General features: G+C 48.2%; 3 protein-coding genes across 4 annotated transcripts in view; 2 read left to right on the top strand and 1 right to left on the bottom strand.

The window, feature by feature from the left end:
• Positions 1–37,711, bottom strand: part of LOC122930998 — a 58,584-nt gene extending 20,873 nt beyond the window's left edge. Inside the window, exons 1-17 of one of the 2 annotated variants that reach the window (XM_044284833.1) lie at positions 37,562–37,711; positions 35,393–35,481; positions 29,575–29,732; positions 28,800–29,041; positions 21,186–21,320; positions 20,888–20,966; positions 20,651–20,819; positions 20,322–20,482; positions 20,137–20,182; positions 9,898–10,037; positions 7,826–7,925; positions 7,603–7,718; positions 7,163–7,320; positions 6,574–6,715; positions 5,519–5,599; positions 4,195–5,068; positions 3,233–3,416 (exon numbers count right to left, since the gene is read on the bottom strand). In XM_044284833.1, the coding sequence (XP_044140768.1) occupies positions 3,233–3,416; positions 4,195–5,068; positions 5,519–5,599; positions 6,574–6,715; positions 7,163–7,320; positions 7,603–7,718; positions 7,826–7,925; positions 9,898–10,037; positions 20,137–20,182; positions 20,322–20,482; positions 20,651–20,819; positions 20,888–20,966; positions 21,186–21,320; positions 28,800–29,041; positions 29,575–29,732; positions 35,393–35,481; positions 37,562–37,568 (2,881 nt within the window). In that variant the 5' untranslated portion in view covers positions 37,569–37,711. The remainder of the gene's footprint in view (positions 1–3,232; positions 3,417–4,194; positions 5,069–5,518; positions 5,600–6,573; positions 6,716–7,162; positions 7,321–7,602; positions 7,719–7,825; positions 7,926–9,897; positions 10,038–20,136; positions 20,183–20,321; positions 20,483–20,650; positions 20,820–20,887; positions 20,967–21,185; positions 21,321–28,799; positions 29,042–29,574; positions 29,733–35,392; positions 35,482–37,561) is intronic. The other variant, XM_044284834.1, reaches the window with a different exon arrangement.
• A 7,150-nt stretch (positions 37,712–44,861) lies between these two features.
• Positions 44,862–50,185, top strand: LOC122931004. The gene is made up of 2 exons (XM_044284842.1): positions 44,862–46,725; positions 49,856–50,185. The coding sequence occupies exons 1-2, from the start codon at positions 45,348–45,350 to the stop codon at positions 49,858–49,860; spliced, it is 1,383 nt and encodes a 460-aa protein (XP_044140777.1). The 5' UTR covers positions 44,862–45,347; the 3' UTR covers positions 49,861–50,185.
• A 2,042-nt stretch (positions 50,186–52,227) lies between these two features.
• Positions 52,228–65,112, top strand: LOC122931003 (epoxide hydrolase 1-like). Its single transcript, XM_044284841.1, has 9 exons — positions 52,228–52,382; positions 53,352–53,559; positions 54,050–54,230; positions 58,084–58,311; positions 61,809–61,938; positions 63,073–63,287; positions 63,780–63,888; positions 64,243–64,368; positions 64,837–65,112. Exons 1-9 carry the CDS (start codon positions 52,354–52,356, stop codon positions 65,036–65,038), a joined length of 1,428 nt encoding a protein of 475 aa, XP_044140776.1. The 5' UTR covers positions 52,228–52,353; the 3' UTR covers positions 65,039–65,112.
• Positions 65,113–72,089: the final 6,977 nt, after the last annotated feature.

Raw genomic sequence — 72,089 nt, 5'->3', positions numbered from 1 at the left:
CGCAGAGGTATGACAATAGACGAGTCATGTAGAGAGCTGCCCCCTGTGTATAGAGTGCTGCGCAGAGGTTTGACAATAGACGAGTCATGTAGAGAGCTGCCCCCTGTGTATAGAGTGCTGCGCAGAGGTATGACAATAGACAAGTCATGTAGAGAGCTGCCCCCTGTGTATAGAGTGCTGCGCAGAGGTATGACCATAGACAAGTCATGTAGAGCGCTGCCCCCTGTGTACGGAGCCTTGCGCAGAGATATAACTATACAGGAGTCGTATAGAGAGCTGCCCCCTGTGTATAGAGTGCTGCGCAGAGGTATGACAATAGACAAGTCATGTAGAGAGCTGCCCCCTGTGTATAGAGTTCTGCGCAAAGGTATGACCATAGACAAGTCATGTAGAGAGCTGCCCCCTGTGTATAGAGTGCTGCGCAGAGGTATGACAATAGACAAGTCATGTAGAGAGCTGCCCCCTGTGTATAGAGTGCTGCGCAGAGGTATGACAATAGACAAGTCATGTAGAGAGCTGCCCCCTGTGTATAGAGTGCTGCGCAGAGGTATGACAATAGACAAGTCATATATAGAGAGCTGCCCCCTGTGTATAGAGTGCTGCGCAGAGGTATGACAATAGACAAGTCACATAGAGAGCTGCCCCCTGTGTATAGAGTGCTGCCCCAAGGTATGACAATAGACAAGTCATGTAGAGTGCTGCCCCCTGTGTACGGAGTGCTGCGCAGAGGTATGACAATAGACAAGTCATATAGAGAGCTGCCCCCTGTGTATAGAGTGCTGCATAGAGGTATGACCATAGACAAGTCATGTAGAGAGCTGCCCCCTGTGTATAGAGTGCTGCGCAGAGGTATGACAATAGACAAGTCATGTAGAGAGCTGCCCCCTGTGTATAGAGTGCTGCGCAGAGGTATGACCATAGACAAGTCATGTAGAGAGCTGCCCCCTGTGTAAAGAGTGCTGCGCAGAGGTATGACAATAGACAAGTCATGTAGAGAGCTGCCCCCTGTGTATAGAGTGCTGCGCAGAGGTATGACAATAGACAAGTCATATAGAGAGCTGCCCCCTGTGTATAGAGTGCTGCGCAGAGGTATGACAATAGACAAGTCATGTAGAGAGCTGCCCCCTGTGTATAGAGTGCTGCGCAGAGGTATGACAATAGACAAGTCATATAGAGAGCTGACCCCTGTGTATAGAGTGCTGCATAGAGGTATGACAATAGACAAGTCATATATAGAGAGCTGCCCCTGTGTATAGAGTGCTGCGCAGAGGTATGACCATAGACAAGTCATGTAGAGAGCTGCCCCTGTGTATAGAGTGCTGCGCAGAGGTATGACAATAGACAAGTCATGTAGAGAGCTGCCCCCTGTGTATAGAGTGCTGCGCAGAGGTATGACAATAGACAAGTCATGTAGAGAGCTGCCCCTGTGTATAGAGAGCTGCACAGAGGTATGACCATAGACAAGTCATGTAGAGAGCTGCCCCCTGTGTATAGAGTGCTGCACAGAGGTATGACAATAGACAAGTCATGTAGAGAGCTGCCCCCTGTGTATAGAGAGCTGCACAGAGGTATGACCATAGACAAGTCATGTAGAGAGCTGCCCCCTGTGTATAGAGTGCTGCGCAGAGGTATGACAATAGACAAGTCACATAGAGAGCTGCCCCCTGTGTATAGAGTGCTGCGCAGAGGTATGACCATAGACAAGTCATGTAGAGAGCTGCCCCCTCTGTATAGAGTGCTGCACAGAGGTATGACAATAGACAAGTCATGTAGAGAGCTGCTGCCTGTGTATAGAGTGCTGCGCAGAGATATGACAATAGACAAGTCATGTAGAGAGCTGCCCCCTGTGTATAGAGTGCTGCGCAGAGGTATGACAATAGACAAGTCATGTAGAGAGCTGCCCCCTGTGTATAGAGTGCTGCGCAGAGGTATGACAATAGACAAGTCATATAGAGAGCTGCCCCTGTGTATAGAGTGCTGCGCAGAGGTATGACAATAGACAAGTCATGTAGAGAGCTGCCCCCTGTGTACGGAGTGCTGCGCAGAGGTATGACAATAGACAAGTCATGTAGAGAGCTGCCCCTGTGTATAGAGTGCTGCGCAGAGGTATGACAATAGACAAGTCATGTAGAGAGCTGCCCCTGTGTATAGAGTGCTGCGCAGAGGTATGACAATAGACAAGTCATGTAGAGAGCTGCCCCTGTGTATAGAGTGCTGCGCAGAGGTATGACCATAGACAAGTCATGTAGAGAGCTGCCCCTGTGTATAGAGTGCTGCGCAGAGATATAATAATAAACAAGTCATATAGAGAGCTGCCCCTGTGTATAGAGTGCTGCGCAGAGATATAATGATATACAAGTTATATAGAGAGCTGCCCCTGTGTATAGAGTGCTGCGCAGAGGTATGACAATAGACAAGTCATGTAGAGAGCTGCCCCTGTGTATATAGAGCTGCGCAGAGGTATGACAATAGACAAGTCATGTAGAGAGCTGCCCCTGTGTACGGAGCCCTGCGCAGAGATATAATGATATACAAGTTATATAGAGAGCTGCCCCCTGTGTACGGAGCCTTGCGCAGAGATATAACAATAGAGGAGTCGTATAGATAGCTGCCCCCCTGCAGCAGCGCCACCACTGGACAGGTGAAGTATTACACTGTGCATATTCATATCAATGGGTTATGTGTGTAATGCAGGAACGGACAGGTCCCCCGGAGCCAGAGACGCTCTTAATCGGTCTCCACTATGGCCAAGAGATAAGGATCCCGGACACAGGGGCCCAGATGTTAATGGGGAGGATGACAATGGGTCTTCTAAAGTGGACGCCCCCTTTAAATAGGTCACGCCTGTTACAAGTAAATTCATAATCTGCTATCTGCAAATAAAGCTTACTCTTCATATGATGAAAGCTTCTACTACCCAATATACTTTCTGTATCTGTTCCACACCATTTCAGTATCTCTGCTTGCTGTAATTCAGAAGGAACCTTCGTTGATTACTTCCAGTGGACGTACACCTGTCTTAGGGTGTGACGGACACACAGGAGGACGGCTTCTTACAGTCCAGTTATCAGACCCGTCTTGCCATGAGCCATGCCACTGTGTGTCCATCACATGCTTCCTATTGAATGACAGCAAGCAGAGATCTTAAAAAACCAACACTTTTTTTTCTGCTGCTCCGTTCCATCGAAGCCTAATCACCCTGCGCTTGTGATTCACCCCCTGCCATACTTACGTGGGACCCTCTGAGCGCTGGATGGGGAGCGGACCGCCCATGCTTTCCGAAATCCAGCCCAGAATGGCAATAAAGAGTTGGTCAGCCAGTCATGGAGGTGATCGAATAGTGAGATTGCGGGCAGGTCGCTGTGTGCCGCCACCTCCGCGTCTCTTAGCGCAGCCTCCAGGAGTTCCGGGGACAGCTGGACACAACACAGATTCACAAGTCACATGATGCTCGATGATGAGGGTTGTAGTCTACATCTACCTTAGGCCTTTTGCACACAACCATGGTTTGGTTCCGCATCCAAGCACATTTTTTTTTGCGGCTCGGGTGCAGACCCATGCCCTTCAATAGGGCCGCAAAAGATGCGGACAACACTCCGTGTGCTGTCCGCATCCGTTGTTTCGTTCGGTGGCCCCGCAAAAATTATAGATCATGTCCTATTCTTGCGGACAAGAATATACTTTTTTTTATAATAGGCCATCTGTTCAGTTCCGCAAATTAAGGAAGGCACACGGGCGTAATCCGTGTTTTGCGGATCCGCAATTGGCAGAATCGCAAAACACGGCACGTTCATGTGCAAGAGGCCTTATGGCTTACTTATTCCCCCGTGTTCGGTGCTCTAGAGTTTGTCACGTGATCCCCATTGTGAAGTTCAGTGCCTGCCTTATGATTGTCTCCACCACTAAGTTGGATTGCGGATTTTTTGGTGTGAAGCGCGGTGTAGTGTGGTCCTGCAGTCACGCTCCCTAGCACCTGCCCCCTACTTCTAACTAACCTACCAAATGTTTATTGACAAGGAAGAGATGGAAGGGAGCATGACCGCAGGACCAGACTACACACAGTTTTGTGTAGTCTGTAACCATGGAGACAAATAGCCCTGCACACGAGCTGCAGGCACAAAAACGATACATTTTAATCAGGGATGTTCCTGGCCCTCTTGTCTCCTTACCTGAGGTTGGTGAGAAGCTTCTTACCTGCAGTACAGGATTCCCATGTAAAAAGAGAAATCTCTCCTTGATGACATGAACCTTCCTCTTCAGGAGGCCATGGTCCGGCATGGCATGATGGGCATTCTTATACTTCATCAGCTCCAAACAGCACAGCAGGTTGTTCTCCAGTAAAGGTAACCCCTCCTGAAGACCATGTATCTGCAGATACTTCAGGAAATGCAGAACTTCTGGAGTTGGCCATCCCTTAGCTGCCATCTCCAGGGCTTGGTGGAAGGTATCTCCATCGTCTACACTCGGCTGCAGCTGTGCTGGATGATACACATCGTTCCTTCGACCGTGAAGGCGCTTCATGGCCATTTTAGTGCTTAGCACTAGAAGAATTGGCTCAAGTCTCGCCCAACCTTCATTTCCTGACTGCTGCACTCCATAATCCTTCAGCCTTCCTAACATCTCCACCCAGAACTTGTTAAAGGAGGCGGCCAGGAGCCCACCGAGGAACCTTGCGACCTGTGTGATGGACGAACTGCTGACCATACCTTTGGACAGTTCATTTGTCAAATGTTTCCTCAGTCCTTGCAGTTGTGGGTTCTGAATAGCATCCAACTCTAGAACTTTGTGGATCAAACCCAACATCTTAGCCTCCCCTTTTTTGCTCTGTAACGCATGAAGCATCTCCAGAACCCTCAAGGCCTGTGGCATCTCCGTCTCCTGCACCAGTTTCTTGTAGGCCTTGTAGACTGCTCTGTGCTGAAGCATCTCCAGGGGGATGTTGGGATCATGCAGGAGGTGACTGGGACGTCCTGTAATCTGACTGGGGACCCTGAAAGGGTCTCTCCTCTTGTTGGCCTTCTTGCTGCCCCCATGGTGAAGACCTCCGTGTCCGTTTTCCTTGTGTGACCTAAATAAGACAAGAAAATCAACCCATGACGCAATCCTCACTCATGATTCTGATCTTACCTGTTGCGTCATGGAGAACTTTTTATTGGTCTGAAGCATTGGCATCGATGGAAGTTCATCCAACTTAGCCTTGAGGTGGGATTTATTACAAAGATCAGCAGCACCTCACCACTTTATTGAGATGTGTGTCCAGCAATAAAGATCAGGTGGCTGCCTCTAAAGGCGCCGTCACCCAAGGTACTTCACTAGCAGTAATGGCTGGACTCCAGGGCGGTGGTGGAGACGGGAACTGGAGGACTAGCGGCACCTGGCTTCTCTACCGCAGTCCAGTGTTGCACCCATAAACTGGGGCCCCATAGCACTCATTGGAGGGCCACACTACCAGCCAGTGTGAGGCTCCCAGCCCCTCAGACACGATAGGCCGCCCCATAATCTCTACTGGCAGGTTTACCTTTTCTGTCTTGTTTTTACCCCTCTATTTGCTGATGACCCCGAATTCTTGGACTTGTGGTGCGATGGTGGAACACAGTACCTGTAAGGACAAAGTAACTGCAATCAGTGCAGGGCTCACACAGCTGAGGGTCTGTTACAGTGTGACAATCAGCTTGGACTATAGAACAGCAGACATTTGTGCTGCTGCAGTGCTTGGGTCACAGCGAATTGTCTACACTGATACATTGTAACAAACACTCAGCTGTATGATTAATACTAGGTCAGGATGGGTTTTTGAACGTGTCAGAATAAACAGTGCTCCCAGTCACTGACAGCAAGCAGAGATCTTCAGAATGGTGAATTGCAAAATAAAGTATATTAGTAAGTTACAGGTCCTATAAAAGTCATAGGCGCCGGTGAGGTCATCAGCCAGCCACGTAGCGACGGTCGTAACGCCAGATTAGCAGGAAATCACCCAGTAATCCGGCATATTGAGTAGTGCTAGAGCATTGGTCCAGTAGGAAGCAGCCGAGGCGGATGGGAGTCGTAGTCTGTGCACAGATAAGTCAGTCCTGATCAGTTCTTACCCCCATGTCACCCTCCTGTCGCTGGGGTCTGCTGCCCCCTCGCCCTGCACGGGCAACATATCCGGGTGTGGCGTAGGTGCTCAGAGCTGATGGTTCTGCACAGTGTTCAGTCCGCAGGTTGAATAATCTCACCCAACATCTCAAGTGTCCCCGGGGTGTCCTTATGTCTGAGTTACATCAGCGGAATTAACCCTTCTGTCCCCGGGGAACTCAGACTGTTGTCAGGATGGAGTATGGTGGAGGAGGGAGCGCAGCGAGCACCCGGGCACAGTTGGCAGAGCACGGAGGGGGATGGGTGAGTATAAGCGCAGCTGCTGCCCCCTTTTTTGCCTTCATCACGCACCCTGAGGGAACATGGGCTTTGTACACGGCTCCTGTATTCTGCTGACCCCCCAGCTGCACCCTGACGCATTGTATTGGGGGCTTCTTCATAATTCGATCCCCAGACTGGAGCGCCCCCTGCCCCAACCAGCGTTTCATCACTTACTTCAGGAACATGGAAATGTCGTAGTTCAGGAATCTTATCCAGGAGTCCCGCAGAGCGTCCAGCGCCAGGTGATACGCAGACCCTAGATCCTCCAGGTGTATCTGTCCTGAGAAGGCGTCCGAGTGCCCCACGGCCGGCTCGCCTGGAAGAGGAGAGAGCGTCCACAGGGGTGCGGAAAGCAAAGTAATAACTACTGTGAAGGGCCTAGCCGTCTGGGCAACCCCACAGATCAACCCCTCCACCCCCCTTGTACTTGTTCCATTCATCCACTACTTGCGGGCTGCGTGGGCATGGGTTAAGTCACTTCGGTGCACAATCCAGTCCTGCGGCGCGTGATCCCGCGAGACCTGTGATCTACAGTGGCGGAATCACGCGCCGCAGGACAGGATTGCGCACCGAAGTGACTGAACTCATGCCCGCAAGTAGCGAAACAAGTACAAGGGGGGTGGGGAATAGCCATATTTGTTTTTTTAAATGCTACCAGGCCAGCATAACATTTGTGGCACTGGGCAAAACATCTGGGGCTCGAGCCCCTGCCGACCCATACATTATATAAACACCCGCACCCTATGGAGGCCGCAGCCCGTACCTGCATGTGTAATGGAGGACTCCGGGTAAACATCAGGGCTGCGCCCCCAGACTTGGCGCTGACTGGCGCCGCTTTGGTTCCGCTCTGCCCCCCGTTCTCCATAGTCACTTAGTTCTTGCCACAGAAGAAAAATCTGAGTCGTCTTCGGCAACTCAAACCTGTTGGTGAATTATATGAGAATCATCCCCATCACCATTGTGATTGTCAGCTCGTTCTACCACTATGTATGGGAGGGAGTTACACTTCTGTTCATCCTGATCTTTCTGTTTCATCAATAGAATGCTAGAACTAGCATGAAGATTGGTACTGGGTCCTTATTGTCACGTGGACACAGCTAGTTGTATCTTGGCCCTTGTGCTTGAGGGGCCCTTAGGCTCCCCTGCTACATAGAACCTGGTAGGTGGGGTTCCTGGACCTTCGTGTTATGTCTGTGTTGTCACCTGTTCAGATAGCGCAGGAATGTCCCCCCGGCTGTTGCGTCATTCCTCAGAGCTGGAATCATTCTGTCTGGTAGAGAGGAGCTGGGAATCTGCAGATCGTCCGGATGCCTGAAGATCTGGGACAGACGGACATCGCCAGTGATTTCTGCCCCATTAGCTCTATGTATTACGGTCCACGCCTTCCCTGAACCATTCCCCAGATATCTGAGGTCGGCGGACTCACCGTATCATTGTCCTTGTTCCCCAGGGGGGTGGACGGTGAAGTATGAATGGCGACCTCCAGAGATGGGGCGTCCGGCTTCACCCCCTTATGTTCTGTACGCCTAAAATAAATGGATTTATGTGAAGGTTGCAAAGGATTGGGCTATTATTATAATTCTCAGGATATTAGGGCCACACAAGGCGGAAACAAGAAATACCGCGGAGGGGGGCAGTTTCTAAAAAAAAAAATAAATACACACTTTTCTTTGATCCTGGACAAAGCCTGCAAGTCTCCAGTAAATAGTCAGCTGCGTAGTAACAGAAGGGCAGCGTGCAGTGACTGACCCCCCTTCTCAAGCGATTCAAGCCAATTGTACTAAAAAAAATTATCCTTACCCTGGATAAATATAACATTGTTATAACTCCTGTGTAAACACCACAAGTAATCCCCTCCTGTGGTATATCTGGGCAGACACTGTACCAGCAGGGGATGATCTGTACAGACACTAAACCAGTAGAGAATGATATGTACAGACACTGAACCAGTAGGAAGTGATCTGTACATACACTGAACCAGTAGGAAGTGATCTGTACATACACTGAACCAGCAGGGGTAGATCTGTACAGACACTGAACCAGCAGGGGATGATCTGTACAGACACTGAACCAGCAGGGGATGAGCTGTACAGACACTGAACCAGCAGGGGATGATCTGTACAGACACTGAACCAGTAGGAAGTGATCTGTACATACACTGAACCAGCAGGGGTAGATCTGTACAGACACTGAACCAGCAGGGGATGATCTGTACAGACACTGAACCAGCAGGGGTAGATCTGTACAGACACTGGACCAGCAGGGGATGATCTGTACAGACACTAAACCAGTATAGAATGATATGTACAGACACTGAACCAGTAGGAAGTGATCTGTACATACACTGAACCAGTAGGAAGTGATCTGTACATACACTGAACCAGCAGGGGTAGATCTGTACAGACACTGAACCAGCAGGGGTCGATCTGTACAGACACTGAACCAGCAGGGGATGATCTGTACAGACACTGAACCAGCAGGGGATGAGCTGTACAGACACTGAACCAGCAGGGGATGATCTGTACAGACACTGAACCAGTAGGAAGTGATCTGTACATACACTGAACCAGCAGGGGTAGATCTGTACAGACACTGAACCAGCAGGGGATGATCTGTACAGACACTGAACCAGCAGGGGTAGATCTGTACAGACACTGGACCAGCAGGGGATGATCTGTACAGACACTGAACCAGCAGGGGATGACCTGTACAGACACTGAACCAGCAGGGGATGATCTGTACGGACATTAAACCAGCAGGGGATGATCTGTACAGACACTGGACCAGCAGGGGATGATCTGTACAGACACTGAACCAGCAGGGGATGATCTGTACAGACACTGAACCAGCAGGGGATGATCTGTACAGACACTGAACCAGTAGGAAGTGATCTGTACATACACTGAACCAGCAGGGGTAGATCTGTACAGACACTGGACCAGCAGGGGATGATCTGTACAGACACTGAACCAGCAGGGGATGATCTGTACATACACTGAACCAGCAGGGGTAGATCTGTACAGACACTGAACCAGCAGGGGATGATCTGTACAGACACTGAACCAGCAGGGGATGATCTGTACAGACACTGAACCAGCAGGGGATGATCTGTACAGACACTGAACCAGCAGGGGATGATCTGTACAGACACTGAACCAGCAGGGGATGATCTGTACAGACACTGAACCAGCAGGGGATGACCTGTACAGACACTGAACCAGCAGGGGATGATCTGTACGGACATTAAACCAGCAGGGGAGGATCTGTACAGACACTGAACCAGCAGGGGATGATCTGTACAGACACTGAACCAGCAGGGGATGATCTGTACGGACATAAAACCAGCAGGGGATGATCTGTACGGACATAAAACCAGCAGGGGATGATCTGTACAGACAACAGGGGGTGATCTGTACAGACACTGAACCAGCAGGAGATACCTGTGAGATATGAGGTCCTAACGGGTCACTGCACTGTGTGAATTTGGCTGATACTTACCTGAGCGGGTGATCCCTCTGCCAGTGGATGAGGAACCTGGGGATCCAGTAGGAGCGCAGGCGTCTCAGGGCATCATATTGGGATCTCCTGAGGGCGTGGTAGGAAGGACCCCGGCTCTGCTGACACAGACGGATCTGCTCCTGTAAGAGAATGACTGCCAGTAAGATGCCGCTCTTCGTGCAGCCGTCCTCTTATGGTAGGAAAGAGCAAGGAGCGTCCGCTACATGGACCAATGGCCGATCCAGGGCCTGGAGCTTCACACATAAAGGGGCCCAAACATTGGGTACTGAAAAGCTCTGCAGCTTTCCAAGATCTCTGCTTGCTGCTAGCAATGTTTTAGTTTAAATCCAAAGGCTGAAAACTCGATACAGCGCTCAGCTGAGATTTTGTTACAGTTGGATCCAGTCTAGACCTGGACCCCGGACTGATCTGTTCAGCTCACAGAGGATTCTCTACATCAGGGCTTTGCAAACCTTTTCTACTCTGGCCTCACCAGCTACCAAATACTGCTGTGCAACGTCCACAGCGACAAATACACCAGTGCAGCACAACTTACCTCTCCAGAAGCAGCACAACATACCTCCACAGCCGGGTCAAATACCACTGTACAGCACAGCATACCTCCCCAGCAGCGTCAAATACCACTGTACAGCACAGCATACCTCCCCAGCAGTATCAGATACCACTGTACAGCACAGCATACCTCCCCAGCAGTATCAGATGCCACTGTACAGCACAGCATACCTCCCCAGCAGCGTCAGATATCAGAGTGCAGCACAACATACCTCCCCAGCAGCATCAGATATCACAGTGCAGCACAACATACCTCCCCAGCAGTATCAGATATCACAGTGCAGCACAACATACCTCCCCAGCTGCATCAGATATCACAGTGCAGCACAACATACCTCCCCAGCAGTATCAGATATCACAGTGCAGCACAACATACCTCCCCAGCAGTATAAGATATCACAGTGCAGCACAACATACCTCCCCAGCAGCGTCAGATATCACAGTGCAGCACAACATACCTCCCCAGCAGTATCAGATATCACAGTGCAGCACAGCGTACCTCCCCAGCAGCATCAGATATCACAATGCAGCACAACATACCTCCCCAGCAGTATAAGATATCACAGTGCAGCACAACATACCTCCCCAGCAGCGTCAGATATCACAGTGCAGCACAACATACCTCCCCAGCAGTATAAGATATCACAGTGCAGCACAACATACCTCCCAAGCAGCATCAGATATCACAGTGCAGCACAACATACCTCCCCAGCAGCATCAGATATCACAGTGCAGCACAACATACCTCCCCAGCAGTATCAGATATCACAGTGCAGCACAACATACCTCCCCAGCTGCATCAGATATCACAGTGCAGCACAACATACCTCCCCAGCAGTATCAGATATCACAGTGCAGCACAACATACCTCCCCAGCAGTATAAGATATCACAGTGCAGCACAACATACCTCCCCAGCAGCGTCAGATATCACAGTGCAGCACAACATACCTCCCCAGCAGTATCAGATATCACAGTGCAGCACAGCATACCTCCCCAGCAGTATCAGATATCACAGTGCAGCACAACATACCTCCCCAGCAGCGTCAGATATCACAGTGCAGCACAACATACCTCCCCAGCAGTATAAGATATCACAGTGCAGCACAACATACCTCCCCAGCAGTATAAGATATCAGAGTGCAGCACGACATACCTCCCCAGCAGCGTCAGATATCACAGTGCAGTACAACATACCTCCCCAGCAGCATCAGATATCACAGTACTGCACAACATTCCTCCCCAGCAGCATCAGATATCACAGTGCAGCACAACATACCTCCCCAGCAGTATCAGATATCACAGTGCAGCACAACATACCTCCCCAGCAGTATAAGATATCACAGTGCAGCACAACATACCTCCCCAGCAGCGTCAGATATCACAGTACTGCACAACATTCCTCCCCAGCAGCATCAGATATCACAGTGCAGCACAACATACCTCCCCAGCAGTATCAGATATCACAGTGCAGCACAACATACCTCCCCAGCAGTATAAGATATCACAGTGCAGCACAACATACCTCCCCAGCAGCGTCAGATATCACAGTGCAGCACAGCATACCTCCCCAGCAGCGTCAGATATCACAGTGCAGCACAACATACCTCCCCAGCAGTATAAGATATCACAGTGCAGCACAACATACCTCCCCAGCAGTATAAGATATCAGAGTGCAGCACGACATACCTCCCCAGCAGTATCAGATATCACAGTGCAGCACAGCGTACCTCCCCAGCAGTATCAGATATCACAGTACTGCACAACATTCCTCCCCAGCAGCATCAGATATCAGAGTGCAGCACAGCATACCTCCCCAGCAGCCTCATATCACAGTGCAGCACAACATACCTCCCCAGCAGTATCAGATATCACAGTGCAGCACAACATACCTCCCCAGCAGCATCAGATATCACAGTGCAGCACAACATACCTCCCCAGCAGCATCAGATATCAGAGTGCAGCACAGCATACCTCCCCAGCAGCCTCATATCACAGTGCAGCACAACATACCTCCCCAGCAGTATCAGATATCACAGTACAGCACAACATACCTCCCCAGCAGTATCAGATATCAGAGTACAGCACAACATACCTCCCCAGCAGTATCAGATATCACAGTACTGCACAACATACCTCCCCAGCAGTATCAGATATCACAGTGCAGCACAACGTACCTCCCCAGCAGCATCAGATATCAGAGTGCAGCACAACATACCTCCCCAGCAGTATCAGATACCACAGTGCAGCACAGCATACCTCCCCAGCAGCATCAGATATCACAGTACAGCACAACATACCTCCCCAGCAGCATCAGATATCACAGTGCAGCACAGCATACCTCCCCAGCAGCCTCATATCACAGTGCAGCACAACATACCTCCCCAGCAGCGTCAGATATCACAGTACTGCACAACATTCCTCCCCAGCAGCATCAGATATCACAGTGCAGCACAACATACCTCCCCAGCAGTATCAGATATCACAGTGCAGCACAACATACCTCCCCAGCAGTATAAGATATCACAGTGCAGCACAACATACCTCCCCAGCAGCGTCAGATATCACAGTGCAGCACAGCATACCTCCCCAGCAGCGTCAGATATCACAGTGCAGCACAACATACCTCCCCAGCAGTATAAGATATCACAGTGCAGCACAACATACCTCCCCAGCAGTATAAGATATCAGAGTGCAGCACGACATACCTCCCCAGCAGTATCAGATATCACAGTGCAGCACAGCATACCTCCCCAGCAGCATCAGATATCACAGTGCAGCACAACATACCTCCCCAGCAGCGTCAGATATCACAGTGCAGTACAACATACCTCCCCAGCAGCATCAGATATCACAGTACTGCACAACATTCCTCCCCAGCAGCATCAGATATCAGAGTGCAGCACAGCATACCTCCCCAGCAGCCTCATATCACAGTGCAGCACAACATACCTCCCCAGCAGTATCAGATATCACAGTGCAGCACAACATACCTCCCCAGCAGCATCAGATATCACAGTGCAGCACAACATACCTCCCCAGCAGCATCAGATATCAGAGTGCAGCACAGCATACCTCCCCAGCAGCCTCATATCACAGTGCAGCACAACATACCTCCCCAGCAGTATCAGATATCACAGTACAGCACAACATACCTCCCCAGCAGTATCAGATATCAGAGTACAGCACAACATACCTCCCCAGCAGCATCAGATATCAGAGTGCAGCACAGCATACCTCCCCAGCAGCCTCATATCACAGTGCAGCACAACATACCTCCCCAGCAGCATCAGATATCACAGTACAGCACAGCATACCTCCCCAGCAGTATCAGATATCACAGTGCAGCACAACATACCTCCCCAGCAGTATCAGATATCACAGTGCAGCACAACATACCTCCCCAGCAGCATCAGATATCAGAGTGCAGCACAACATACCTCCCCAGCAGTATCAGATATCACAGTACTGCACAACATACCTCCCCAGCAGTATCAGATATCACAGTGCAGCACAACGTACCTCCCCAGCAGCATCAGATATCAGAGTGCAGCACAACATACCTCCCCAGCAGTATCAGATACCACAGTGCAGCACAGCATACCTCCCCAGCAGCATCAGATATCACAGTACAGCACAACATACCTCCCCAGCAGCATCAGATATCACAGTGCAGCACAGCATACCTCCCCAGCAGCCTCATATCACAGTGCAGCACAACATACCTCCCCAGCAGCGTCAGATATCACAGTACTGCACAACATTCCTCCCCAGCAGCATCAGATATCACAGTGCAGCACAACATACCTCCCCAGCAGCCTCATATCACAGTGCAGCACAGCATACCTCCCCAGCAGCCTCATATCACAGTGCAGCACAACATACCTCCCCAGCAGTATCAGATATCACAGTGCAGCACAGAATACCTCCCCAGCAGTATCAGATATCACAGTGCAGCACAACATACCTCCCCAGCAGCATCAGATATCAGAGTACAGCACAACATACCTCCCCAGCAGTATCAGATACCACAGTGCAGCACAGCATACCTCCCCAGCAGCATCAGATATCACAGCACAGCATACCTCCCCAGCAGCATCAGATATCACAGTGCAGCACAACATACCTCCCCAGCAGCATCAGATATCAGAGTGCAGCACAACATACCTCCCCAGCAGTATCAGATATCACAGTACAGCACAACATACCTCCCCAGCAGCATCAGATATCACAGTACAGCACAACATACCTCCCCAGCAGTATCAGATATCAGAGTGCAGCACAACATACCTCCCCAGCAGCATCAGATATCACAGTGCAGCACAACATACCTCCCCAGCAGTATACGATATCACAGTGCAGCACAACATACCTCCTCAGCAGCCTCATATCACAGTGCAGCACAACATACCTCCCCAGCAGTATCAGATATCACAGTGCAGCACAGAATACCTCCCCAGCAGTATCAGATATCACAGTGCAGCACAACATACCTCCCCAGCAGCATCAGATATCAGAGTGCAGCACAACATACCTCCCCAGCAGTATCAGATACCACAGTGCAGCACAGCATACCTCCCCAGCAGCATCAGATATCACAGTACTGCACAACATACCTCCCCAGCAGTATCAGATACCACAGTGCAGCACAACATACCTCCCCAGCAGTATCAGATATCACAGTGCTGCACAATATACCTCCCCAGCAGTATCAGATATCACAGTGCAGCACAACATACCTCCCCAGCAGTATCAGATATCACAGTGCAGCACAACATACCTCCCCAGCAGCATCAGATATCACAGTACAGCACAACATACCTCCCCAGCAGTATCAGATATCACAGTGCAGCACAACATACCTCCCCAGCAGCATCAGATATCACAGTGCAGCACAACATACCTCCCCAGCAGCATCAGATATCACAGTACAGCACAACATACCTCCCCAGCAGTATCAGATATCACAGTGCAGCACAACATACCTCCCCAGCAGCATCAGATATCACAGTGCAGCACAACATACCTGTCACGGCCATGGGTATGACCGTGACTCTCTAACCGCATGCGGTTGCCTGCGGTTTCGTGTGGGTTAAAACCACAGGTGAGGGCCGCTGGCGTGTGGCCTAACTTGTGGTTGCCGCGGGCAACTGTTTGTCTCATGTGTATGTGCAGCAGCAGTCTGAGCGTGGCTAGTCAGCTTGCTGCAGTTGCATGCGGTTGTACCTAGCAACCTCTATGTTAGGTGTGTGTATTTTGTAAGCACTTGTAGTTTGTCTGGGGAGTGTCACGGCCATGGCCATGACCGTGACTCCTGAACCGCATGCGGTTGTCAGCGGTTTAGTTTTGCTTGTCAATCACAGGTGAGGCCTGTGGTATCTGCCTTTCCTGTGGTTGCCGCTGGCAACAGTATGTATGTGGCAGCTTGCTATGCTGTGCATGCGGTTGTGTGTGATATCTGTGTATGTGTGCACTTGTGTTTATGTATTATGTGCACTTCCCCTTTAAGTGGTGTTTTCCCTTTCCTGTGGTGCTGGAAGGGTTAACTCCCTTCCCAGTGTGTGTGTGATGTCACTGGGTGTGTCCGACTGTGGGGTGTGGCTTCTTGGCCTATATAGCCTGAGTGTCTAGCAAGGCTCAGTAGGTTGCTTCAGCCCTGCTAGCTGGAGCAGCCGCCTGTGTATTTGACCTGCCTGTGAGAGCCACCCCTGTGGTCATAAAAAAATTATAGTTCTTGTTGATGTCGTTATGCGTGTGTGGTTGTATGTTGTTCTGTTGGGACCTTCTTATGTTTGGTGCAGCTTACGGTTCTGGTTTCCTGTCTGCTCAGGGATCCAGTCAGCAAGGCTGTGGCAGGTTGGTGGAACTTGGTGTTCGCCTGCCATTCCCGTGAGGCTGTTCATGTCCCCCTTTTTCCCAACAGCTTGGCCATTGAGACTCCTGCTCCTCCGTGCCAAGGAGGAGTAGGTCGTCTTACCCAGCTCCTAGCTCAGGGACCTGCGGAGGGTAAGACAGGGCTCCGAGGTTCCTGCGCATGGGTCCTCCTACCTTAAAGGTCAGCCCATGCAGGTTAGGAGTTAGGGTCAGGGTAGGGATGCGTGAGGAGGTGACCTGCTCCCTATCCTGTGCTCATGGCCGAGTAGCCACTACACCACCTGCCATCATACGGCTGAGGGTTTCCCCCATCCGTAGGCCATGACAATACCTCCCCAGCAGCATCAGATATCACAGTACTGCACAGCATACCTCCCCAGCAGTATCATATATCACAATGCAGCACAACATACCTCCCCAGCAGTATCAGATATCACAGTGCAGCACAGCGTACCTCCCCAGCAGTATCAGATATCACAGTGCAGCACAACATACCTCCCCAGCAGCGTCAGATATCACAGTGCAGCACAACATACCTCCCCAGCAGCGTCAGATATCACAGTGCAGCACAACATACCTCCCGAGCAGTATCAGATATCACAGTACAGCACAACATGCCTCCCCAGCAGTATCATATATCACAATGCAGCACAACATACCTCCCCAGCAGTATCAGATATCACAGTGCAGCACAACATACCTCCCCAGCAGCGTCAGATATCACAGTGCAGCACAACATACCTCCCCAGCAGCATCAGATATCACAGTGCAGCACAACATACCTCCCCAGCAGTATCAGATATCACAGTGCAGCACAACATACCTCCCCAGCAGCGTCAGATATCACAGTGCAGCACAACATACCTCCCCAGCAGCGTCAGATATCACAGTGCAGCACAACATACCTCCCCAGCAGCATCAGATATCAGAGTGCAGCACAGCGTACCTCCCCAGCAGCGTCAGATATCACAGTGCAGCACAACATACGTCCCCAGCAGCATCAGATATCAGAGTGCAGCACAACATACCTCCCCAGCAGTATCAGATATCACAGTGCAGCACAGCGTACCTCCCCAGCAGCGTCAGATATCACAGTGCATCACAGCATACCTCCCCAGCAGCATCAGATATCACAGTGCAGCACAGCATACCTCCCCAGCAGCATCAGATATCACAGTGCAGCACAACATACATCCCCAGCAGCATCAGATATCAGAGTGCAGCACAACATACCTCCCCAGCAGTATCAGATATCACAGTGCAGCACAATATACCTCCCCAGCAGCGTCAGATATCACAGTGCAGCACAACATACCTCCCGAGCAGCATCAGATATCACAGTGCAGCACAACATACCTCCCCAGCAGCATCAGATATCACAGTGCAGCACAACATACCTCCCCAGCAGCGTCAGATATCACAGTGCAGCACAACATACCTCCCGAGCAGCATCAGATATCACAGTGCAGCACAACATACCTCCCCAGCAGCATCAGATATCACAGTGCAGCACAGCATACCTCCCCAGCAGCATCAGATATCACAGTGCAGCACAACATACGTCCCCAGCAGCATCAGATATCACAGTGCAGCACAGCATACCTCCCCAGCAGCATCAGATATCACAGTGCAGCACAGCATACCTCCCCAGCAGCATCAGAGTGCAGCACAGCACAACATACCTCCCCAGCAGCGTCATATCACAGATCAGCACAACATACCTGCCCAGCAGGGCCAGATACCACTGTACAGCACAACATACCCCCCCAGCAGCGTCAGATACCTCAGTGCAGCACAACATACCTCCCCAGCAGCATCAGATATCACAGTACTGCACAACATACCTCCCCAGCAGTATCAGATATAACAGTGCAGCACAACATACCTCCCCAGCAGCATCAGATATCACAGTACTGCACAGCATACCTCCCCAGCAGCATCAGATATCACAGTACTGCACAACATACCTCCCCAGCAGCATCGGATATCAGAGTGCAACACAGCGTACCTCCCCAGCAGCATCAGATATCACAGTGCAGCACAGCGTACCTCCCCAGCAGCATCAGATATCACAGTGCAGCACAGCGTACCTCCCCAGCAGTATCAGATATCACAGTGCAGCACAGCGTACCTCCCCAGCAGCATCAGATATCACAGTGCAGCACAGCGTACCTCCCCAGCAGCATCAGATATCACAGTGCAACACAACATACCTCCCCAGCAGCATCAGATATCACAGTGCAGCACAGCATACCTCCCCAGCAGTATCAGATATCACAGTGCAGCACAACATACCTCCCCAGCAGTATCAGATATCACAGTGCAGCACAGCGTACCTCCCCAGCAGCATCAGATATCACAGTGCAGCACAGCGTACCTCCCCAGCAGCATCATATATCACAGTGCAACACAACATACCTCCCCAGCAGCATCAGATATCACAGTGCAGCACAGCGTACCTCCCCAGCAGCATCAGATATCACAGTGCAACACAACATACCTCCCCAGCAGTATCAGATATCACAGTGCAGCACAACATACCTCCCCAGCAGTATCAGATATCACAGTGCAGCACAGCATACCTCCCCAGCAGTATCAGATATCACAGTGCAGCACATCATACCTCCCCAGCAGTATCAGATATCACAGTGCAGCACAGCGTACCTCCCCAGCAGTATCAGATATCACAGTGCAGCACAGCATACCTCCCCAGCAGTATCAGATATCACAGTGCAGCACAACATACCTCCCCAGCAGTATCAGATATCACAGTGCAGCACAGCGTACCTCCCCAGCAGTATCAGATATCACAGTGCAGCACAGCGTACCTCCCCAGCAGCATCAGATATCACAGTGCAACACAACATACCTCCCCAGCAGTATCAGATATCACAGTGCAGCACAACATACCTCCCCAGCAGTATCATATATCACAGTGCAGCACAACATACCTCCCCAGCAGTATCAGATATCACAATGCAGCACAACATACCTCCCCAGCAGCCTCATATCACAGTGCAGCACAACATACCTCCCCAGCAGTATCAGATATCACAGTACAGCACAGCATACCTCCCCAGCAGTATCAGATATCACAATGCAGCACAACATACCTCCCCAGCAGCATCAGATATCACAGTGCAGCACAGCATACCTCCCCAGCAGCCTCATATCACAGTGCAGCACAACATACCTCCCCAGCAGTATCAGATATCACAGTACAGCACAGCATACCTCCCCAGCAGTATCAGATATCACAGTGCAGCACAACATACCTCCCCAGCAGCGTCAGATATCACAGTACAGCACAGCATACCTCCCCAGCAGTATCAGATATCACAATGCAGCACAACATACCTCCCCAGCAGCCTCATATCACAGTGCAGCACAACATACCTCCCCAGCAGTATCAGATATCACAGTACAGCACAGCATACCTCCCCAGCAGTATCAGATATCACAGTGCAGCACAACATACCTCCCCAGCAGCATCAGATATCACAGTGCAGCACAACATACCTCCCCAGCAGTATCAGATATCACAGTGCAGCACAACATACCTCCCCAGCAGCGTCAGATATCACAGTGCAGCACAACATACCTCCCCAGCAGCATCAGATATCACAGTGCAGCACAACATACCTCCCCAGCAGCATCAGATATCAGAGTGCAGCACAGCATACCTCCCCAGCAGTATCAGATATCACAGTGCAGCACAACATACCTCCCCAGCAGCGTCAGATATCACAGTGCAGCACAACATACCTCCCCAGCAGGGCCAGATATCACTTACCTGACTCTCAGGACGCAGGTAGATCTGATACTTATTCTGGATGCTCCTATCAAGGAACAACAAAGTTCATCGTTAATTATAGTTTATGACGAGTTTCCTCACATACATGACAGGCGGACTGTAGGAGGTAAGTGATCATGGTGAGGGAGAAGCAAGTCTTTAACCCTACCCTAGCCAGACTCTACCTGAAGAGGTGGACACACAGGTGCCGGGCATCCTCAGGGCTGTGGTTGACTTCGAGATCCACTGACTGCTCCTTGAAAGCTTCGCAGTCCATCCAATCATGAAGGATGTGACCCCCCTTCGTGTCCTGGAGGAAGCGCATGAACCTCCCCATGCCAGCCCTCTGCAAGAGAAAGCATCAAACAAGGAAATGAGCAGAATTATGGATGCAGCTCTGGATGTGATTGGAGGACAATACATGACATAGCCTGGGATCCTCCCAAGACTCTGCCCATACAATGACACAGGCTGACCCCTAGGACAGAGGCCAGCAGTCAGTAGATGACCTCACCGAGCTCAGAGCTTCCTCCTTCAGTTGCTGCAGGGCGTACATGGTGAGATTGTGCTGCTTCACAAAGTTCTCCTCCTCCTCTGTGATGCTGTAAAGGTCCTCATGGTCCTCAAGGTCCGCCCAGCCCATCCTCTGCTCCTCGTTACTCCGGGCTGCACTTCCAGGATCTCTGTACCAATACCATTATAATTAGTGATGTTTCCAGGCTGCAGTGCAGAGGACCTCCATGAATCATACCTGGTGTCCCTCTGGTGTTCAGCCCAGGCCGAGGCCTCAGTGCGGAGCTGGATACTTGGAGACTCTGGAGACACGAGGCCTATAGAATCGCACAGAAAATGAAGGTTCACCAAAATATCCATGGGAGGAGGGGGATGCAGCTGCAGCTTCTGTGACTGCATGCTGTGAGAGGGGAAGGAGAACTGGGAGAGACATTTCTGGCGCCAGGAAGTCCCATTCACTCAACAAGCATAGACAGAAACAATCCAGCTCCACTGATGTATAATAATGGCGGACACATCTCCTGGCCACTTCTCACCGATGGATTGACTGTGTGTGAAGGCCACAGAGAGGTCTCCGTCCTCCATCTGAGGGTCCGAGGGATGGCAGAGCCTCACGATGGCGTCTCCATACTGCGCCAGGAGAGACAATCTGTAGGTGTCAGATTCATATCCTGTGGGACAAAACAACAGGTCGCTGCTGCAGCATTTATGGACTGTCATGTGGACTGCAGATCCAGACATTGGTGACACTTAGAGATATATAAGAGACTGGGCACGCCTCCAGATATTAGGCCACTGACTTTAATTATTTTCAAATTAAGATAACAATCATAAAACAAAGTCTATAGATAATATAATAATATTATAGTAAAATACTATGACGGTACAATCATAAATATACTAAAAAGCACCAAAAGTTGTGATTAGCAGCAGATATGTTTGTAAGGAGCTGAATATAAAAGCGCAACAACTTGAGTGGTTTCTTCAATTAGCAGAAACACGCAGTCGCTAATAATGGAACAGTATCTTTTTAAAAAAATAACAGTGTCTTTTAGAAGTAACAGCACATCCTCGGAACAGAAGACAACAGGATAGCAGCTAGCTGTGCATTCCTATCACTGTTGAGCAGGATAGTGGAAATCCGTATCTTTAACAGGCAGCTTTGTACTACCTGAATGGCGCACACAGTGAGACTTGTTAAATGCGGAGAAAAGCTGAACATACAGCGGCGTCCCGCTGAAAGTTACTATGTAGCAAACTTGATTACACCGACCTCAGAGTCGGAACGGCCTTACCCGCTTGGTGCGGCCCCAGCCGTCCTGCGGTGTTCAAATAGAATTTAGCTCTCTATCCACCAGGGTTTCGTTCGCTGTCGTAGGTCTACACACGTGAGGCCCCTCATGAAGCTATTTTGGCGAAACCTGGGTCGGGCAGTCTTGTGAATACGGACAACTATTGATGATTGCTCAATGCCTGTTGATTTTATACCTTTATGCATGGTGCTTCCAGAATCCCTCCAGTCGGGACTATTCCTACTTTCCTACAGTGCATAACTCTCACCAAAGGCTCGATTATTTACTCTCTAAGGTTCGCGTAGAGGGTACTATTACATCGGGTCTGAAGCCAAACCGGCGGCCCCACGTGTGTAGACCTACAACAGCGAACGAAACCCTGGTGGATAGAGAGCTAAATTCTATTTGAACACCGCAGGACGGCTGGGGCCGCACCAAGCGGGTAAGGCCGTTCCGACTCTGAGGTCGGTGTAATCACGTTTGCTACATAGTAACTTTCAGCGGGACGCCGCTGTATGTTCAGCTTTTCTCCGCATTTAACAAGTCTCACTGTGTGCGCCATTCAGGTAGTACAAAGCTGCCTGTTAAAGATACGGATTTCCACTATCCTGCTCAACAGTGATAGGAATGCACAGCTAGCTGCTATCCTGTTGTCTTCTGTTCCGAGGATGTGCTGTTACTTTTAAAAGACACTGTTATTTTAGAAAAAAGATACTGTTCCATTATTAGCGACTGCTTGTTTCTGCTAATTGAAGAAACCACTCAAGTTGTTGCGCTTTTATATTCAGCTCCTTACAAACATATCTGCTGCTAATCACAACTTTTGGTGCTTTTTAGTATATTTATGATTGTACCGTCATAGTATTTTACTATAACATTATTATATTATCTATAGACTTTGTTTTATGATTGTTATCTTAATTTGAAAATAATTAAAGTCAGTGGCCTAATATCTGGAGGTGTGTGCCCAGTCTCTTATATAGTGGGGTGATACTACTCGACTGTGGGCACCCCGTGTGGTGGTCACTCAAACCTGTGCGTCTAACTACCTTTGATTCTATTGATGACATTTAGTAGAAATGAGAGAAGACATTTCCCAAGACTCTGTGGAAGGCGCCCAAGATTAGTGGAGAAATGCAGAAAATATTCCTGCGTCCAGTTGGAGGGGACTCCATTCCTACAGAGATTCAGCTGAAGATCTTATCAGCTGTATTCAGGATCATAATCCCTGACAAGCAGAGAGGAGGATGAGGCAGCTCTTCAGCTCAGTGTTGTGAAGTAACCTGTCCTAGTGTGTGATTAGGACAGGTTTTGTGTGTACTTATAGGATGGCGGCCATTTTATTTCTCCTAATGATCGCTCCCCGGACAAAATGACCCAATATAACTAATGAAAGGTATTTGGGAATATGTTTCTAATAAAGTGATATTTAAGTATTTTCATTTTCCTAATTCACAGAGAACCCCTTTATGAAAAGTTGGAATCGGGTTCATTCATTCTAAGCATCATAAACCAGACGATGTACCTCTGTACCCTTAAAGTTAATCCCAAAAATGTAACATCAAGTCTTTTTAGGTACAACATTCTGCACTGATTAGCTTCTAGTTTTCTGATACAGAGTTCCAAATCCTCTGCATGAACATAGAAATACCTGATGACATTGTATCTGTCTGCAGCCACCAGTGGAGGAGCTCAGGAGATTACTACATACAGACATATACAGTCACCACTAGAGGGAGCTCAGGAGATTACTACATACAGATATATACAACCACCACTAGATGGAGCTCAGGAGATTACTACATACAGATATATACAGCCACCACTAGAGGGAGCTCAGGAGATTACTACATACAGATATATACAGCCACCACTAGAGGGAGCTCAGGAGATTACTACATACAGATATATACAGCCACCCCTAGAGGGAGCTCAGGAGATTACTGCATACAGATATATACAGCCACCACTAGAGGGAGCTCAGGAGATTACTACATACAGATATATACAGCCACCACTAGAGGGAGCTCAGGAGATTACTACATACAGATATATACAGCCACCACTAGAGGGAGCTCAGGAGATTACTGCATACATATATATACAGCCACCACTAGAGGGAGCTCAGGAGATTATTACATACAGATATATACAGTCACCACTAGAGGGAGCTCAGGAAATTACTACATACAGATATATACAGTCACCACTAGAGGGAGCTCAGGAGATTACTGCATACATATATATACAGCCACCACTAGAGGGAGCTCAGGAGATTATTACATACAGATATATACAGCCACCACTAGATGGAGCTCAGGAGATTACTACATGCAGATATATACAGCCACCACTAGAGGGAGCTCAGGAGATTACTGCATACATATATATACAGCCACCAATAGAGGGAGCTCAGGAGATTATTACATACAGATATATACAGCCACCACTAGAGGGAGCTCAGGAGATTACTACATACAGATATATACAGTCACCACTAGAGGGAGCTCAGGAGATTACTGCATACATATATATACAGCCACCACTAGAGGGAGCTCAGGAGATTATTACATACAGATATATACAGCCACCACTAGATGGAGCTCAGGAGATTACTACATGCAGATATATACAGCCACCACTAGAGGGAGCTCAGGAGATTACTACATACAGATATATACAGCCACCACTAGAGGGAGCTCCGGAAATTACTACATACAGATATATACAGCCACCACTAGAGGGAGCTCAGGAGATTACTACATACAGATATATACAGCCACCACTAGAGGGAGCTCAGGAGATTATTACATACAGATATATACAGCCACCACTAGAGGGAGCTCAGGAGATTACTACATGCAGATATATACAGCCACCGCTAGAGGGAGCTCAGGAGATTACTGCATACAGATATATACAGCCACCACTAGAGGGAGCTCAGAAGATTACTACATACAGATATATACAGCCACCACTACAGGGAGCCCAGGAGATTACTGCATACAGATATATACAGCTACCACTAGAGGGAGCTCAGGAGATTACTACATACAGATATATACAGTCACCATTAGAGAAAGCTCAGGAGATTACTACATACAAATATATACAGCCACCACTAGAGGGAGCTCAGGGGATTACTGCATACTGCTTTATACAGCCACCACTAGAGGGAGCTCAGGAGATTACTTCATACAGATATATACAGCCACCACTAGAGGGAGCTCAGGAGATTACTACATACAGATATATACAGCCACCACTAGAGGGAGCTCAGGAGATTACTACATACAGATATATACAGCCACCCCTAGAGGGAGCTCAGGAGATTACTGCATACAGATATATACAGCCACCACTAGAGGGAGCTCAGGAGATTACTACATACAGATATATACAGCCACCACTAGAGGGAGCTCAGGAGATTACTACATACAGATATATACAGCCACCACTAGAGGGAGCTCAGGAGATTACTGCATACATATATATACAGCCACCACTAGAGGGAGCTCAGGAGATTATTACATACAGATATATACAGTCACCACTAGAGGGAGCTCAGGAAATTACTACATACAGATATATACAGTCACCACTAGAGGGAGCTCAGGAGATTACTGCATACATATATATACAGCCACCACTAGAGGGAGCTCAGGAGATTATTACATACAGATATATACAGCCACCACTAGATGGAGCTCAGGAGATTACTACATGCAGATATATACAGCCACCACTAGAGGGAGCTCAGGAGATTACTGCATACATATATATACAGCCACCACTAGAGGGAGCTCAGGAGATTATTACATACAGATATATACAGCCACCACTAGATGGAGCTCAGGAGATTACTACATGCAGATATATACAGCCACCACTAGAGGGAGCTCAGGAGATTACTACATACAGATATATACATCCACCACTAGAGGGAGCTCCGGAAATTACTACATACAGATATATACAGCCACCACTAGAGGGAGCTCAGGAGATTACTACATACAGATATATACAGCCACCACTAGAGGGAGCTCAGGAGATTATTACATACAGATATATACAGCCACCACTAGAGGGAGCTCAGGAGATTACTACATGCAGATATATACAGCCACCGCTAGAGGGAGCTCAGGAGATTACTGCATACAGATATATACAGCCACCACTAGAGGGAGCTCAGAAGATTACTACATACAGATATATACAGCCACCACTACAGGGAGCCCAGAAGATTACTGCATACAGATATATACAGCTACCACTAGAGGGAGCTCAGGAGATTACTACATACAGATATATACAGTCACCATTAGAGAAAGCTCAGGAGATTACTACATACAAATATATACAGCCACCACTAGAGGGAGCTCAGGGGATTACTGCATACTGCTTTATACAGCCACCACTAGAGGGAGCTCAGGAGATTACTTCATACAGATATATACAGCCACCACTAGAGGGAGCTCAGGAGATTACTGCATACAGATATATACAGCCACCACTAGAGGGAGCTCAGGAGATTACTACATGCAGATATATACAGCCACCACTAGAGGGAGCTCAGGAGATTACTACATGCAGATTCATACGGCCACCACTAGAGGGAGCTCAGGAGATTACTACATACAGATATATACAGCCACCACTAGGGGGAGCTCAGGAGATTACTGCATACAGATATATACAGCCACCACTAGAGGGAGCTCAGGAGATTACTGCATACAGATATATACAGCCACCACTAGGAAGAGCTCAGGAGATTACTGCATACAGATATATACAGCCACCAATAGAGGGAGCTCAGGAGATTACTACATACAGATATATACAGCCACCACTAGAGGGAGCTCAGGAGATTACTACATACAGATATATACAGCCATCACTAGAGGGAGCTCAGGAGATTACTACATACAGATATATACAGCCATCACTAGAGGGAGTTCAGGAGCTTACTGCATACAGATATATACAGCCACCACTAGAGGGAGCTCAGGAGATTACTACATACAGATATATACAGCCCCCACTAGAGGGAGCTCAGGAAATTACTACATACAGATATATACAGCCACCACTAGAGGAAGCTCAGGAGATTACTGCATACAGATATATACAGCCATCACTAGAGGGAGCTGAGGAGATTACTGCATACAGATATATACAGCCACCAATAGAGGGAGCTCGGGAGATTACTACATACAGAAATATACAGCCACCACTAGTGGTAGCTCGGAAGATTATTGCATACAGATATATACAGCCACCACTAGAGGGAGCTCAGGAGATTACTGCATACAGATATATACAGGCACCACTAGAGGGAGCTCAGGAGATTACTTCATACAGATATATACAGCCACCACTAGAGGGAGCTCAGGAGATTACTGCATACAGATATGTACAGCCACCAATAAGGGAGCTCAGGAGATTACTACATACAGATATATACAGCCACCACTAGAGGGAGCTCAGGAGATTACTGCATACAGATATATACAGGCACCACTAGAGGGAGCTCAGGAGATTACTTCATACAGATATATACAGCCACCACTAGAGGGAGCTCAGGAGATTACTGCATACAGATATGTACAGCCACCAATAGAGGGAGCTCAGGAGATTACTACATACAGATATATAGAGCCACCACTAGAGGGAGCTCAGGGGATTACTACATACAGATATATACAGCCACCACTAGAGGGAGCTCAGGAGATTACTGCATACAGATATATACAGGCACCACTAGAGGGAGCTCAGGAGATTACTTCATACAGATATATACAGCCACCACTAGAGGGAGCTCAGGAGATTACTGCATACAGATATGTACAGCCACCAATAGAGGGAGCTCAGGAGATTACTGCATACAGATATATAGAGCCACCACTAGAGGGAGCTCAGGGGATTACTGCATACAGATATATACAGCCACCACTAGAGGGAGCTCAGGAAATTACTGCATATTAATATATACAGCCACCACTAGATAGAGCTCAAGAGATTACTACATACAGATATGTACAGTCACCAACAGCGGGAGCTTGAGAGATTACTATACACAGCAACCACTAAAGGGAGCTCAGGAGATTACTACATACAGATATATACAGACACCACTAGAGGGAGCTCAGGAGATTACTGCATACAGATATATATAGCCACCGCTAGAGGGAGCTCAGGAGATTACTACATACAGATATATACAGCCACCACTAGAGGGAGCTCAGGAGATTACTACATACAGATGTATACAGTCACCACTAGAGGGAGCTCAGGAGATTACTACATACAGATATATACAGTCACCACTAGAGGGAGCTCAGGAGATTACTACATACAGATATATACAGTCACCACTAGAGGGAGCTCAGGAGATTACTACATACAGATATATACAGACACCACTAGAGGGAGCTCAGGAGATTACTACATACAGATATATACAGCCACCACTCGATGGAGCTCAGGAGATTACTACATACAGATATATATACAGCAACCACTACAGGGAGCTCAGGAGATTACTACATACAGGTATATACAGCCACCAATAGAGGGAGCTCAGGAGATTATTACATACAGGTATATACAGCCACCACTAGAGGGAGCTCAGGAGATTATTACATACAGGTATATACAGCCACCACTAGAGGGAGCCCAGGAGATTATTACATACAGGTATATACAGTTGCCTTCAGAATGTAGTTTCTATAGGGGGCAAGGACATGACTCACATGGCTGGATTGGCTATAAGACAGAATATTATCACATCTTATTAATTGCAGCCGATCACAACCTTTTATTGTCTCGTTATTATGGTTCATTTCACATTTTAATCACCAGGAGCGGCGGGGGTGCTGTGGACGCGGCTGGGAAACCTTCCCTCAATTGGCGGTGGCTCCTCTGGCCAGATACTGGGGGTCCTGAACTGCTGGGGGACTGCGGAGCAGAGGCCGGTGGACATAGCGGCGCTGTCAATCTGGCGGCTGTACCCTCGGATGTCATAGCGGCTGGCAGGCTGGGGATCCTCCAGGGGGCGCACTAATAATTTGGCCAACTTGTATTCTAAATAGAGCGGAGACCTAAGAAATAAGGAAGAAAAAATATATCATGAACTATTGTGTGTGGGTGTGGCCTAATGGAGGGGGCGTGGCTTCATGCTCAGTTATCTTAGAGGGATGTGTCCTGTCTTTAGAAATAACTTGTGATCAGTGTTTCATTAAAAGTTTGGCAACTTTCTAACAGAAAGTTTACATTTCTAATCAATATCGAGATCTCTGCTTACATTCAATGAATGGAAGTAATTGCTGACATTCAAACGCTGGGAGCTCATCCTGATTTACTACTACTCGGACAGCTGAAGAATTGTTACAATGTATCAGTACACGTAACAGCAGTCATCAGACAGCCCAAATGAAGAAATATTTTGTTGTACCAATACATTGTAACAAACCCTCAGCTGTATGAAAGACATGAGTGAATGTTCTCATTGACAGCAAGCAGAGAACTTATATATAGTTGGGAATTATATTGAGAATCCTTTGACCGCCCAACCTCTGCAGGCCGCTCTCCCCATGTCATAAGGGTTGGGACCACGTTTATGTTCTCTGCTCACCTCCTAAACAGCAAAAGTCTCTCTTGTTGCAACCACAGGAGCGTCTTCTCTCTCTGCAGGTCCCCGGCTCCGAACTCCTGGGGCCCATCCTGTAACATCCCGTCCAGATCCCGAACATGGCCAGTCAGCCGGTCATAGAATATTCTCACTGGGAAGGCCTGGAAACAAGTAATAATGGGAAGGAGGAGTAAGTGGTCAGTGATAGAGCCCAGAAAAACAGTTTTGATGTACCCAGAACCCCTTCACAACTATTGAAAAGGGAAGGGGGGCACACAGCTATAGTGGAATAGAGAGTTATTTTTTCCTTAACACCAATATAGCACGTTGATTACATATGAATATGTAGAGCTAGTAGTGAGTTCAATGAGAGCTCTATCATCTGTATGCAGTAAACTCCCTCTAGTGGTGGCTGTATAATCTGTATGTAGTGAGCTCCCTCTAGTGGTGGCTGTATAATCTGTATATAGTGAGCTCCCTCTAGTGGTGGCTGTATAATCTGTATATAGTGAGCTCCCTTTACTGGTGGCAGTATAATCTGTATGTAGTGAGCTCCCTCTAGTGGTGACTGTATAATCTGTATATAGTGAGCTCCCTTTACTGGTGGCTGTATAATCTGTATGTAGTGAGCTCCCTCTAGTGGTGGCTGTATAATCTGTATGTAGTGAGCTCCCTTTACTGGTGGCTGTATAATCTGTATGTAGTGAGCTCCCTCTAGTGGTGGCTGTATAATCTGTATGTAGTGAGCTCCCCCTAGTGGTGGCTGTATAATTTGTATGTAGTGAGCTCCCTCTAGTGGTGACTGTATGATTTGTATGTAGTGAGCTCCCTCTAGTGGTGGCTGTATAATCTGTATGTAGTGAGCTCTCCCTAGTGGTGGCTGTATAATCTGTATATAGTGAGCTCCCCCTAGTGGTGACTGTATGATTTGTATGTAGTAAGCTCCCTCTAGTGGTGGCTGTATAATCTGTATGTAGTGAGCTCCCCCTAGTGGTGGCTGTATAATCTGTATGTAGTGAGCTCCCTCTAGTGGTGGCTGTATAATCTGTATATAGTGAGCTCCCCTAGTGGTGGCTGTATAATCTTTATGTAGTGAGCTCCCCCTAGTGGTGGCTGTATAATCTGTATGTAGTGAGCTCCCCCTAGTGGTGGCTGTATAATCTGTATGTAGTGAGCTCCTCCTAGTGGTGGCTGTATAATCTGTATGTAGTGAGCTCCCCCTAGGGGTGACTGTGTAATTTGTATGTAGTGAGCTCCCTCTAGTGGTGGTTGTATAATCTGTATGTAGTAAGCTCCCTCTAGTGGTGGCTGTATAATCTGCATGTAGTGAGCTCCCTCTAGTGGTGACTGTATGATCTGTATGCAGTGAGCTCTCTCTAGTGGTGGCTGTATAATCTGTATGTGGTGAGCTCCCCTAGTGGTGACTGTATAATCTGTATGTTGTGAGCTCCCTCTAGTGGTGGCTGTATAATCTGCATGTAGTGAGCTCCCTCTAGTGGTGACTGTATGATCTGTATGTAGTGAGCTCCCTCTAGTGGTGGTTGTATAATCTGTATGTAGTGAGCTCCCTCTAGTGGTGGCTGTATAATCTGTATATAGTGAGCTCCCCTAGTGGTGGCTGTATAATCTTTATGTAGTGAGCTCCCCCTAGTGGTGGCTGTATAATCTGTATGTAGTGAGCTCCTCCTAGTGGTGGCTGTATAATCTGTATGTAGTGAGCTCCCCCTAGTGGTGACTGTGTAATTTGTATGTAGTGAGCTCCCTCTAGTGGTGGCTGTATAATCTGTATGTAGTGAGCTCCCTCTAGTGGTGGCTGTATAATCTGTATGTAGTAAGCTCCCTCTAGTGGTGGCTGTATAATCTGCATGTAGTGAGCTCCCTCTAGTGGTGACTGTATAATCTGTATGCAGTGAGCTCCTTCTAGTGGTGGCTGTATAATCTGTATGTAGTGAGCTCCCTCTAGTGGTGGCTGTATAATCTGTATGTAGTGACTCCCTCTAGTGGTGGCTGTATAATCTGTATGTAGTGAGCTCCCTCTAGTAGTGGCTGTATAATCTGTATGTAGTGAGCTCCCTCTAGTGGTGGCTGTATAATCTGTATGTAGTGAGCTCCCTCTAGTGGTGGCTGTATAATCTGTATATAGTGAGTTCCCCTAGTGGTGGCTGTATAATCTGTATGTAGTGAGCTCCCCCTAGTGGTGGCTGTATAATCTGTATGTAGTGAGCTCCCCTTAGTGGTGGCTATATAATCTGTATGTAGTGAGCTCCTCCTAGTGGTGGCTGTATAATCTGTATGTAGTGAGCTCTCCTAGTGGTGGCTGTGTAATTTGTATGTAGTGAGCTCCATCTAGTGGTGGCTGTATAATCTGTATGTAGTGAGCTCCCTCTAGTGGTGGCTGTATAATCTGTATGTAGTGAGCTCCCTCTAGTGGTGGCTGTATAATCTGCATGTAGTGAGCTCCCTCTAGTGGTGACTGTATGATCTGTATGTAGTTAGCTCTCTCTAGTGGTGGCTGTATAATCTGTATGCAGTGAGCTCCTTCTAGTGGTGGCTGTATAATCTGTATGTAGTGAGCTCCCTCTAGTGGTGGCTGTATAGTCTGTATGTAGTGAGCTCCCTCTAGTGGTGGCTGCATAATCTGTATGTGAGGAGCTCCCTCTAGTGGTCACTGTATAATCTGTATGTAGTGAGCGCCCTCTAGTGGTGGCTGTATAATCTGTATCTAGTGAGCTCCCTCTAGTGGTGGCTGTATGATCTGTATGTAGTGAGCTCCCCCTAGTGGTAGCTGTATAATCTGTATGTAGTGAGCTCCCTGTAGTGGTGACTGTATAATCTGTATGTAGTGAGCTCCCTCTAGTGGTGACTGTATAATCTGTATGTAGTGAGCTCCCTCTAGTGGTGGCCGTATAATCTGTATGTAGTGAGCTCCCTCTAATGGTGGATGTATAATCTGTATGTAGTGAGCTCCCCCAAGTGGTGGCTGTATAATCTGTATGTAGTGAGCTCCCTCTAGTGGTGGCTGTATAATCTGTATGTAGTGAGCTCCCTCTAATGGTGGCTGTATAATCTGTATGTAGTGAGCTCCCCCAAGTGGTGGCTATATAATCTGTATGTAGTGAGCTCCCCCAAGTGGTGGCTGTATAATCTGTATGTAGTGAGCTCCCCCAAGTGGTGGCTGTATAATCTGTATGTAGTGAGCTCCCCCAAGTGGTGGCTATGTAATCTGTATGTAGTGAGCTCCCCCAAGTGGTGGCTGTATAATCTGTATGTAGTGAGCTCCTCCAAGTGGTAGCTGTATAATCTGTATGTAGTGAGCTCTCTCTAGTGGTGACTGTATAATCTGTATGTAGTGAGCTCCCTCTAGTGGTGGCTTTATAATCTGTATGTGGTGAGCGCCCTCTAGTGGTGGCTGTATAATCTGTATGTAGTGAGCTCCCTCTAGTGGTGACTGTATAATCTATATGTAGTGAGCTCCCTCTAGTGGTGACTGTATAATCTGTATGCATTGAGCTCCCTCTAGTGGTGATTGTATAATCTGTATGTAGTGAGCTCCCTCTAGTGGTGGCTGTATAATCTGTATGTAGTGAGCTCCCTCTAGTGGTGGCTGTATAATCTGTATGTAGTGAGCTCCCTCTAGTGGTGGCTGTATAATCTGTATGTAGTGAGCTCCCTCTAGTGGTGGCTGTATAATCTGTATGCAATGAGCTCCCTCTAGTGGTGGCTGTATAATCTGTATGTAGTGAGCTCCCCCTAGTGGTGGCTGTATATTCTGTATGTTGTGAGCTCCCTCTAGTGGTGGCTGTATAATCTGTATGCAATGAGCTCCCTCTAGTGGTGGCTGTATAATCTGTATGCAGTGAGCTCCCTCTAGTGGTGGCTGTATAATCTGTATGTAGTGATCTCCCTCTAGTGGTGGCTGTATAATCTGTGTGTAGTGAGCTCCCTCTAGTGGTGGCTGTATAATCTGTATGTAGTGAGCTCCCTCTAGTGGTGGCTGTATAATCTGTATGTAGTGAGCTCCCTCTAGTGGTGGCTGTATAATCTGTATGTAGTGAGCTCCCTCTAGTGGTGACTGTATAATCTGTATGTAGTGAGCTCCCTCTAGTGGTGGCTGTATAATCTGTATGTAGTGAGCTCCCTCTAGTGGTGGCTGTACAATCTGTATGTAGTGAGCTCCCTCTAGTGGTGACTGTATAATCTGTATGTAGTGAGCTCCCTCTAGTGGTGGCTGTATAATCTGTATGTAGTGAACTCCCTCTAGTGGTGACTGTATAATCTGTATGTAGTGAGCTCCCTCTAGTGGTGGCTGTATAATCTGCATGTAGTGAGCTCCCTCTAGTGGTGGCTGTATAATCTGTATGTAGTGAGCTCCCTCTAGTGGTGGCTGTATAATCTGTATGTAGTGAGCTCCCTCTAGTGGTGACTGTATAATCTGTATGTAGTGAGCTCCCTCTAGTGGTGACTGTATAATCTGTATGTAGTGAGCTCCCTCTAGTGGTGGCTGTATAATCTGTATGTAGTGAGCTCCCTCTAGTGGTGGCTGTATAATCTGTATGTAGTGTGCTCCCTCTAGTGGTGGCTGTATAATCTGTATATAGTGAGCTCCCCCTAGTGGAGGCTGTATAATCTGTATGTAGTGAGCTCCCCGCTACAAGCTCTTGGCCTCTGGATTCTTCTCTCTGACTTTTTATGTTGTGGAGTAAAATAATATTTCTTCTATGTTCTATATTTGGTGGATTTTCCATTCATTTGTCTGGGAAAGCTGGGTTATGGTGAAGCGCCTGGAGGGTGACTGAGCAGAGCCAGATGTGTTGGCAGATCCTGCGTTTTGTGGTTAGGGGTTGCTATGGTTAATTATCCACCTCGTGCGGTTGTCGGATTGTGTCATCGGACTGATACGTCTGAAGTGTCTGTACAATGTGCGCCGCAGGTCACCACACCCGACCCATCACCTAATCCGGACCCACCGCCACTCAGTAAACGGGCATCTGCTGCTCCCTGCTATCCGCTATGGGCAGACCACCAGTATTTCACACCTGAAGCACCTTCCCTGACATCAGCTCATTAGTTAGTAAATCATTAATATTGGGATAATTTGTTTCATTAATCCTTTTTTTTTTACTTTAGAAATCATCGGGAAACCATCAACAAGCAGGACAGTTCTGTAATTATGGTGTTTCCTGAGACTCGTGCTGGAGGATTAGTGCTAATGAGCCCCCTCTAAACAGAGGCACATGAATAATACAGGGTTCACCCTGCTTGTTGATGGTTTCCAGTTAGCAAAACCATCCCATACTGCACAGAGATAAACTAATCTGATAGATTAGGGAAAATGGCAAAATGGGAATCAGGATATTGGAGAAAGGTGCTGAGTCTTCCGATGTCCATTAAGGGTGGAGCGCCCCTTTAACTGACCCCTTGCCGTTTATTGTGGACATCTCCGTTAAGAGCAAATAATGTTATTTTGCACAAACCCATAGATCCCAAGTCACACGGACTCATTAGAATGAAAGTAAATGTACAGCAGCAGAAATCCCCCCCCCCCCCCCTGTCCAGACAGTTTGTTACAATGTATCAGTGCAGTAACAATGTATCAGTCTGGAGTGCAGGATGTTACAGAGGATCATCTAGTCTTTATGCAATTGTAACAACCCTCAGCTGTGAGAACCGGATTTTATCCTCCAGGTGTCAAGAAGAACTTTCTGTTTCACTGACAGCAAGCAGAGATATTGAAAATTGTAAGATATTAAAATACAAAGCTGCAGAGGTTCATTACACAGAGACGATTCCCATTATCTTTGTGTTCTGTGACGTCACTCACCGGAAGCGCGACAAAAGCGTTGAAGTATTCCAGGAAGAGGTCGTCGTATATGAGAAGCTCCTCCAGATCCGCCTCGTGGACGTCTGCTGCTGCCGAGAGACATGGAGACACCTGACCTCAGCCCAAGGCTACATGCACACGAATGTTTGTTTCCGTGTCCGTTCCGTTTTTTTTGCGGATGTGCCGTCCACATCAGTAAGTCCGTTCCGTAGCCCCGCCAAAAAAATAGAACATGTCCTATTCTTGTCCGTTTTAGGTATTGTTATAATGGATCCGCAAAAAAAAAAACGGATGTCATCCGTAAATTTTTTTTGCGGACCACAAGACACATACTGTTTTCTGCATGTAGCCCAATGTGGAGATCGTTACTTTCAGTCCATCTGACCAGGGCCCAAAGTCCTGCTACCAGGACCTAGCCCAGACAGGACAATGAGGGGTCCGGAGGGAGAAGCCCCCCAATTAATCAGCGGTGAAGAGGAATATCCATCACAGGAATCACTGCTCTCTGAATCCTGCTGCTGATGACCATGCTGACCCATTCTCCTAAATATCTACTCCAGTCACATCTAGAGCTGCAGGCACAATTCTGCTATTACATCATAAGGTTATTGTGACTATGCTAGACGCCGTCTGGAGAGTCCAAAAATTCTAATCAATGTCATAGTAAGAATGAAGAAAAGCAGATTAGAACCTGTCTGCTGTACAGTGCCCAAATAATACCGCCATACAGTATCCAAATGATACTATCACACAATACCTATACAATACCACCATACAATGCCCCAAAAATGCCACAATATAGTGCCCACATAAAGCCACCATACAATGCTCATATAATACTACCATACAATCCACAAATAATACCACCATACAATGCTCAGATAATACCACCATACAGTGCTCAAATAATATCACCATACAGTGCTCAAATAATACTACCACAAAATACCACTAGCCATTACCCAAATAATACCATCATACATTGCCCAAATAATACTGCCATACGGTATCCAAATACAACAACAAAATGTCTAACTAATACCACCATACGATGCCCCAGAAATACCAAAACATAGTGCTCAGATAATACCACCATACAATGCACAAATGATATCACAATACGGTGCACAAATAATACCACCATACAATACCAGTCACATTTGCTGCAGATCGGAGCTGTCTGAGGTGTTGTATGTGGCGTCTGGTTTCAGGTTACCATGCCCGGGGAGAAGCATTGTATGAGGAAAACCTTGTGTCCTGAGGCCACTGTATCTGGAGAGACCACAGTACCACCAGGTAACACCCCAAATTATACTGTCATTCAGCGCCATACCTACATGTTTTACCCAAATAATGATGCTAAACGGTTCCCATAAAATACCACCACATAGTCACTGAATAACATTACTATACAGTGTCCATATATCACCATACAGTCACTGGATAACACTGCCATACCGTGCTCATATAATACCACCATACAGTCACAGGATAACACTGCCATACCGTGCTCATATAATACCACCATACAGTCAGTATATAACACTGCAGCATTCATATAATACCACCATATACAGGGCCCATATAATACTGCTATATAGCACCTGCTACAAAGTGGTTTTGTCATTTTACCAGATATCCTGTGTATCGGGCGCCCCCTGGGTTCCACTGCCACGTCTCTATCCTGCCGGAATACTATACTCAGGGCCCCCCCATATCACCGCTCGTCTGACACTGACGACTCCAGGACCATCGTGCGGTATAACTGGATCACTATTGTCACATGAAGGCGCCAAGCTCCTGATAATCTGTGATTGGGGGGGACGCCTGCGAGCATCTACCGCCTGACACCTGATCTACACCCACCAGCTAACAGGGCTACATGCAGCCTCCTCTACCCACTGCTGTGCAGAAGTTTGTGCACCCTGGCATCAGGGGGGGTGCGTAGCCTTCCTGCTGCCTGAGGCGAAAACTGAAACTTTTCATCAATGTCAAGTCCTACATTACTTTATATCAATAATGTCACTTTCTGAAGGGTGTGAAAACTTTTGGGGCCGAGACCGATACCCAGGATGATTTGCCAATCAGGAGCCAAGAGAAGCTGGGTGACACCTGCCGAGGTTCTGAGATGCGGGATAGGGAGGATTTGGGGCAGAGGGGCTCACAGACCTGTCATGTCCTCTCCTTCCTGTCGGGGATCCAGGATTTCTGCATCTCGCTGTTATCAGCCGGGGTTACTGTGTGCAGGACAAACACGGCGCGCTGGTTACCGGCTGCCAGGGCGAGGTGCGGCCGAACAACGCACGCGCCCGACCTCAGCCCTGCCCTGATGATAAATCACCCCGACTGATACATTGCAACAAACAGGACAGACTTGTGCTGCTGATGTGTGCAGCTCACTGACACATTGTAACAAACCCTCAGTAGCACGACAGGCTTTTGGCCTCTGAAAGTACAACCCCCAATTCCAGAAAAATGAGGACGCATAGTAAAATAAACGTGAATGAGAGCAGAAGGCAATGATCAGTAAATCTGGCGGCTCAGACGATGGGAGTAGACATTTATTTCATGAAGAACACGAGCTCGTCTAGAACGTGACGGCGGCGACACATCGCAGAAAACCCGGAAAACCTGTCAGAAGAACAGAAAAATAAAGAAAAAAAAGGGATCCTGTATTTTAAGCCTCTGTTATGCGCGGTTCTCTGAGATCCGTTATTTTAGACTGAAAAAAATTCCAGTGTGCAACGTATGGCCATCTACAGGACAAAATATCCTGAAAAGATCCGTAAAATCTGGAGAAATCCCTGTGCGGAGGGACAAGGACTGGATGCTCGGGATATACCGGCCCTCAGGCGGCACTTCATTAAAAACAAGCTGATGGCTCAGGAACACCTCCAGAAATCACTAGACAGCTCAGGAACATTCCAGAAATCACTGCACGGGCTCAGGAACATTCCAGAAATCACTGCACAGCTCAGGAACATTCCAGAAATCACTGCACAGGCTCAGGAACATTGCAGAAATCACTCTGCAGGCTCAGGAACATTCCAGAAATCACTGCACGTGCTCAGGAACATTCCAGAAATCACTGCACGGGCTCAAAAACATTCCAGAAATCACTGCACGGGCTCAGGAACATTCCAGAAATCACTGCACGGGCTCAGGAACATTCCAGAAATCACTGCACGGGCTCAGGAACATTCCAGAAATCACTACACAGCTCAGGAACATTCCAGAAATCACTGCACGGGCTCAGCAACACTTCCAGAAATCACTGCGCGGGCTCAGGAACACCTCCAGAAATCACTGCACGGGCTCAGGAACACCTCCAGAAATCACTGCACGGGCTCAGGAACATTCCAGAAATCACTGCACGGGCTCAGGAACATTCCAGAAATCACTGCACAGCTCAGGAACATTCCAGAAATCACTGCACGGGCTCAGCAACACTTCCAGAAATCACTGCACGGGCTCAGGAACATTCCAGAAATAACTGCACGGGCTCAGGAACATTGCAGAAATCACTGCACAGGCTCAGGAACATTCCAGAAATCACTGCACGGGCTCAGGAACATTCCAGAAATCACTGTACGGGCTCAGGAACATTCCAGAAATCACTGTGCGGGCTCAGGAGCATTCCAGAAATCACTGTGCGGGCTCAGGAACATTCCAGAAATAACTGCACGGGCTCAGGAACATTCCAGAAATCATTGCGCGGGCTCAGGAACATTCCAGAAACCACAGTGCGTGCTCAGGAACACTTCCAGAAATCACTGCACAGGCTCAGGAACACGTCCAGAAATCACTGTGCGGGCTCAGGAGCATTCCAGAAATCACTGTGCGGGCTCAGGAACATTCCAGAAATCACTGCACAGGCTCAGGAACATTCCCGAAATCACTGCACGGGCTCAGGAACATTCCAGAAATCACTGCACGGGCTCAGGAACACTTCCAGAAATCACTGCACTGGCTCAGGAACATTCCAGAAATCACTGCACGGGCTCAGGAACATTCCAGAAATCACTGCACGGGCTCAGGAACATTCCAGAAATCACTGCACGGGCTCAGGAACATTCCAGAAATCACTGCACGGGCTCAGGAACATTCCAGAAATCACTGCACGGGCTCAGGAACATTCCAGAAATCACTACACAGCTCAGGAACATTCCAGAAATCACTGCACGGGCTCAGGAACATTCCAGAAATCACTGCACAGGCTCAGGAACATTCCAGAAATCACTGCACGGGCTCAGGAACATTCCAGAAATCACTGCACAGCTCAGGAACATTCCAGAAATCACTGCACAGGCTCAGGAACATTGCAGAAATCACTCTGCAGGCTCAGGAACATTCCAGAAATCACTGCACGGGCTCAGGAACATTCCAGAAATCACTGCACGGGCTCAAAAACATTCCAGAAATCACTGCACGGGCTCAGGAACATTCCAGAAATCACTGCACGGGCTCAGGAACATTCCAGAAATAACTGCACGGGCTCAGGAACATTGCAGAAATCACTGCACAGGCTCAGGAACATTCCAGAAATCACTGCACGGGCTCAGGAACACTTCCAGAAATCACTGCACGGGCTCAGGAACATTCCAGAAATAACTGCACGGGCTCAGGAACATTGCAGAAATCACTGCACAGGCTCAGGAACATTCCAGAAATCACTGCACGGGCTCAGCAACACTTCCAGAAATCACTGCACAGGCTCAGGAACATTCCAGAAATCACTGTACGGGCTCAGGAACATTCCAGAAATCACTGTGCGGGCTCAGGAGCATTCCAGAAATCACTGTGCGGGCTCAGGAACATTCCAGAAATAACTGCACGGGCTCAGGAACATTCCAGAAATCACTGCACAGGCTCAGGAACATTCCAGAAATCACTGCGCGGGCTCAGGAACATTCCAGAAACCACAGTGCGTGCTCAGGAACACTTCCAGAAATCACTGCACAGGCTCAGGAACACGTCCAGAAATCACTGCACGGGCTCAGGAACATTCCAGAAATAACTGCACGGGCTCAGGAACATTCCAGAAATCACTGCACAGGCTCAGGAACATTCCAGAAATCACTGCACGGGCTCAGGAACATTCCAGAAACCACAGTGCGTGCTCAGGAACACTTCCAGAAATCACTGCACAGGCTCAGGAACACGTCCAGAAATCACTGCACAGGCTCAGGAACACGTCCAGAAATCACTGCACGGGCTCAGGAACACTTCCAAAAGTCACTGTGCGGGCTCAGGACCATTCCAGAAATCACTGTACGGGCTCAGGAACACTTCCAGAAATCACTGTGCGGACTCAGGAACACTGAAAAAAATTTCTGCGTGCAACGTATGCCCATCTAAAGGACAAAATATCCTGAAAAGATCCGTAAAATCTGGAGAAATCCCCGTGCGGAGGGACAAGGACTGGATGCTCGGGATATACCGGCCCTCAGGCGGCACTTCATTAAAAACAAGCTGATGGCTCAGGAACACCTCCAGAAATCACTGCACGGGCTCAGGAACATTCCAGAAATCACTGTGCGGGCTCAGGAACATTCTAGAAATCACTAGACAGCTCAGGAACATTCCAGAAATCACTGCACAGGCTCAGGAACATTCCAGAAATCACTGCACAGGCTCAGGAACATTCCAGAAATCACTGCACGGGCTCAGCAACACTTCCAGAAATCACTGCACGGGCTCAGGAACATTCCAGAAATAACTGCACAGGCTCAGGAACATTACAGAAATCACTGCACTGGCTCAGGAACATTACAGAAATCACTGCACGGACTCAGGAACATTACAGAAATCACTGCACGGGCTCAGGAACATTCCAGAAATCACTGCACGGGCTCAGGAACATTCCAGAAATCACTGCACAGGCTCAGGAACATTCCAGAAATCACTGCACAGGCTCAGGAACATTCCAGAAATCACTGCACAGGCTCAGGAACATTCCAGAAATCACTGTACGGGCTCAGCAACACTTCCAGAAATCACTGCATGGGCTCAGGAACACGTCCAGAAATCACTGCACGGGCTCAGGAACATTCCAGAAATCACTGTGCGGGCTCAGGAACACTTCCAGAAATCACTGCACAGGCTCAGGAACATTCCAGAAATCACTGTGCGAGCTCAGGAACATTCCAGAAATCACTGTGCGGGCTCAGGAACATTCCAGAAATCACTATGCGGGCTCAGGAACATTCCAGAAAACACTGCACGGGCTCAGGGACATTCCAGAAATGACTGCATAGACTCAGGAACATTTCCAGCAATAGCTGCACGGGCTCAGGAACACTTCCAGATATCACAGTGCCTGCCCCCCAGTTGTGGAGGCCAAAAGACAGGCAGCTCACAACATACAGATTATACAACCACCACTAGAGGGAGCTCACTATATACAGATTATACAACCACCACTAGAGGGAGCTCACTACATACAGATTATACAGCCACCACTAGAGGGAGCTCACTACATACAGATTATACAGCCACCACTAGAGGGAGCTCCCTACATACAGATTATACAGCCACCACTAGAGGGAGCTCACTGCATACAGATCATGCAGCCACCACTAGAGGGAGCTCACTACATACAGATTATACAACCACCACTAGAGGGATCTCACTACATACAGATTATACAGTCACCACTAGAGGGAGCTCACTACATACAGATTATACAGCCACCACTAGGGGGAGCTCACTACATACAGATTATACAGCCACCACTAGAGGGAGCTCACTACATACAGATTATACAGCCACCACTAGGGGGAGCTCATTACATACAGATTATACAGCCACCACTAGAGGCAGCTCACTACATACAGATTATACAGTAACCACTAGAGGGAGCTCACTACATACACATTATACAGCCACCACTAGGGGGAGCTCACTACATACAGATTATACAGCCACCATTAGAGGGAGCTCACTACATACAGATTATACAGCCACCACTAGAGGGAGCTCACTACATACAGATTATACAGCCACCACTAGAGGGAGCTCACTACATACAGATTATACAGTCACCACTAGAGGGAGCTCACTACATACAGATTATACAGCCACCACTAGAGGGAGCTCACTACATACAGATTATACAGCCACCACTAGAGGGAGCTCACTACATACAGATTATACAGCCACCACTAGAGGGAGCTCACTACATACAGATTATACAGCCACCACTAGAGGGAGCTCACTACATACAGATTATACAGCCACCACCAGAGGGAGCTCACTACATACAGCCACCACTAGAGGGAGCTCACTACATACAGATTATACAGCCACCACTAGAGGGAGCTCACTACATACAGATTATACAATCACCACTAGAGGGAGCTCACTACATACAGATTATACAGCCACCACTAGAGGGAGCTCACTACATACAGATTATACAGCCATCACTAGAGGGAGCTCACTACATACAGATTATACAACCACCACTAGAGGGAGCTCACTACGTACAGATTATACAGCCACCACTAGAGGGAGCTCACTACATACAGATTATACAGCCACCACTAGAGGGAGCTCACTACATACAGATTATACAGCCACCACTAGAGGGAGCTCACTACATACAGATTATACAGCCACCACTAGAGGGAGCTCACTACATACAGATTATACAGCCACCACTAGAGGGAGCTCACTACATACAGATTATACAGCTACCACTAGAGGGAGCTCACTACATACAGATTATACAGCCACCACTAGAGGGAGCTCACTACATACAGATTATACAGCCACAACTAGAGGGAGCTCACTACATACAGATTATACAGCCACCATTAGAGGGAGCTCACTACATACAGATTATACAGCCACCACTAGAGGGAGCTCACTACATACAGATTATACAGCTACCACTAGAGGGAGCTCACTACATACAGATTATACAACCACCACTAGAGGGAGCTCACTACGTACAGATTATACAGCCACCACTAGAGGGAGCTCACTACATACAGATTATACAGCCACCACTAGAGGGAGCTCACTACATACAGATTATACAACCACCACTAGAGGGATCTCACTACATACAGATTATACAGCCACCACTAGAGGGAGCTCACTACATACAGATTATACAGCCACCACTAGAGGGAGCTCACTACATACAGATTATACAGCCACCACCAGAGGGAGCTCACTACATACAGCCACCACTAGAGGGAGCTCACTACATACAGATTATACAGCCACCACTAGAGGGAGCTCACTACATACAGATTATACAATCACCACTAGAGGGAGCTCACTACATACAGATTATACAGCCACCACTAGAGGGAGCTCACTACATACAGATTATACAGCCATCACTAGAGGGAGCTCACTACATACAGATTATACAACCACCACTAGAGGGAGCTCACTACGTACAGATTATACAGCCACCACTAGAGGGAGCTCACTACATACAGATTATACAGCCACCACTAGAGGGAGCTCACTACATACAGAATTTACAGCCACCACTAGAGGGAGCTCACTACATACAGATTATACAGCCACCACTAGAGGGAGCTCACTACATACAGATTATACAGCCACCACTAGAGGGAGCTCACTACATACAGATTATACAGCTACCACTAGAGGGAGCTCACTACATACAGATTATACAGCCACCACTAGAGGGAGCTCACTACATACAGATTATACAGCCACCACTAGAGGGAGCTCACTACATACAGATTATACAGCCACCATTAGAGGGAGCTCACTACATACAGATTATACAGCCACCACTAGAGGGAGCTCACTACATACAGATTATACAGCTACCACTAGAGGGAGCTCACTACATACAGATTATACAGCCACCACTAGAGGGAGCTCACTACATACAGATCATACAGCCACCACTAGAGGGAGCTCACTGCATATAGATTATACAGCCACCACTAGGGGGAGCTCACTACATACAGATTATACAGCCACCACTAGAGGGAGCTCACTACATACAGATTATATAGCGACCACTAGAGGGAGCTCACTACATACAGATTATATAGCGACCACTAGAGGGAGCTCACTACATACAGATTATATAGCGACCACTAGAGGGAGCTCACTACATACAGATTATACAGCCACCATTAGAGGGAGCTCACTACATACAGATTTTATTACAAGACCCGGAGGCTCATATTGCTATTCTCCTTCTTTACTCTGACCAATAGCAGCAAAGAACAAATAAAAATATTGACACATGTCATCAGCCCCTCCCCATAGTCTCTCTATAACAGGCCACACCGCCTGCAAATCCTCCTCTTTCTTTGCTGCTGACCGCAGAGATAAGTATTGAGAATTTTCTGTTCATGTCATTATGACTCACATGTATTTATAGTGATACTTTTTGGCTTTGGTTTATCTTGTTTTGGTTTTTTCCCCCCTTTTGGGGCGCTTTGGGGCCATTTATTGCTATATTTATTGCTGTATATATATATATGTGCTTTGGGTTTCTGTTTGTGAACTTGGGTTTTCCCTTGTTTCCTCCTCGCCTGCGGGCATTTAGGAGGTTACTCTGCGCTCCCCTTTAGTTGCGCTCCGTTTATACCCCGCGCTTACTGCGCCCCTCGGTACCCTTCTTCTGCTCCTCCTCCTTTTCTGGCGGGTCTTTTTTCCCGCCGCTTACCTCAGCGCGGCTGCGGCGTCTCCCTCGGCTCTTCCTGGCAGGCGCGCCCGAGATCTCGCGAGATCTCGGGCACTTCCGCTTCCGCTTTGTGACGTCATCGCTATCGGAGCTCCGGCCGCATTGCTGCGTCCTCGGTTTTTCTTGCAGGTTTTGCCTTAGCGATTTCTATCCCTCTACTGGTCTTGGGGCAAATCCCCTCTGCCAGCCTTCCCCATCTAGTGTCCCCTATCATTAATTCTGCAGTTAGCTTATATATTTTTTGCCAGCATTAATAGTGCCATCATGCCTAAGAATGTGCATGCTGCCCAGGGCCCTGCAGAGGAGGATCTTCCTCTAATGGAATTAACCCCTTCAGGGGAAGATGGTCATGCCCCGATCCCTGGCGGTCATGATACGGATTTTCAGGCGTCCATATCTAGCGCCATTGCTGCAGCCATGGGATCTATGACTTCCGCCATCTCCCAGACTATTGCCCAGGCCCTTGCGGCCCATCCAGTTACCTCTCAAACCCCGCAGCCCGTCACGGTGTCCCCACCCACCGGGCCAGTGATTTCTGCCTCCAGAAAAAGGAATAGTATGGGTGATGATGTTTCCACCAATGTTGGCGCGCTTGGTCCGCGCAAGAGAGCCCGTACGCGTCGGGCAGAACGCACGCGGAACTGGAAAAGTGCTAGAGCACTGCAGGAAACGGATACCGATTCTGAGATCGGTTCTGAGGAGGAGGCTTTAGATGACGCCTTTGAGGAGGCAGAGGAGGACCCATCAGGGGTCATGGAAGATAACCCCTTACCCGGGTGCAGCTCCAGGTTTTCGGCAGCAGATGTGTCCTTGACAGACCCATCAGGGGAACCGCTCTTTGACCCGGATTCCCTACACCACCCTCGGTCTGCGGAGTGGTTGCCGTTGGAGCACGTCTCCAAATATTTGGAGGCCCGCGTGCGTTGCCCCCTCTCCAAAGAGGCGCGCAACAAGCTTAGGGCAGAATGCCCCAGACCCATAATCCCGAACAGGGTTTGCGAGACTCCAGTGGTAGACCCCAAAATGACCCAATTCCTCGCCAAATCTGGGTGGAATCCGAGAAAGGGTCTGGAGTCAGCCCTGCGTGCGTGTCAGGACAAGCTCCTGGACATATTTGGCCCACTGGCAAAGATTTTCGACTTGGCCGAGGTTGCCAAGGTCGAGGGTAAGCTGGTAGACCCTCTAGAGCTGCGCGAGTGGGTGCAGCGCGCGATTTGCGTAGCAGGAAACGTTAACACGTCCCTGGCTATTGAACGGCGCAAGGCCATACTTTTCAAGGTTGAGCCTAAACTCTCCAACTTGGCGCTTACCGAAGCCGGTAAGGAGGCACAGGGCCTGCTGTTTGGCGAGTCCTTTATTAAAGACTTAGGTCGGTTCGTCGGTGCGTTTACAGCACTCGATAAGGCCCAAAGTTCATTGAAGCGGGTGTTTCACGGTAGGGTCTCTACCAGGGCCGGCAGTTTCAGGGGCCGTCTGTCCGGCCGTGCCCATTTTCAGTCCCGTGCTACGGGCAGAGGCTCCTTCTCCCAGAGACCTGCGTTCCAGGAGCAGAGGCGAGAGTCATCATCCTTTTTCCCTTCCCGGGGAGGATCCTGGAGGCCTAGAGGATACAGAGGAAACCCTGGTTCCAGACGACCTTATGGTAAGACCGATGCCTCATTTCAATTCTTTGCCTGTTTGTGTAGGGGGCAGACTCCGGCTCTTTTCTCGAGCTTGGTCGCGCATCACCTCGGACCAGTGGATTCTCTCCACGGTCAGGGGTTTCCACATAGAGCTGACATCTTCTCATCTGTCCATTCCGCCCCCACACCCGGCAGTGCTGTCGGTAGAGAGCCGCATACTTGTGGACTCAGAGCTATCAGATCTCTCCCGCAAAGGGGCCATAGAGCCGGCTCCGGCATCCACTGGCGCGGTAATCAGCAACATTTTCTTGGTGGCGAAAAAAGGGGGCCAGCTACGGCCCGTCATCAATTTACGCGCTCTCAACGCGTTCGTCAGGTACCGCCATTTCAAGATGGAGGGCATCCATCTCCTTCGGGACCTACTTCAAGTGGGCGATTGGATGGTCAAGTTGGACCTGAAGGACGCTTATCTTACCGTCCCTGTCGAGGACGCGTCCAGGGACCTTCTATGTTTCCTTTGGAAGGACAGGGTTTGGCGATTTACGTGCCTCCCTTTCGGCCTTTCTTCAGCTCCGTGGTGCTTCACCAAGCTGATGCGCCCTGCTATGGCCTGGCTGCGCAGTCGGGGAGTTCGCCTCATCGTCTATCTGGACGACATCCTGATCATGGCACAGGATCATGCGGTGTTGCTGACTCATCTTCGCTGGACTATGGATCTCCTGTTGGAGCTGGGTTTCCTTCTCAATCAGGAGAAGTCCTGTCTCATCCCGGCTCGCGAGATGGAGTTCCTGGGGTTTCTGGTGGATTCCACGGTGGGGACTCTCAGCCTACCACCGTCCAAGGTTCGATCCATTCGGAAGGAATTGTGCAGAGCCGAGTCGTCCTCCCAGATCCCGTTGCGTCAACTGGCCAGGATCATAGGGCTTCTAGCGTCATCTATCCAGGCGGTCTTCCCAGCCCCACTACATTACCGGGCCCTCCAGCGTCTGAAGATTTCCCACCTCCGGAAAGGAGCTTCCTATGCGGATTGGATTTCCCTGGACGAGGAAACCAAGGAGGAGTTGTCCTGGTGGATCCACAATTTACGAGCTTGGAACGGCAAAGCCATTTTCGGTCATCGTCCGGACTTCGTGGTGGATTCGGATGCCAGCCTGTCGGGCTGGGGAGCTCACTGCGAGGGGATCTCGACCGGAGGCGGCTGGTCAGCGGACGAAGCAGGATTCCATATCAATGCGCTGGAACTGTTGGCAGGTTCGTTCGCAATCAGGAGTTTCACGAGAGACACGGCCAAGGCCTGCATTCAACTTCGCATGGACAACGTGTCGGCAGTGCGTTACATCAATGGCATGGGCGGTACACGTTCCACCATCCTATCTCGGTTGGCGAAGGATTTCTGGGACTACTGTCTGGACAAGGAGTTGATTGTCTTGGCGGAATATCTTCCGGGCGTCCAGAACATTCGGGCAGATTGGAGTTCTCGATATCTCTCCGACTCCAGCGATTGGCAGTTAGATCCAGCGGTGTTCCGGTCCTTAGCGTCTCTTTGGGGGCATTGCTGTATCGACCTGTTTGCCTCCCGCTTGAACACGCAGCTGCCACGTTTCTACAGTTGGCGCCCGGACCCAGAGGCCGAAGCTGTGGACGCGTTCCTGCAGGATTGGTCGCGGGGTCTGCTCTACGCATTCCCCCCCTTCCAACTGATTCCCAGGACCCTGATTCAGGTACGCCGTCATTCAGCGGATCTGGTTCTGCTGGTCCCGTTTTGGACTTCCCAGTCGTGGTTTCCTCACCTTCTGGAGATGATGATAGAGACCCCGTACCTGCTCCCGACTTCTCAGACTCTCCTCCGAGGTCCGAATCACCAGCTGCATCCTCTTCTCCTGGACGGATCTCTGCGCCTGTTGGCGTGTCGAGTTTCAGGGGACCCTGGGAGGTCCCGGGAGTTTCGGGAACAGCTAGAGTCCTTTTGGAGAATGCCTGGGCCCCAGGGACCAGAAGATCTTACAGATCTGCCTGGGGATCTTGGGATCGCTGGTGCGTGGCTAGGAACTTGGATCCCGTTTTGGCACCTGTGACGGAGATCTTGCACTTCCTGTCTTCTCTTTTCGACCAGGGCAAGGCCTATCGCACGATCAGCCTTTTCAGGTCGGCCATTTCTGCGTCCCACCAGGGGTTTGATGGTACTCCTGCGGGGCAACATCCTTTGGTATGCCGTCTATTGCGCGGCTCTCGGATGTCTCGGCCTCCTAGACCCAGATTTTCGGCTACTTGGGACGTGTCTTGTGTCCTTTCCTTTCTATCTTCTTGGCCTCAGAATTCAGACCTGTCCTTGAGGCAACTGTCGGCGAAGCTCGTCACTCTTTTCTGTCTAATTTCCTGCAAGCGGGTGTCCGACGTCCGGGCTTTGGATTATGATGCCCGCTCGTATACTCCGGAGGGGGTCTCCTTTGACATCTCTAGGAGGACCAAGTCTCACATACGCTCAGTCGCTTATCCGGCTTTCCCGGCCTCACCTTCTCTCTGTCCGGTGGAATGCCTCAAGGAGTATGAAGCTCGAACTTCCCTTCATCGTTCACGGGAGTTTCCTCATCTTTTCCTCTCTACCATTCGTCCTTTCGCCCCGGTGTCCACTCCCACGCTGGCTAGGTGGATGAAGTGGATCATGGAATTGGCGGGCGTGGACACTTCCATTTTTTCGGCACATTCCGCTAGGGGGGCATCCGCTACCTCTTTGGCGGTGTCTGGCGCCAGGTTGGAGGACATTTTAAAATTGGCAGACTGGTCCAGAGTGTCCACATTCAGAGAATTTTACTTCCGTCCAGGTCCTCACGTTTTCTCGTCAATCATTGAAAATTTGTCTTAACTTTGAACTCGCAATATGAGCCTCCGGGTCTTGTAATAAAATCAGGTGATTTTCCTATTTCATGACGTAAAGTCATGATTTTATTAAAGACACGGAGGCGAGTATTGCCCACCCTACGTTTTCCCTCCCTATGTGAGTTTAATATTGGAATGATTTTGATTGTATGTCATTTGCATATTGATTTAACTCTATGAGTTTTTTCCTGCGTAGGTTTGTCGCAACCATTTGTTTGTGCGTACCGTGCACCAATTTGCTTCTATCATGGTTCTGTTTTCGCCTTTTTTCAGGTTGAGATCGGTCAGTTCCGTGGTGTCCTTTGTTCTACGTCCTGGTTCGGAGGGTCGGCAGTTCGGTTCCAGCCGGTCATGTGACGTGGACAGCTTCAGGAGGTTCTTCAAGGTTGTTCCTGGTGTTCCTGTTCGCTTCCGGATGGATGGCGCTTTTGTTTCCCAGGCTGTTCCGGTTCCTGGTTGGCGGTTCGGTTGGACTGTTCGGTTTTACAAAGAAAGAGGAGGATTTGCAGGCGGTGTGGCCTGTTATAGAGAGACTATGGGGAGGGGCTGATGACATGTGTCAATATTTTTATTTGTTCTTTGCTGCTATTGGTCAGAGTAAAGAAGGAGAATAGCAATACTCGCCTCCGTGTCTTTAATAAAATCATGACTTTACGTCATGAAATAGGAAAATCACCTGATTATACAGCCACCACTAGAGGGAGCTCACTACATACAGATTATACAGCCACCACTAGAGGGAGCTCACTAAATACAGATTATACAGCCACCACTAGAGGGAGCTCACTACATACAGATTATACAGCCACCACTAGGGGGAGCTCACTACATACAGATTATACAGCCACCACTAGGGGGAGCTCACTACATACAGATTATACAGCCACCACTAGAGGGAGCTCACTATATACAGATTATACAGCCACCACTAGAGGGAGCTCACTACATACAGATTATACAGCTACCACTAGAGGGAGCTCACTACATACAGATTATACAGCCACCACTAGAGGGAGCTCACTACATACAGATCATACAGCCACCACTAGAGGGAGCTCACTGCATATAGATTATACAGCCACCACTAGGGGGAGCTCACTACATACAGATTATACAGCCACCACTAGAGGGAGCTCACTACATACAGATTATATAGCGACCACTAGAGGGAGCTCACTACATACAGATTATATAGCGACCACTAGAGGGAGCTCACTACATACAGATTATATAGCGACCACTAGAGGGAGCAAACTACATACAGATTATACAGCCACCACTAGGGGGAGCTCACTACATACAGATTATACAACCACCACTAGAGGGAGCTCACTACATACAGATTATACAGCCACCACTAGAGGGAGCTCACTACATACAGATTATACAGCCACCACTAGAGGGAGCTCACTGTATACAGATTATACAGCCACCACTAGAGGGAGCTCACTACATACAGATACTACAGCCACCACTAGAGGGAGCTCACTACATACAGATTATACAGTCACCACTAGAGGGAGCTCACTGCATACAGATTATACAGTCACCACTAGAGGGAGCTCACTACATACAGATACTACAGCCACCACTAGAGGGATCTCACTACATACAGATTATACAGCCACCAATTGAGGTGTTGAAAAAAGTTACAAAAAGGGTGTGTGTGACATTTTTACATCGAAAACTGCATTTAGATGTTAGTAAATGACCCCCATTGTGGATATATATACCATTAAACGTTTTGGATGGTTAAGAGGGACAGTTATACCTCATTATATTAATGTTGAGACAATGGAAGGAGGTGAAGTGCAGAAGGGATTCAGCGCTCTCAATATTGCGGCTGCAAAGCATCGGTGAGGGGGGTATAAGCACTACTCTCAATTTGGGAAAATTGTCCAGCAAGTTTTTTATAGTAGGCCACGCCTCTAACTCCGCCCAAAGCATAACGATACACCCCCAGTCCCTGTAATGGCCCCTTCACGGGAATTAAAAAAACTAAAATTAAGGGGGTCATTTACTATTCTGAAATACGCCTATTAGAATGAGCGAATCGACTTCGGATGAAACATATTGTCTAATATTGTAGGCGGGGCATGAAGGGGAAGGGGCGGGGCCGGCAGGCTCGTCTCGTTTACCATTTTCTACACCTGTTTCAGGCACAAAAAATGGTCGAAATGTAAAAAAAGCTCAGAAGCTTCTTATATTTAGAAATGGCGGAGGATCGGCCGAAGTTATGGCGAGGCCGGCGCCCTGACGTATCTCCGGCGATCCACCGCCAGCTATAGGGGGTATTAGGACCGGCGTCTAAATCACCAGTCTTAATAAGTGGAATAACCCTTTAAATATCTGCACAAAAATCCCAGGATTATAGACATTTTAAGGTCCAAACTGCACCAAATAATAAAAAATATATCAGTGACTGGAGCAGTCTGGTAGGATTATTAATGCACACGCCGGGGCCCCTGAAGCACTAGGGCCCAGGCGTGACGCCTGCTGCTCAGACATTTACCTGCCACCTGTCACTACTACTGCCCAATTTAGGGTCACTGGCCCTTTAAGAGACTTGTCTGTTAGCTGCACTTTAGTCAGAGATTACACAACGAGAGGGATAGTCTGCAGCGTTCACACCCAGAGGGCGGAGGAGGAGGAGAGGAGTAGTCCGAGAACACAACGAGAGGGATAGTCTGCAGCGTTCACACCCAGAGGGCGGAGGAGGAGGGGAGGCGTCCGAGAACACAACGCAAAGTGTCCGGAACCCAGGAGTCGACATGTGGCGTCAAGCATTAGAGAACGGCAGGTGAGGGGCGAACCCACAACCCACAGTGCAATGTGCTGCACAGTCATGTAGATAGTCTGCAGGCTGTGTGTCAGGAGGCAGAGAGGACAGAGCGATGTTCTGCAGATCTCTAGAGGTCAGAGGTGTAATAATCTGCAGGATATATCACTGTATCTGTCAGGAGGTAGAGAGGACAGAGCGATGTTCTGCAGATCTCTAGAGGTCAGAGGTGTGATAATCTGCAGGATATAACACTGTGTATCTGTCAGGGGGTAGAGAGGACAGAGTGATGTTCTGCAGATCTGTAGAGAGGTCAGTAGAGTAATAATCTGCAGGATGTATCACTATGTATCTGTCAGGCGGTAGAGAGGACAGAGTGATGTTCTGCAGATCTGTAGAGAGGTCAGAGGTGTAATAATCTGCAGGATATATCACTGTATCTGTCAGGAGGTAGAGAGGACAGAGCGATGTTCTGCAGATCTCTAGAGGTCAGAGGTGTAATAATCTGCAGGATATAACACTGTATCTGTCAGGAGGTGGAGAGGACAGAGCGATGTTCTGCAGATCTCTCCAGAGGTCAGAGGTGTGATAATCTGCAGGATATATCACTGTGTATCTGTCAGGGGGTAGAGAGGACAGAGTGATGTTCTGCAGATCTCTCCAGAGGTCAGAGGTGTGATAATCTGCAGGATATATCACTGTGTATCTGTCAGGAGATAGAGGACAGAGCGATGTTCTGCAGATCTCTCCAGAGGTCAGAGGTGTAATAATCTGCAGGATGTATCACTATGTATCTGTCAGGAGGTAGAGAGGACGGAGCGATGTTCTGCAGATCTCTCCAGAGGTCAGAGGTGTAATAGTCTGCAGGATATCTCACTGTGTATCTGTCAGAAGGTAGAGAGGACAGAGCGATGTTCTGCAGATCTCTCCAGAGGTCAGAGGTGTAATAGTCTGCAGGACATGTCTCAGTGCTGCGTCTCTTTCCCGCAGGGCGGCGTTCAGTGATCACTGGCCGCGCAGCGCACTGGTTCCGGTCGGGGTTGGCGGCGCGGCGGTTCTTTGCTGGCTGTTATGTGGACGCAGAAGGAAAACCATAGAGATGGGGGCTGGGTGGTGGGGCCCCGGGGTGAAGCCCCAGAAGAACGAGGACCCCAGCGTCAGACCTTTCCGTATCGAGGCATCTGAGGAGGATATTAAGGTGCTGGGAGGGGGGGGATGCCGCGAGCAGGGCTGCCCAACCTACGGCCCTCCAAAACTACAATTCCCAACATGCCTGCACAGCCTACAACTATTACAGCATGCTGGGAGTTGTAGTTTTGCAACAGCCGGAGGGCCGCAGGTTGAGCACCTCTGCCTTAGAGGAAAGGGTTATTTGGTTTATTCTCAAGTGTGGATTTCCCTCTGTCATGTCCATATGACCTTCCCACAGCTGAGGGGTTGTTACAATGTGTCCAGTCCACACAAGACTCCAGACCTATACATTGTAACAATCAGTGCAGGAGAGCATGACTAGGCTGATACATTGAAGCAAACTCTCAGCTGTGTGATCACACCATGGCAGGTTTCCATTGGGTGAAGGTTCACACCCATGAGGGGTGCCTCTATTGAAGCAGGCCCCTCCCCCTCCCATAGGCCCCGCCCCTGATTTGGAGGGGAGCTCCTCTCTCTGACACCTGTGTGGTCTCCAGGATCTCCAGGACCGCCTGGACCGGACCCGCTTCGTCACCCCCCTGGAGGATGCACAGTTCCACTACGGTCTTAATGGGACGGAGCTGCAGAAGATCGTCTCCTACTGGAGGGACTCGTTTGATTGGGGCAAGCAGGTGGAGATCATCAACAGATACCCGCACTACAAGACCAGCATCGAAGGCGAGTTCCCGGCATCTGCCCCCCATGTCTAGTCCTTAGATCTGTCTCTGGAAAAGTTGGGTAACAACCGATATGGCCACCAGTTCACTCCCACAGGAGCTGCAGTCACAATTCTGCTATTATATATCATACTCCATTCACATCCAGAGCTGCAGTCACAATTCTGCTATTATATATCATACTCCATTCACATCCAGAGCTGCAGTCACAATTCTGCTATTATATATCATACTCCATTCACATCCAGAGCTGCAGTCACAATTCTACTATTATATATCATACTCCATTCACATCCAGAGCTGCATTCACAATTCAATTATATATCATACTCCATACACATCCAGAGCTGCATTCACAATTCTGAAATTATATATCATACTCCATTCACATCCAGAGCTGCATTCACAATTATATTATTATATATAATACTCCATTCACATCCAGAGCTGCATTCATAATTCTGCTATTATATATCATACTCCATTCTCATCCAGAGCTGCAGTCACAATTCTGCTAATATATATCATACTCCATTCTCATCCAGAGCTGCAGTCACAATTCTGCTATTATATATCATACTCCATTCACATCCAGAGCTGCAGTCACAATTCTGCTATTATATATCATACTCCATTCACATCCAGAGCTGCAGTCACAATTCTACTATTATATATCATACTCCATTCACATCCAGAGCTGCATTCACAATTCAATTATATATCATACTCCATACACATCCAGAGCTGCATTCACAATTCTGAAATTATATATCATACTCCATTCACATCCAGAGCTGCATTCACAATTATATTATTATATATAATACTCCATTCACATCCAGAGCTGCATTCACAATTCTGCTATTATATATCATACTCCATTCTCATCCAGAGCTGCAGTCACAATTCTGCTAATATATATCATACTCCATTCTCATCCAGAGCTGCAGTCACAATTCTGCTATTATATATCATACTCCATTCACATCCAGAGCTGCAGTCACAATTCTGCTATTATATATCATACTCCATTCTCATCCAGAGCTGCAGTCACAATTCTGCTAATATATATCATACTCCATTCTCATCCAGAGCTGCAGTCACAATTCTGCTATTATATATCATACTCCATTCACATCCAGAGCTGCAGTCACAATTCTGCTATTATATATCATACTCCATTCACATCCAGAGCTGCATTCACAATTCTGCTATTATATATCATACTCCATTCACATCCAGAGCTGCATTCACAATTCTGCTATTATATATCATACTCCATTTACAACCAGAGCTGCAGTCACAATTCTGCTATTATATATCATACTCCATTCACATCCAGAGCTGCATTCAGAATTCTGCTATTATATATCATACTCCATTCACATCCAGAGCTGCAGTCACAATTCTGCTATTATATATCATACTCCATTCACATCCAGAGCTGCAGTCACAATTCTGCTATTATATATCATACTCCATTCACATCCAGAGCTGCATTCACAATTCTGCTATTATATATCATACTCCATTCACATTAACAGCTGCAGTCACAATTCTGCTATTATATATCATACTCCATTCACATCCAGAGCTGCAGTCACAATTCTGCTATTATATATCATACTCCATTCTCATCCAGAGCTGCAGTCACAATTCTGCTAATATATATCATACTCCATTCTCATCCAGAGCTGCAGTCACAATTCTGCTATTATATATCATACTCCATTCACATCCAGAGCTGCAGTCACAATTCTGCTATTATATATCATACTCCATTCACATCCAGAGCTGCATTCACAATTCTGCTATTATATATCATACTCCATTCACATCCAGAGCTGCATTCACAATTATATTATTATATATCATACTCCATTTACAACCAGAGCTGCAGTCACAATTCTGCTATTATATATCATACTCCATTCACATCCAGAGCTGCATTCAGAATTCTGCTATTATATATCATACTCCATTCACATCCAGAGCTGCAGTCACAATTCTGCTATTATATATCATACTCCATTCACATCCAGAGCTGCAGTCACAATTCTGCTATTATATATCATACTCCATTCACATCCAGAGCTGCATTCACAATTCTGCTATTATATATCATACTCCATTCACATTAACAGCTGCAGTCACAATTCTGCTATTATATATCATACTCCATTCACATCCAGAGCTGCAGTCGCAATTCTGCTATTATATATATCATACTCCATTCACATCCAGAGCTGCATTCACAATCCTGCTTTTATATATCATACTCCATTCACATCCAGAGCTGCATTCACAATTCTGCTATTATATATCATACTCTATTCACATGAACAGCTGCAGTCAGAATTCTGCTATTATATATCATGCTCAATTTACATCCACAGCTGCAGTCACAATTCTGCTATTATATATCATACTCCATTCACATCCAGAGCTGCATTGACAATTATATTATTATATATCATACTCTATTCACATCCAGAGCTGCATTCACAATTTTGCTATTATATATCATACTCCATTCACATCCAGAGCTGCAGTCACAATTCTGCTATTATATATCATACTCCATTCACATCCACAGCTGCAGTCACAATTCTGCCATTACATTTTATGTTATAGTCCAGTGACATACAGAGCTGCAGCTACCACAATGGCAATGCATTATGGGATCTAGCGACTGCGTAGAACTGAGGTATTCCGAGTAGGAAACTAGCAGAAATGTGACTGCAGCTCTAGATGTGACTGGAGTATAAGAGGTGATGTAAAAGTAGAATTGTGTCTGCAGCTCTGGATATAACTGGAGTATAAGAGGTGATGTAATAGCAGAATTGTGTCTGCAGCTCTGGATGTGACTGGAGTATACGAGGTGATGTAAAGGTAGAATTGTGAATGCAGCTTGAGATGGGACTGGAGTAGACACAATGTAAAATAAATCCTCTAAGGGCTCTTTCACACCTGCGTTCTTGTCTTCCGGCATAGAGTTCCGTCGTCGGGGCGCTATGCCGGAAGAATCCTGATCAGTTTTATCCTAATGCATTCTGAATGGAGAGAAATCCGTTCAGGATGCATCAGGATGTCTTCAGTTCCGGACCGGAACGTTTTTTGGCCGGAGAAAATACCACAGCATGCTGCGCTTTTTGCTCCGGCCAAAAATCCTGAAGACTTGCCGCAAGGCCGGATCCGGAATTAATGCCCATTGAAAGGCATTGATCCGGATCCGGCCTTAAGCTAAACGTCGTTTTGGCGCATTGCCGGATCCGACGTTTAGCTTTTTCTGAATGGTTACCATGGCTGCCGGGACGCTAAAGTCCTGGCAGCCATGGTAAAGTGTAGCGGGGAGCGGGGGAGCAGCATACTTACCGTCCGTGCGGCTCCCGGGGCGCTCCAGAGTGACGTCAGGGCGCCCCAAGCGCATGGATGACGCGATCGCATGGCAAGTCATCCATGCGCATGGGGCGCTCTGACGTCATTCTGGAGCGCCCCGGGAGCCGCACGGACGGTAAGTATACCGCTCCCCCGCCCCCTACTACTACTATGGCAACCAGGACTTTAATAGCGTCCTGGCTGCCATAGTAACACTGAACGCATTTGAAGACGGATCCGTCTTCAAATGCTTTCAGTACACTTGCGTTTTTCCGGATCCGGCGTGTAATTCCGGCAAGTGGAGTACACGCCGGATCCGGACAACGCAAGTGTGAAAGAGGCCTTAGTCCCCATTCTCCAGTTCTATGTCCCTGTATGTGTAACCGGTCACCTGGGGTCCCCAGTATGGGGCTGCCCCCCAGTAAATGCCCTGTTGGGCTGTGCTGACCTTGTGCACTCTCGCTTGGCTCCTGTAGGTCTGGACATCCATTTTGTCCATGTGAAGCCCCCGCACCTCCCGCCCGGACAGAAGGCTATCCCCCTCCTCATGGTTCATGGCTGGCCCGGCTCCTTCTATGAATTCTACCGCATCATCCCGCTGCTAACAGAGCCCCGGAAACACGGCCTGGACCCCGGCGTCACGTTTGAGGTCATCTGCCCCTCTATCCCAGGATACGGGTTCTCCGACGCTTCGCAGAAGAAAGGTAAGCGGGGGAGGGGTCACATCCATGAGCTAGATAAGGCTACTTTCACACTAGCGTTTTTATTTTCCGGCGCTGAGTTCCGTCACAGGGGCTCAATACCAGAGAAGAACTGATCAGTTTTATCCCCAGGCATTCTGAATGGAGAGCGATCCGTTCAGGAGGCACCAGGATGTCTTCAGTTCAGTCATTTTGACTGATCAGGCAAAAGAACAAACCGCAGCATGCTACGGTTTTATCTCCGGCGAAAAAAACTGAAGACTTGCCTGAATGCCGGATCCAGCATTTTTTTCCATAGGAATGTATTAGGGCCGGATCCAGCATTCAAAATACACTGGAAAAACGGATCCGCTATTGCAATGCATTTTTCTGACTGATCAGGCAGTCAGTTCAGGCAACGGAACTGCCTGCCGGAATCAAACAACGCAAGTGTGAAAGTACCGGCAAATGATAGGTGGGTCCCGGAGTATTATATTATATATCAAATAGTCCTTAAAGGGGTCCTCTCAACTCAGCAAATGGCATTTATCATGTAGATGCAGATAACACAAGGCACCTACTAATGTTTTGTGATTCTCCATGTTGCTTCCTTTGCTGGCTGGATTCATTGTTCCATCACATTATTCACTGCTCATTTCCATGGTTATGACCACCCTGCAATCCATCAGTGATACACATTTCCCTCGGTGGGTATATAAGGTGTGATAGGCTGTCTGCACACATATCCCTCGGTGGGTATATAAGGTGTGATAGGCTGTCTGCACATATATCCCTCGGTGGGTATATAAGGTGTGATAGGCTGTCTGCACACATATCCCTCGGTGGGTATATAAGGTGTGATAGGCTGTCTGCACACATATCCCTCGGTAGGTATATAAGGTGTGATAGGCTGTCTGCACATATATCCCTCGGTGGGTATATAAGGTGTGATAGGCTGTCTGCACACATATCCCTCGGTGGGTATATAAGGTGTGATAGGCTGTCTGCACACATATCCCTCGGTGGGTATATAAGGTGTGATAGGCTGTCTGCACACATATCCCTCGGTAGGTATATAAGGTGTGATAGGCTGTCTGCACACATATCCCTCGGTGGGTATATAAGGTGTGACAGGCTGTCTGCACATATATCCCTCGGTGGGTATATAAGGTGTGATAGGCTGTCTGCACACATATCCCTCGGTGGGTATATAAGGTGTGATAGGCTGTCTGCACACATATCCCTCGGTAGGTATATAAGGTGTGATAGGCTGTCTGCACACATATCCCTCGGTGGGTATATAAGGTGTGATAGGCTGTCTGCACACATATCCCTCGGTGGGTATATAAGGTGTGATAGGCTGTCTGCACACATATCCCTTGGTGGGTATATAAGGTGTGATAGGCTGTCTGCACACATATCCCTCAGTGGGTATATAAGGTGTGATAGGCTGTCTGCACACATATCCCTCAATGGGTTTATAAGGAGTGATAGGCTGTCTGCACACATATCCCTCAGTGGGTATATAAGGTGTGATATGCTGTCTGCACACATATCCCTCAGTGGGTATATAAGGTGTGATAGGCTGTCTGCACACATATCCCTCGGTAGGTATATAAGGTGTGTGATAGGCTGTCTGGACACATATCCCTCCATGGGTATATAAGGTGTGTGATAGGCTGTCTGCACACATATCCCTCGGTAGGTATATAAGGTGTGATAGGCTGTCTGCACACATATCCCTCGGTAGGTATATAAGGTGTGATAGGCTGTCTGCACACATATCCCTCGGTGGGTATATAAGGTGTGATAGGCTGTCTGCACACATATCCCTCAGTGGGTATATAAGGTGTGATAGGCTGTCTGCACACATATCCCTCAGTGGGTATATAAGGTGTGATAGGCTGTCTGCACACATATCCCTCAATGGGTTTATAAGGAGTGATAGGCTGTCTGCACACATATCCCTCAGTGGGTATATAAGGTGTGATAGGCTGTCTGCACACATATCCCTCAGTGGGTATATAAGGTGTGATAGGCTGTCTGCACACATATCCCTCGGTGGGTATATAAGGTGTGTGACAGGCTGTCTGCACACATATCCCTTGGTGGGTATATAAGGTGTGATAGGCTGTCTGCACACATATCCCTCGGTGGGTATATAAGGTGTGTGATAGGCTGTCTGCACACATATCCCTTGGTGGGTATATAAGGGGTGTGATAGGCTGTCTGCACACATGTCCCTCAGTGGGTATATAAGGTGTGATAGGCTGTCTGCACACATATCCCTCAGTGGGTATATAGGCTGTGATAGGCTGTCTGCACACATATCCCTCAGTGGGTATATAGGCTGTGATAGGCTGTCTGCACACATATCCCTCGGTGGGTATATAAGGGGTGTGATAGGCTGTCTGCACACATGTCCCTCAGTGGGTATATAAGGTGTGATAGGCTGTCTGCACACATATCCCTCGGTGGGTATATAAGGGGTGTGATAGGCTGTCTGCACACATGTCCCTCAGTGGGTATATAAGGTGTGATAGGCTGTCTGCACACATATCCCTCGATGGGTATATAAGGTGTGTGATAGGCTGTCTGCACACATATTCCTCGGTGGGTATATAAGGTGTGTGATAGGCTGTCTGCACACATATCCCTTGGTGGGTATATAAGGTGTGATAGGCTGTCTGCACACATATCCCTCGGTGGGTATATAAGGTGTGATAGGCTGTCTGCACACATATTCCTCAGTGGGTATATAAGGTGTGATAGGCTGTCTGCACACATATTACTCAGTGGGTATATAAGGTGTGATAGGCTGTCTGCACACATATCCCTCGGTGGGTATATAAGGTGTGATAGGCTGTCTGCACACATATTACTCAGTGGGTATATAAGGTGTGATAGGCTGTCTGCACACATATCCCTCAGTGGGTATATAAGGTGTGATAGGCTGTCTGCACACATATCCCTCAGTGGGTATATAAGGTGTGATAGGCTGTCTGCACACATATCCCTTACTGCCGTCATGGGTATCTATGGATCCTCCTTACCCCCCTCCAGCATCTGTGGGACCACGTTGATGGTTGGGTTCTCTATGGATCCCCCCGATGCCCCCTCCGGCAGCTGAGGGATGCCCTGCAGTCAGCATGGCTCCACATATCTGTGACAACTGTCCAGGACCTTATGGAGTCACTCCGAGCCCATCTAGCTGCTGTATGGGCTGCACACAGTGGTCACTCTGCTGCTCAGAATAATGGCAGTCCACTGCGTATATCATACTGTCATTAGTAGCGCACTATAGTATTATTTAAACAGGATTTCATATTACTTTATTACATTACACTTTGTATCATACGTGTATTCTTTCACCCTGTGATTACATTCCCCGTATTGTATCGTACAGTTTTTCACTCTGATTATAGAAGACAGTGTAATATCATATTGCATATATCCTACAGTATATTATTGCATGTATCGTACATCATAAGTATCTCTACACCCTGTGATGTCGCCCTCAGGTTTTGACGCCCTTGCAGCCGCTCGCATCTTCTATAAACTGATGCTACGACTGGGATTTAGTGAGTTCTACCTGCAGGGAGGAGACTGGGGAAGTTTCATCACCACAGTGTTGTCGCAGATGAAACCTGAGTAAGTTGTCAGCTGTGACCTGTGAATGGCGCCTCTTCTTCTGCACCAATTACTGTCTGTAGCATGTGAAGGATCTGTGACTGGGAGTTGTAGTACCACTACCCTAGTGTTGGGCTCAGGTAAGATGATGGATGTGATTGATGCATCATATCCAGGAAAGATCCAGAGAAGAATCTGACATCAGGACCATTGATGTCTGTTGGTTCTGGAACCATGACTATGCAGCGAGCTCCTGCGGAGCTGATGCAGAGGATGGGAGTGGTAGTGGCCCCTGATGAGATGTTAGGTCACGGTGCATTCCTTCAGGCCGTTGCTCCCTGGGTTTCGGTGCAGTGAAAAGGTAATTTGAAGAATCCGGCCAGAAGTAAACATATAACCCGTGGCACATCCAGCACCAGTAAGTACAAAGTGCAGCTTCTGGCACCAGTTGAGGGGGTGTGGTGACTAGTTGTATGGCAACTTATTAGCACTAACAGGTGTGGATAAAGTTGTCCACTGTGATACAGGCTTGATTTTATTCTGGCCTAGCAATGGTTTGGTTAGTGGTGGTGTCTGAGCCACAGTCCCTCACCTGCAGCAGTGTCTGTAAAGCTTTGTCAAACTGAGGCTTTCTGGAAGCGGTGTTCTGAGGAGTAGGAGCGCTGACATGTGCTTCCTTTCCCTTCTTTGACTAGACTGGAACCCCCCCTCCCCCCTCCAGCAGGACGTAGGACCAGCCCACTCCCAGCAAGAGGGGAGCAACAGGGTGGTTAGCCTCATTCCTGCCAACCGTACCTTTCCGAGCTGGAATAACAGAAAATACATAACAGTACACAACTGTGTACAATGGCAGATGCCACCAGGTCTGAGGTACAGCAAATAGTAATGGACCCAAAGTGACAGAGCCGTACAGGTGACATCTACACATGGTCTGGGGGTGAGCAGACCAGTCACAGGCCACCGGAGTTTGAACTTCATGTAAGGGCCCCACGGACTTCGGGCCCCATAGTGGTGGTCTCCTCCCCTTATGGCCGGCACATGGTGATCCTTATCTGGGACTGTGCGCTCACTGTCGCCCCCTGGTGGTTCAGTGTCTTCTACCCTGAGGTCTCCTGATCACCGTTGATTGTGCTCCTTATCTCCTCTGTTCCTCAGGTCGGTGAAGGGTCTGCACCTCAATATGGTTATGTTACCTAAGGGCGGCTTGAAGATGCTTCTGTATCTGCTCCTCGGCCGTCATCTCCCTTGGCTGGTTGGCTTCACAAGAGAAGATGTCAGGCTTGTCTACCCGTACTTTGAGAAGTCGGTGTACGCCTTGCTGCGGGAGTCGGGGTACCTCCACATCCAAGCTACCAAGCCGGACACTGTTGGTAAAGAGTGCTCTGAAAGGGAGCGATTATACAGAAAGAGTACGGAGGTCTCCTCCATGTCCGGCCTCATGAGGAATGAAGAGCCTGTCCTGCATATACAGCTGAGGGTGCGTTACAATGTATCAGCTTCGACAATCCTGTGAGCAAAGCACAGCTCTGTCCCATCATGGACTCCAAGCTGAAAGCACTGACCTTGACCAATACATTGCAACAAACCATCAGCAGTGTGAGCAGGAGGAGGCCAGGACTCAAATGTTGTGAATTGTGATCATTGGTCTCCTGTGGGGGGAGCCACCATGTCACATCACTTACAGACTGGTGGGTCCCTTTAAGTTAGCGAATTACAAACTGTTGCAGAAGTACAACTCCCAGCATGAGGCTGATGGCATGCTAGGAGTTGTAGTTTTGCAGCTACTAGAGAGCCACAGGTTGCAAACCAGAGGTGGTCCTGTGTCTGCTGCATATGACCAGATGATGTTCTCCTCCCTGCAGGCTCCGCTCTGAATGACTCCCCTGCTGGTCTTGGGGCCTACATTCTGGAGAAGTTCTCGACCTGGACAGATCCCGACTTCAGAAAACTAGAGGATGGAGGCCTGCAGAGGTCAGAAATGACAGAAAAGCAAGAAAAAAAGTCCTTACACATATTAGAGGGGGGTGGGCCATAATGACTAGCTACAATCATGCTCCGAACCACCTTCTGTACAGCATGCTCGTGCGTCTGTAACCCATATATAGAAATCAAATGGTGCAGTTCCATTAGTGGCCACTAGAGGTCAGCATAACTGACCACATCTAGAAAGCAGACACATTTTACAGCTTGCTGCAAAACTAAATGCTCTATCATCACCAGTAGCAGGAAGAGGGCTGATAACAGAACGAGAGTGGGGTAATACTGCCAGAGACCCTGCAGATGAGTACACAGAAAACTGACCGCATTCTCATGTTCTTCTCACAGGAAATACACCATGGACGATCTGCTCACCAATGTGATGATTTACTGGACTACGGGATCCATTACATCATCAATGAGGTTCTACAAGGAGAATTTCACACGAGAATTCCAAACTTCTCCTGCAGCAAAGTAAGTTATATACAGAAGATGCCCAGGTTGTACAATCTGTACCTGTATAATTATAGGAGAAGCTCAGGTTATACCAGCTGTACATATATCACTATATACAGGAGATGCCCAGGTTGTACAATCTGTACCTGTATAATTATAGGAGAAGCTCAGGTTATACCAGCACTATATGCAGGAGATGTATAACTTATACCAGCTGTACATATATAATTACATACAGGAGATACCCAGGTTATACCAGCATGCTCCATATCACTATGTACAAGAAGATGTATAACTTATACCAGCTGTACATATATAATTATATACAGGAGATGCCCAGGTTATACCAGCTGTACATATATAATTATATACAGGAGATGCCCAGGTTATACCAGCATGCTCCATATCAGTATATGCAGAAGATGGATTACGTATGTAGAATTATATACAGGGGATGTCAGGATTATGTAATGTTTTTTCTTCTAGGACCCCGGTCTATGTTCCCACCGGCATCGCTGCTTTTCCCTCTGAGCTGATGCATGCCCCAAGGGTTTTGGCTAAAGATAAGTTTAAGAACATCATCACTTACACCTTCATGCCGCGTGGAGGACATTTCGCTGCCTTCGAGGAACCTGAACTTCTTGCCCGCGACATCCAGAACTTTGTGTCCAAAGTAGAAAAAAAATAAAGTGCGTCCCCCCATCCCCCATCCTCGGGGTTTCGATACCTGTCTGTCCTTTAATAAAGTTCATTAGCAATAAATGTGTGTGCTGAACTGTGAGGAGTAACCTGGAAAATCTGTAGACGGGCCCCCACCTACCATGTGTGTTGATTATAAAAAGAGAAGCTATTTATGGGGCAGAAATGTTCTGGGTGCCCTTCAGGCACCAGCTTGTCTAAAGTTTCCAAAGTTATATATATATCTTCATGGTGGAGTCCCATTATTCTGAGCAGCAGCCGTAGTAACCGCCATGTGCAGCACGGACAGCAGCTAGACGGGCCCGGAGTGACTCCATAAGGTTCTGGTAGGCGGTCACAGGTATCTGGAGCCATGCTGACTGCAGTGCATCTCACAGCTGCTGGACAGTTTGGGCAGGGCATCCATAGAGAAGACAACCATCGAAGTGGGCACACAGATGATCAATTGGGTCCAAGTCTAGGGAACTAGGGGCCAGGGTGGTTCTTGGAAGTCTTGGTCATGCTCTTCCAACCAATGTTGGACATTTCTAGCCATGTGACATGTCATATGGTCTTGCTGGAAGATCCCATCCGCCCCAGGGAAGACAATCGGCATGTATGGGTGTACGTGATCCAAGGATGGATTCATACCCAAATTGGTGGAGATCCTTCCACATGGATGAGTGTCCCAGAGAATGCCAGGAAAACCTTCCCCCGACCATAACGCTGCCCCCACCAGCTTGTGTTCTTCCAGTAATGGTTGCAGGGTGTTCCCTCTCTGATGTTTCTCACCTGACGTGGCAACTTCCATCCGTTCCATGAAACAGAAAACGTGACTCATCGGAGAAGACAACCCTTTACCAATCAGCGGAGGTCCAATTCCTAAACTACTTCTAAAATTGAAGCCTTTTCTGCCGAGCAGCTTCATTATCAGAGGCGCAGTGACCGTCCGTCTGCTCCGGAGCCCCATACGCTGTAGGAGTCCCTTGTGTTAGGCCTCTTGCACACGACCGTATGGCTTTTTCTGTATTTTGAAGACGGTTTTAAACGGATCTGTTTTTTGTTTCAGTAGTGTTTCCGCTTCCATTCCATTTTGCCGTTCCGTTTTTCCGTTTGTGATCCGTTTTTTGCGGATTGGAAACAGAAGCATATAATAATGTTTAAACAGTAAGTACATTAATAAATTGGGCTGGGCATAAAATTTTCAATAGATGGTTCCGCAAAAACGTAATACGGAAGACATACGGATACATTCCATATGCATTCCGTTTTTTTTATGGACCCATTGACTTGAATGGAGCCACGGAACGTGATTTGCGGGCAATAATAGGACATGTTCAATCTTTAAACGGAACGGAAATAAGGAAACGGAGTGCATACAGAGTACCTTCCATTGTAGAAGTGAATGGTTCCGCATACGGACCGCAAACGGAACCCTCAAAAACGGAACGGAAACAGACAAAAAAAAAAGTTTGTGTGCAAGAGGCCTTAGACATATGTCACGTAGCCTCATGGTTCGTTTATAGCGCTGAGCTGCTCCACTGTAGCGTGTCTGTCCACCCTCGTGCAACTTCGTAGTCGACCTTCACCTCTCACATCAATGGCACGTGGTGCTCTGCAGTCTACACGTCTCTTATTCACAATCACGGCCACTTACTACACACTTTCACCACAGCATCACGAGAACAGTTCATACTACGCAGTGTCAGAAATACTGGCACCCGGGGCCCGAAAGCCAATAATCAGCCCTTCCTGCAACTCTAATAAATCACAGCTTTTACCCATCACAGCAACGAGAGATATGTGTGCAGACAGCCTATCACGCACCTTATATACCCACCGAGGGATATGTGTGCAGACAGCCTATCACACACCTTATATACCCACCGAGGGATATGTGTGCATACAGCCTATCACACCCTTATGTACCCACTGAGGGATATGTGTGCAGACAGCCTATCACACCCTTATGTACCCACCGAGGGATATGTGTGCAGACAGCCTATCACACCCTTATGTACCCACCGACGGATATGTGTGCAGACAGCCTATCACACCCTTATGTACCCATGAGGGATATGTGTGCAGACAGACTATCAAGTACCTTAAATACCCACCGATGGACATGTGTGCAGACAGCCTATCACACCCTTATATACCCACTGAGGGATATGTGTGCAGACAGCCTATCACACACCTTATATACCCACTGAGGGATATGTGTGCAGACAGCCTATCACACCCTTATATACCGACCGAGGGATATGTGTGCAGACAGCCTATCACACCCCTTATATACCCACCGAGGGATATGTGTGCAGACAGCCTCTCACACACCTTATATACTAACTGAGGGATATGTGTGCAGACAGCCTATCACACACCTTATATACCCACCGAGGGATATGTGTGCAGACAGCCTATCACACCTTATATACCCACCGAGGGATATGTGTGCAGACAGCCTATCACACCCTTATGTACCCACTGAGGGATATGTGTGCAGACAGCCTATCACACCCTTATGTACCCACCGAGGGATATGTGTGCATACAGCCTATCACACCCTTATGTACCCACCGACGGATATGTGTGCAGACAGCCTATCACACCCTTATGTACCCACGAGGGATATGTGTGCAGACAGACTATCAAGTACCTTAAATACCCACCGAGGGATATGTGTGCATACAGCCTATCACACCCTTATATACCCACCGAGGGATATGTGTGCAGACAGCCTATCACACACCTTATATACCCACTGAGGGATATGTGTGCAGACAGCCTATCACACCCTTATATACCCACCAAGGGATATGTGTGCAGACAGCCTATCACACCCCTTATATACCCACCGAGGGATATGTGTGCAGACAGCCTATCACACCTTATATACCCACCGAGGACTATGTGTGCAGACAGCCTCTCACACACCTTATATACTAACTGAGGGATATGTGTGCAGACAGCCTCTCACACATTAAATATACTGTGGGGATTCACTCTGGTAGTTAGGATTAGCGGGTGCAGCACAGAGGCAAAGTACAAGTTCTTAGTTCAAAACATCAGTGTTTATTCACACGTGAAAGCAAAACAAAATCGCAAGTTGCTTGGAGATCGTTCACACACATGAAAAGTTCATATACAAAACAGTCACCTTTTCTCCTGGGTGTTACATCACACCCTGTTGGAAGTTCTGCCTTGTCAAGTCCACAGGCAGGCGTTAGGCGGCCTGTTCGCCCTTTACAGGGGTCTGATTCCTCCAGCCCGGCTCAAGCCGCAGATCCCAACACAGCCCTCAGATCACAGCACACAAACCTCCAGAGGGAGGTAATCCTCATCACCTGGCAGTGCTGGCTGGTTTTTATGCCTGGCAAAATCCAGCCTGGAACATGGGGAGTAGTCACCCACCCAGCACTTTGACTACTCCCAGTAAGAGCCATCCAGGATCAGCTATTACAGCCATACTAAGTATCAAGGTGTCAAACAGCAACTGCTGCTGACATATAAAAAACAGCTCTTACTCCACTGAGGCCAGGAACCTCAGTGACACGTACCTATCATCCACGATGATTCCTTGTACCTTCTTACAATACCCACCGAGGGATATGTGTGCAGACAACCTCTTACACATCATATATACCCACTGAGGGATATGTGTGCAGACAACCTCTCTGTCACGGACGGTGTACAGGAAACAAGGCAAAGCAACATGTATAAATGACTCGCTGGATCCAAAAGCTAAGGAACCAAGGGAGACCCCTGCAGAAGACCTGGCACTTTCCCTGGCTGCTCAGCCTATGCAAAGATCCTAATGGTGGAGGTTTGCATATCCACGAACCTTGACTATAAAGCCCTGAGCACCCTACAATAGTGAGGGGACACGACCACCGGCTCCCTACACAAGATACGGAGGGAGTCAGGGTCACCTGGGATCCAGCAAACAGAAAATAACAGATAAAGGTACAACACTTAGCTTTGAAGCAAACAGGAGAACAAAGTCAGCATGCACACACACTCCAGGAAGTAGTATAAGCCGCCCAGAAAAGCATTCTGGGGAGGAATTTAAAGGGAAGCAATTAGTCCAACACATGACAGCTGAGAGAGGCTAACGAGAGGAGGAACTGAATACCACAACACAGAAACTCAAGGAGGAGGTTCTGAAAGGCCTCTGTCAGAGCTTCTCAGCTGTCTGGTTGTGACAGTACCCCTCCCTCTACGAGTGGACTCCGGACACTCAGAACCCACCTTCTCAGGATGGGACCTATGGAAAGCTCTGATGAGACGAGAGGCCTTAATGTCCATCACTGGGACCCACATCCTCTCCTCAGGACCATACCCCTCCCAATGAACAAGGTACTGAAGAGAACCGCGGACAAGACGAGAATCCACAATCCTAGAGACCTGAAATTCAAGATTCCCATCAACCATAATCGGAGGAGGAGGCAAAGGCGAGGGTACAATGGGTTGAACATAAGGTTTCAATAAGGACTTATGAAAAACATTATGGATCTTCCAAGTCTGAGGAAGATCAAGACGGTATGCAACAGGATTGATGACAGACAGGATTTTGTAAGGCCCAATAAACCTAGGACCCAACTTCCAGGAGGGAACCTTCAATTTGATATTCTTGGTAGACAACCACACCAGATCACCAACATTCAGGTCCGGACCAAGCACACGTCTCTTATCTGCCACACGCTTATATCTCTCACTCATGCTCTTTAGATTATCCTGAATCTTTTGCCAAATAGATGACAAAGAGGAGGAGAATCTGTCCTCATCAGGTAAACCAGAAGACCCCTCTCCCGAGAAAGTCCCAAACTGCGGATGAAACCCATATGCACCAAAAAATGGTGACTTATCAGAGGACTCCTGACGACGGTTATTTAAAGCAAACTCAGCAAGGGACAAAAAAGAACACCAATCCTCTTGATTCTCCGCCACAAAACAGCGCAGATATGTCTCCAGATTCTGATTGACGCGCTCTGTCTGGCCATTCGACTGCGGGTGGAAAGCAGAAGAGAATGACAACCGAACCCCCAAGCGAGAACAGAAAGCCTTCCAGAATCTGGAAACAAACTGCGTGCCCCTATCAGAGACGATGTCTGAAGGAATACCGTGCAATTTGACAATGTGATCAATAAATGCCTGCGCCAGCGTCTTAGCATTGGGCAAACCAGGAAAAGGGATGAAATGCACCATTTTGCTAAAACGGTCCACCACCACCAGAATCACGGTCTTCCCCGAGGAACGAGGCAGGTCCGTTATGAAGTCCATGGACAGATGTGTCCAAGGACGGGAAGGAATGGGTAAGGGAAGGAGAGGACCTGATGGCCGTGAATGAGGGACTTTGGCACGAGCGCAAGTCTCGCAGGCTGCCACAAAACCCTCAACCGACTTACGAAGCGCAGGCCACCAGAATCTCTGAGCGATGAGATCCAGTGTGGCTCTTACCCCCGGGTGCCCAGCAAGGACCGTATTGTGGTGTTCTTTAAAAATCTTGTGTCTTAAAGCGAGAGGCACAAACAACCTCCCAGGAGGACAAAGATCAGGACCCTCTGACTGGGCTGCCTGCACCTCTGCCTCCAATTCAGGAAAAAGAGCAGAGACCACCACACCTTCAGCCAAAATGGGACCCGGGTCTTCAAAATTCCCGCCTCCCGGAAAACAACGTGACAGGGCATCTGCCTTCACATTCTTAACTCCAGGGCGGAACGTGACAACAAAATTAAACCTAGAAAAGAACAAAGACCATCTGGCCTGTCTCGGGTTCAGACGCTTGGCTGACTCCAAGTAGGCCAGATTTTTATGGTCAGTAAATACGGTAATAGGGTGTCTGGCTCCCTCTAGCCAATGGCGCCATTCCTCAAAAGCCAACTTGATGGCCAACAATTCCCTATCTCCCACATCGTAATTTCTCTCTGCGGAGGAGAGTTTCTTCGAGAAAAAGGCACTCGGTCGCCAATTGGCAGGAGAGGAACCCTGAGACAAGACCGCCCCCACACCCACCTCAGAAGCATCAACCTCAACTATGAAGGGTAAAGAAACATCAGGTTGCACCAAGATGGGAGCGGAAGCAAAACTCTCCTTGATATCAGAAAAAGCCTTACGCGCCTCTACTGACCAAGAAGAAAAATCTACCCCCTTTCTGGTCATATCAGTGAGTGGTTTAACAATAGAAGAATAATTCAAAATGAACTTCCTGTAATAATTGGCAAAGCCCAAAAAACGCATCAGCGCCTTCTGATTCTCAGGAAGCTCCCACTCAAGCACAGCGCGGACCTTCTCGGGGTCCATGCGAAAACCAGAAGCGGAGAGAAGAAACCCCAGAAATTGAATTTCTGGAACCGCAAACACACATTTTTCCAGTTTCGCATATAATTTATTCTCCCGCAGGATGAGCAAGACCTGACGTAAATGTTCCTTATGAGTTTTGAAATCGGGAGAAAAAATCAAAATGTCATCCAAATACACTAATACAAATTTTCCCATCAAATGATAAAAAATGCTGTTCACGAAATGCTGAAAAACGGCTGGGGCATTCATCAAACCAAAAGGCATAACCAAGTTTTCAAAATGGCTCTCAGGGGTATTGAAGGCCGTCTTCCATTCGTCTCCTTCTCTGACCCTGACCAGGTTGTATGCCCCTCTTAGATCTAATTTGGAAAAGACTTTAGCCCCAACAATCTGGTTAAACAGGTCCGGGATCAGAGGAAGCGGATAAGGGTCACGAATTGTGATATTGTTCAGCTCCCTCAAATCCAGACAAGGTCTTAAAGAACCATCTTTTTTCTTAACAAAGAAAAAACCAGCGGCAACAGGTGACTTCGAGGGTCGTATGTGTCCCTTTCTCAGACTCTCAGAGATATAAGCACGCATAGCGATCCTCTCAGGTTGGGAAAGATTGTATAAACGAGATTTAGGCAGCTTGGCGCCTGGGATGAGATTAATAGGGCAATCGTACTCCCTGTGCGGGGGCAAATCCTGAACTCCACTCTCAGAGAAGACATCCGAAAATTCAGAGAGAAAAGATGGTACAGTCTTAGTAGCAACCT

The sequence above is a fragment of the Bufo gargarizans genome, chromosome 3, assembly GCF_014858855.1.
Source record: "Bufo gargarizans isolate SCDJY-AF-19 chromosome 3, ASM1485885v1, whole genome shotgun sequence".
Taxonomy (NCBI): domain Eukaryota; kingdom Metazoa; phylum Chordata; class Amphibia; order Anura; family Bufonidae; genus Bufo; species Bufo gargarizans.
The sequence above is the reverse complement of the archived record's forward strand: the minus strand, read 5'-3'. Positions and strand labels throughout refer to the sequence as shown.

Bases quoted from the DNA above. Each gene is read 5' to 3' on its own strand.
- LOC122931004 (XM_044284842.1), top strand. From the start codon at position 45,348: ATGCCTAAGAATGTGCATGCTGCCCAGGGCCCTGCAGAGGAGGATCTT.
- LOC122931003 (XM_044284841.1), top strand. From the start codon at position 52,354: ATGTGGCGTCAAGCATTAGAGAACGGCAG. The intron at 63,288-63,779 runs GTAAAGAGTGCT...TCCTCCCTGCAG, and splicing joins TACCAAGCCGGACACTGTTG to GCTCCGCTCTGAATGACTCC. The intron at 64,369-64,836 runs GTAAGTTATATA...TTTTTCTTCTAG, and splicing joins CAAACTTCTCCTGCAGCAAA to GACCCCGGTCTATGTTCCCA.